The sequence below is a fragment of the Peromyscus leucopus genome, chromosome 22, assembly GCF_004664715.2.
Source record: "Peromyscus leucopus breed LL Stock chromosome 22, UCI_PerLeu_2.1, whole genome shotgun sequence".
In the NCBI taxonomy this organism is placed as follows: domain Eukaryota; kingdom Metazoa; phylum Chordata; class Mammalia; order Rodentia; family Cricetidae; genus Peromyscus; species Peromyscus leucopus.
Genome location: NC_051081.1, coordinates 9,110,619 through 9,182,707, shown reverse-complemented (window position 1 = coordinate 9,182,707; position 72,089 = coordinate 9,110,619). Strand labels below are relative to the sequence as shown.

At 42.9% G+C, this 72,089-nt stretch overlaps 2 protein-coding genes and 1 pseudogene across 2 annotated transcripts; 2 read left to right on the top strand and 1 right to left on the bottom strand.

Annotated features, from left to right (window-relative positions):
- Window positions 1-16,416: 16,416 nt before the first annotated feature.
- Window positions 16,417-21,094, bottom strand: LOC114685133 (ATPase MORC2B-like). Its single transcript, XM_028859750.2, has one exon. It carries the CDS (start codon window positions 19,653-19,655, stop codon window positions 16,587-16,589), a length of 3,069 nt encoding a protein of 1,022 aa, XP_028715583.1. The 5' UTR covers window positions 19,656-21,094; the 3' UTR covers window positions 16,417-16,586.
- Window positions 21,095-32,933: 11,839 nt separating this feature from the next.
- LOC114685138 lies at window positions 32,934-33,052 on the top strand (annotated as a pseudogene).
- An 859-nt stretch (window positions 33,053-33,911) lies between these two features.
- LOC114685129 (zinc finger protein 709-like) lies at window positions 33,912-52,063 on the top strand. Its single transcript, XM_028859747.2, has 4 exons — window positions 33,912-34,620; window positions 47,632-47,758; window positions 47,945-48,005; window positions 48,806-52,063. The coding sequence occupies exons 1-4, from the start codon at window positions 34,618-34,620 to the stop codon at window positions 50,820-50,822; spliced, it is 2,208 nt and encodes a 735-aa protein (XP_028715580.1). The 5' UTR covers window positions 33,912-34,617; the 3' UTR covers window positions 50,823-52,063.
- Window positions 52,064-72,089: the final 20,026 nt, after the last annotated feature.

Genomic DNA, 72,089 nt, shown 5'->3' with positions numbered 1-72,089 from the left:
ACAGAGAGTGTGCAGGCCTGTGGGAGAGACACGTGTGTGGAGAAGAAGGAACCGGGAACATGGAGCTCCACTTTAAAACCAGCTGGGGGCATGACCAGGTCACTTCACTACTCCATGCGTGTGTGTAGATCAAATGGTCACGTTGCGTGCTTATGTGGCCATGAAACATCACGGATCCTGGTTATGCGAGACGCCCTGACCCGGAAATGCCTATCCTGACTTGAAATTGGCTAGGCGGAAGTGTCCGCCTGGTATATGCGACTGTGGGGGCTTGTTGTGAACCCTTCACCCCTCCCATTGGGTTTAATACATTAAGAGGACAGAATTCAAAAATTATGTCCAATTGTCCAATTCATGCATCTTTTTCTTTTCTTTTTTGGTTTTTTGAGACAAGGTTTCTCTGTGTAGCTTTGTGCCTGTCCCGGTTCTTCCTCGAGAGTGCTGGGATTAAAGGTGTGTGCCACCACAGCCCGGCTCATGCATCATTTTCAAAGACCTGGTACAACCAGAAATACCTTGGACAACAAAGACAACTTTACCTTTAAGATTTATTTTGTTTGTGTATGTGTTTATGTGTGCATGTGACATGGGTGTTTGGATGACTTCAGAGATGGGAGGGTCAGATCCCTGTAGCATGAATTCTAATTGGGCTTATAAATAAAATCCACAGTCAGATATCAGGGTGAAAGCTGAAATTGCAGAGTAGAGCAGCCAGCCACTAGAAAGACCTCTTACCTCTAGGAATCCTCAGACTGAAAGGGCTGAGCTGCTGTCTCCGCCCTGTCTTATCACTTCTTCTCTCCACCCAGCCATATCACTTCCTGTTTTCTTCTCCCAAGTGCTAGGATTAAAGGCATGTGCCTCCCAAGTACTGAGATCAAAGGCTAGCTTCGCACTCTGTTCTCCAGGCAAGCTTTATTTGTTAGAGCACAAACAAAATATCAGCACAGATCCCCAAGAGCTAGGGTTACAAGGGAAGGGCTCCCTCACAGGCCTGAGCATGGCAGACACAGCACAGACAGGCTGTGCCCTTTCCTCTCCCTCTCTCTCTTGCTAAACTGTTAGATTATTTTCTTAAAGCTACACCACCACCACCACCACCACCACCACCGCCACCACCACCCCCACCACCCCCACCCCCGCCCCAGGGCCATTCCCTTATTTGGCTACTGACACTGATCACCATTGTCCAAATATCAAAACATCAAGGTCCAGCAATCAAAATTCATTTTTGGGGTACCCTGTCCAATCAGGACTTATCAACTCACCCTAGCACAGACTTCCCTCTTTCCCCCTTAAAACCCACTTCTACAGAGACAGCTGCTGATTGTAGTCTGCCTTTGCCTGATCCAAAGGCAGCACCCCCAACACCCCTGCTTGCTGCTCCAGGGTAAATCTACTTTGCACTGAGAATTCAGTGTTGGGTATGTTCTGAGCTCAGACGAGCACCCTTCTCCCTACAACAGGCAGTTGTGAACTGCTTAACAGTAATGCTGGGATCCATACTCAGTTCCTCTGGAAGAGTAGGAAATGCTCTTAACTGCTAAGCAGTTTCTCCATCCCACACAGTAAACATTTTAAAAGAGTAAATGCTCATAAGTATTCCTGAACCTTATGTGCTGGCTAATTTTCTGTCAACTTGACACAGATGAGGGTTTTTGATGCCTTTTCTTATTTACAAGAGGTTCTTAGCTTGGCTAATTTACAGATAGCCCCAGAAAAGGTACAGGTATCTTTTCCCTATCATTATTTAGGTCATGAATTGTTACGCACGGGCATACGCCCACAAAAGATTACTCTGCGTATGGATCAGCTACGCACACTTAATGATTTCCAAACCTTTCTGGGAGATATTCAATGGCTTCAGCCCACTTTAAAAATTCCAACAGGTCAGCTTCGCCCCTTGTATGATGTCTTAAAGGGCGACCCTGACCCTTCATCTCCCCGTAAACTAACAGCTGAAGGACGTGTAGCCCTACAACGTGTGCAAGAGACCCTGGAACAGGCTCACGTACAGTATATAGATCTTAATTCTCCCTTATTGTATTTGTGTAAAGAATCATTGTCTTCATGCTTTTGCTTACATGGGAATGCCAAAATACATAAAGACTGATAATGGTCCTGCCTACAGTAGTACAGGATTTTCAAAATTCTGCCAAGATTTTTCTATTGTTAATAAGACTGGTATTCCTTATAATCCTCAAGGGCAGGCTATAGTAAAACGCTGCCATCGTACCTTAAAAACTTATATTGCTAAAGTAAAAAAGGGGGAGTTAGGGGCTCATCTTTCCTCTCCACATTCTATTCTTTCCCTTGTTTTATATATTTTAAATTTTTTATCGGTGGATTCTGCTAGAGTATCTGCTGCAGATAAGCACTGGAGGGCTCCTGTTGCAAATCATCCTCTGGTGCGATGGAAAGATCTTTCTACTGGCACTTGGAGGGGACCCAATCCGGTGTTGGTGTGGGCCCGGGGATCTGTTTGTGTCTTTCCACAGGACAATAAAGTTCCTCTCTGGGTTCCTGAACGCTGTGTGCGCCCTGTGGCTGCTGCTGAATCCCAACATGACAGAGACCTATTGGGCCTTCGTAAAACACTCTCCCCTTCTGATGCCAATGGGGATTGAGAGCCCAATACGGCCAGCCTTGGCAAACATTATTTTAAGCCTAGGAACTGTAGCCATGTGGTTGGATTCTTCAAAAGGTAATGTATGGTAACTTTTTTCAAAAAACATTGAGAATGTACCACACCTTGGAGATTAAGGATAACTCTGAAGGTCAATGAACTTCAGTTGTAAACAGTAACATGCCAGCTAAGCCTTTTTCGCATTTTGCAACCCCCCTCAAGCTGGTGTAGTACCTACTTTTCAGGAATGGCTCTGTGCAACATTTATTTGCCTCCTGAAATTCATCTAGCCTTTCTGAAGATACCTCAAAATTTGTGAGCCTGAATGTAACCTTTATTGAGGCCATTAGCTCTGCTCCTTGTTTGCTGTTTTTGTTTTCTGTTTTCTTTATGTTTCTCAGTTGTTCTCCTGCAGACCTGCCAGCCTAAGTAATGCTGGGATCAAGAAAAATAGGCCTTGGTGGTTGGTGTTCCTGGAGCTGTGTCCATGCCAGTGGACCGTGGCAGCTAGACACAGATGATGCTCACACGCTCCAAAAGAGACTCTGACGTCGCTGTTGCCGTTGTTGCTGTTATAGCAGTGGTGGCCACTGCTGCTATTGTTTCTGGGACTGCTATTTCATAATTGGTTACTACAGCTAGCACAATGGAGACCCTGGCAACAAAAGTAGCTACCACAGTTAGTTAATCTTTCTTCTTATTGGGCATGACAAATTTAATTCCACTTTTATACATTATAATTGGCTTTGTAAGTTGTAAAAAATTATTAAAACTCAAGTTCCATTTGCTTATGGGATACCACCTTACAAGGACTCCAATTTGCAGTAAGGCTCGTTTAAGAAGGGAATGGTTCAATTGCCTTTAGCCTCCTGGCTATGGGTGGGTTCGGACTTCTGTTGGTCTTTTCTGTGTCACACAGATTGCAAGCCCAGTGCCACTTTGAGATCTTTGGCAGCAGTCACTCTACAGCTCACATGGTTGAGTCTGTATGATAATGAGTATTCAGAGACGGGTAATGCTTGGGGGGCTGCCACCAACCTAAGACAGAGCACTTGTGTGGCCTGGGCAAGTGTCTCTATGACGGGTAAGGTGGTCTGCTGGTCCCACGCAACCTAAGTCAGAAGCTCATTTAATAAAAAGGGGGGAACTGTGGGCGCCATGGGCCCTGGCCCCTGGCCCCGACTGGGAGTGGCTGCAGCCTTGCTTGCTTGACCTTGATCAGATGTCCTCCCTATTCAGATTCCCTACCGATATCCACCCTTCTGAATGCTTAAGGGAAGTTCCTTGTGTCCTCCCTATTCAGATTCCCTGCCGGTATCCACCCTTCTGAATGCCTAAGGGAAGTTCCTTGTTGTGTATCCTGCATTTTGGGCGTTAACTACTTAGATGCAATAATGTAGAACATTGAGTCTGGAATGTAGACCACTGACAGCGAACTTCTGCCCTCCTGGGGTCCCTCCATTTGTGCTGTAAGCCTGTACGTATTTAAGGTTTCTTCCCTCTTTCAATAAACGGCATTCGACATCCAATCGTACGGATGACCCGCTGTCTCTTGTCTCTATTTTTTAATCCGCAGCCCTTCGCTCGGACATGGTGAACGGTTATCGGTAATGCGGGCGTTACCGCTACAACTGAAGGACCAAAGCACCCCCATTTCAAGCAAGCCTCCCCCCACCCCCGCACACTTGAAACAGGCCTGAGTTTCAAAATTCTCAGAGCTGCTGACATAGGTCCCAAGACAAAGTCAGGATGTTTGAAGAGCCATCTGGTAACAACTGATAAACCACAGAATGCCCCAGTGCCAGAGATGGTCAAAAGTATAAAGTCAGGATGTTTGAGGGACTATCTGGTAGCAATTGATTAACCACAGAATGCCCCAATGCCGGAGGTAGTCTATAAAGTTTGACAAACAACTGGTTAAAACTACAAAGTAAGGTAACACAGAAATTCTGAAAAGCCCCTGAAACTTGAGCCAATCAGAATTGTACCCGTATTAGCCCCCCTAAATGATGTGACCTTTTGGCTTTTGCCTTTAAAAACTGAGCTTGCAGAGGGGCGGGCACCTCCTCCAGCCTCTGCTGTGTTGGATGGCTTGAGGAGGTCCCTGCCTGGTGGCTTGAACTGCTCCAATGAACCTTGCTTTTGCATTTCAGTGAGTTTGGGTCTCTGGTGGTCTCTTGGGGCGGGGGGAGTCTCGTGCTCAGGGTACAACAGTCATCTGGGAAGAGAGAACCTTAACTGAGAAAATGTTTCCATCATAATGGGCTGCAGGGCATCAGTGGGAGCATTTTCTTGCTTAATGACTGCTGTATCTGGCTCAATCCACTGTGGGTAGGTGGTGGGCTTGGGGTTATAAGAAAAGTAGCTGAATCTGAACCTGGAAAGCAAGCCAGTGTTCCTCCATGGTCTCTGCTTTATTTCCTGCCTTGACTTTCCCCCACTGATGAATTGTTACTTGGAATTGTAAGATGAAATAACACCTCCCCCGCCTCCCAGCTCCCAGGTTGTTTTATCACAGCACAGAAAGCAAAACTAAGTAGGACACCATTGTGCTTTAAAGGTAGGTCTTACACAGCTCCCAGCCCAAAGGGGAGGAGAGGTAGCTGATTCCGGGGCCAAATGTGAGTGACCATGGCCCAGGAACATGTGGATTATTGCAAGTCCCATCCTATCAGCCTAGCTACAAGGTTGAGTTGGGAATCTAGTTCATTCAACAGAGGGTTTGTCTAACATGCACATGTTGTCTTACATCCCCAGCACTACAAGAAATCTGGTGGTGGTCCACTGTGAAGGCCTAGACTTAACTTTATAGGCTCAGGAATATGCCATGATAACTTGAACGAATACAGAGCAGTATCCTCCTGCAGACATCCTGTCTGCTGTTTATACAGGAAAGGAAAGCTTAACAGGATCCTGTCTGTGGTTTATGGCCCTTGGAGAAATCTAGATAATCCTGCTGAGCAGTCCAGATAATCCTGTTCAGTGGGTTGTGGTTCCTCACCAAAAGTCTAGATCAATAGTTTCAAAAAAATCACCTTGCCCCTTCTACCCAATCCCAAGTTGCCAATTCCCAGCTTGTGGTTTTTCCCTATAAAAACTCTCTACACCTGGGCTTGTGGCCATTGCCACATTTCCTTCCATCTGCCATGCGGCAGCCCAGGTTACACCTGAATGACCCTGATGTGCTTGCACTGGAAACCAGCTCGTTGGTGCTCTCTGGGGGTTTCGAGAAACAGATACAACAGCACATTTACAATTCTAACACTCTGGATGGAGACAGAAAGATCAGCCCTGGATGAAAATTTTTGTTATGTATGCCTGATGACCTGAGTTCAGTTCCCCAAAACCCATGTAAAAAATGAGAGACATGACCCTATAGAAGTTGTCCCCTGACCTCCATCCACACTGTGGTGCACACACACATACACACCAATAATAAATAAAATTTAAGCCAGGTGATGGTGGCTCATGCCTTTAATCACAGCACTCGGGAGGCAGAGGAAGGTGGATCTACCAGTTTGAGGCCAGCCTGGTCTACATACTGAGTTCCAGGGCTACATAGAGAAACCCTATCTCAGGGGGAAAAAAAGTAAAATCAAATCAATCAATCAAGAAATAAAAATTTAAAATTCCCATGAAACTCAGGCCAGTAGTCCCAGCATCTGGGAGGCAGGAAATGGTGGTCAACTTTGGCTATAGAGTGAGACAGTATCAAAATATAAGCCTGGCTAAAGTAAAATTCTTTTTGTTGGTTTGTTTTGTTTGTTTTGGGGGGTGTGTGTGTGTGTGTGTGTGTGTGTGTGTTATTTTGTTAGACAGGGTCTCACTGTCAGGCCTGGAAATTGTTAATGTAGACTAGACTGGCATCTAACTCACAGAGATCCAAGTGCTTCTGCCTGCCAAGTGCTGGGATCAAAGGTGTGCATCACCATATCCAGTGAGTTTGGCTACTCGCTATGTAGCCATGGATGCCTTTAACTCCTAATCCTTTGGCCAGTGTTAAAATTACAGGGATCAGTGCTGGAAAGATGGCTTGGTGCTTAAGAGCATTTGCTATCCTTAAAGAGGACCTGGGTTCAATTCCCAGCATCCACATTGTTGACCCACAACCATCTGTAAGTCCACTTTTAGGGGATCAAATACCCTCTTCTGGCCTCCGTAACACCAGGCACACACACGGTGCACAGACATACATGCAGGCAACCATCATACACACACAATAAAATTGAAATAACAGTTCCCTCCAGAAATGCATATTCAAACAAGGATGTACCATCATGTCTGGCTTCCACACACTTTTGCTATACACCCTGCTGTTTTGAGAGTGAATCTCCTGTAACCAAAGACAGCCAGGAGGCAAGATGAGGATGACTTTGAACTAAATTTCCTCTTGTTTCCACCACTAGAATCTTAGGCCTGTGCAGCACCATCCCTGTGTAGTGCTAGGAATTGAACCAAGATCCTGTGGCATGCTAAGCCTGCACTCTACCAAGTGAGTTACATTCTCCACACTACCAAAGCTCTGTTCTTATGTTCTGCACCCAGGCTGTCCTGGTATTCACTGTGTAACTCAGACTGACCTCAGACTCTGGCCATCCTCCTGCCTCAGCCAATTCAAAATGTGTTTGCTGTGTATAGCATTCCCCATCTTGAATTTACCCCGAGAAGGCATTATGTCTCACCTCATTTCTGTAAATTCAGATATGGCCTAAAAGGGGTTAGAGCAAACAACCAAAGATGTGCTTTTAGGCTTCCTATTAGGATTTCTCCTATTAGGCCTACTGAGGATGGGATGGGTGTCTAATTTGTCAGGACCGCTAGGGCCCAGGCTCTGAGTACTCCACAGTCCTCGTGTTCTGGAAAGTAGCCTAGTGCACCAAAACATCCTTCCCATACACTGAGATATTTTCCCATTTTTTTTTTTTTTTTTTTTTTTTTTTTTTTTTTTTTTTTTTTTACCTAAAAGGCCAGACATACACTTTCCAAATTCCCACTGTCTGCCTCAAAACAATTAGCTCAACTTGCCAGCAGAAACAGACCTCCTATGAGTTAGGTCTCAAGCCCTGGGGCAAATGGCTGAGGTGCCCATTTAACATGTCAAAGTGGACCTGGCAGCCAGGTTCTGAGGCATCCTCAGCACCTGTTACAGAGTCCTTTTGGCTTACATACTCTGAACTCTCCAGCCCTGGGGGCTGGGGTGCCCTTCCCTATATAATCCAACCCTTTTGGGTGCCCTCCCTTTTGTACCTTTGGGCTCCTGGCTGCTGCACCTGGTTCCTCTTTTTCCCCTCTCCCTTCCACTCACTCCTTTCTTAATGTAGTTCAGGGTCATGACCACTCCGGGCTCTCCCAGATGTCTCTGACTCTGGCTATGCTCTCCCTTTTATCTACAATAATCATTCCCCACCACTGTATCTAGGAGCAGTAATGTCCTTTCCTTTTTCTTTCTTTCTTTTTTTTTTTTTTCATTCACTATGAAGCCAACTTTCCTTAAGTTTCTCTCCTCCCTCTAGGACTGTCATCTCCGACCCACCTGAAACAACACACAGATCTTAAAAAATAAATACATGCATAAAGAGGCTTATTTACTTTTATGTTTAGGAATATTTGCCTGCATGTATGTATCTGTATCACATACATTATTGATACCCAGCCTTAGAGGGTGGAGGAGCTCCTGAAACTGGATGAAATTAAAGATGATTGTGAGTCACCACACGGGTGATGGGAACCTATCGTCCTCTGCCAGAGCGGCAAGTGCTCTTCACCACTCACTTTACCACTGCTTTAGAATAAGATCAAGTCCTCCCTCATCAGCATTTTATTATTTTTTTTTATTTTTATTTTTTATTTTTGGTTTTTTGAGACAGGGTTTCTCTGTGTAGCTTTGCGCCTTTCCTGGGACTCACTTGGTAGCCCAGGCTGGCCTCGAACTCACAGAGATCCACCTGGCTCTGCCTCCCGAGTGCTGGGATTAAAGGTGTGTGCCACCACCGCCCGGCAGCATTTTATTTTTAAAAGCAATGGTGGAAAAAAAAAAAAAAAGGATCAAAATGAAGCAGGAAAATAGAATGAAAAACAAGGTCCGGAAAGACCTTCAAAATTAGCATATCAGAAAAAACAGCAAAGAACAGACACATTTGAAAGTAATCTATGGCTCAGAGTGGTGATATATTGTGTACTCTTATAAAGTTTGCCTGAGGATCCAGAGGACAGAGCCAACTACTAGATTAGACACAGAGGCCAGACAGTGGTGGCACACACCTTTAATCCTATCACTAGGGAGACAGAGGTCAGGATCTCTATGAGTTCAAGGCCACACTGGAAACAGAGGCAGACAGTGGTGGCACACACCTTTAATTCTAGTACTGGGAAGCAGAAGCACATGCCTTTAATCTCAAGAAGTGACGGCAGAGAAAGGTATATAAGGTTGAGGAAACAGGAACTAAGGCAGTTCAGCTGAGACCCATTCCGGTGAGGGCTCAGGATTTCAGTCAGAGGATTCGTGGAGTTGGCTGTGGCTTGCTCTGATTCTCTGATCTTTGAGCTTTCACCACAATATCTAGTACCTTTTTTTTTTTTTTTTTTTATTAAAGACTATCTGAGATTCGAACAACAATAATACTAAAACCCACACCCCTGAGTAGACAGTTAAACTAGCGAGATATGTGACCTTTGAATTAAGTGGGAGTGTGTAACTGGTAGAGTTTGCAAAGAAAAGCACTCTACATTCAAATGAACCTAAACCCCCCTAAACTACAGAACTTTCTTTCTGCTCATTTCAGCTTCCTCCCTTGGAACTCTGCTAATAAACTATACCAGCTTCTCCTGCTAGTGTGTGTCTGCTCAAAGCCTCAGGGACTCAAAAACCCAAACTCAGGGGGAGGCATAAGACACACTGACCCAGATAGCAGCTAAGGTCTAAAGGTCAGAGGCCTCAAGAGAAAGCTGTAGATCCCGCCTTCCCCTGGAAATCCAAATACTTGTTCATCCACGGTTCCAAAAAGTTTAGTTAGGTGGGAAAACACCTCTATATTTAAGCTGCATTGGCCCAAGAGTTCAGGGCATGGTTTTGAGGCATTGATCTCAAATAACTTGAAAATTCAGGGTAATTGACTCGGGCCAGAGGAAATGGAGAAATCTGATACCCCATAGCCCACACCAGCTCTGGAGCACAAAACCAACACACTAGACAGTGAAGTCTTCCCCAAATTTTCCTGTCATCACCAGAGTCAAGAAGATCTCTGGCTGACGCAAAACTACCGAGCAAAGGCGCCAGACCTGGGATTGCATCGCCACGCAGGTACCTTATAGGACACAGGAGCCCCCACGGATTAGCCAAGCTGGCCAGAGAAAGCCACAGACTGCAGAACTGAGATGGGGAACCCCGGGCCTCCACTGCTGGGAGCAGCAGTCCGCCCACTTCATTCCCGGGGGTCTAGGGATCTGGGAATGAAGTGGGTGAGACTGCTCCCCACACTCACCATTTCTGGTGTTCTCGGGGTCCTGTGTCTTTCCCCCTAGCACAATCGGAGCATAAACAAAGTCAGCGACTCAGCCTGCTACACGCCAGAGCTCCCCTGCAAGCGAGCTGCCTAACCGCCTAACCGCCATACCGACTTAAGGCGGGTGCCTTCTCCTCCCACGAACCGGTGATTGTACAGCTAGACCCATCCCTTTGGCAATTCTGTTTGGCTAGTGACCCAACTCCACAAAGTTCTGGGAGATCCGACTGCCGAAAGTTAAATCAACAGGTTTTGACCACACAGCCACTTGTACGGCTTCCTGCTGGGTGCAGATGCTGCCCAGGCAATTGTATTTAAACAAAACTTGATACTGGATTTTCAGAGTGGCCTCTGCTTGTTTTTCTCACTCCACCCAGAGAACTTCACATTTAGTGTCCCAGGGAGACAACTCCTTGATTTCAAAGGAGTGTTAGCAGGTCAAGTGAGGCCTCTGGAATAGGCGTGGGGTCTTGGGGCCGTAATACTCTGAGAACTTTGAACGAGGTACTCCGCTTCGTGGGCAGGGATTTCTCTCTCACACTATGTCTCGCACTATTAGCTCCGTTAATAAAAATATCGTCAGAAGGACGTTAAAATTATTAAATATCCAGAGAAACTGGAGCTTTAGTACTACGGATGATTGAAAAGAAGACAGAGGTGGGGGCGGTGGGTAGTTTTGGATTAGCTTTGGCAAGCAGCCTGTGTATCACACCAAGATCACAGTGAACACCTGAGGCAGGAAATCTGTAGGGGGAGGAAGAGTTCTGGCTGGAGTCACACACTTTTCCTCGCCAAACAAAGTAATGTTTAACCCCATCCTAGTACTCCCTCTTATTAGTAGTTTGAAGTTTAGCTTCTGATCAAAATACATCCTGGAACTAGAGGCAGTATGCTGGTTCAGTTTTGTAACGAGCACATATCCCGGTTACAGGGGAGGAATAATCACTCTTGATTCAGACTTGGTGTAACACTCATTTATTCACACAATAAGTTTACGAGCAATATTCATCCCATCTTCCAAATGGAAGACGGAGTACCTCTCCAGGTGTACACCTCTCCAGGTTTACAGGTCCGGATTCGTCACGTCTGTTCCTCTGGATCTTGGGTCAGCCTTCCTCTGGTCGGCCACGTCAGCACTGGGGACAGGATCTCATGTCTCTGGCAGAGGAGAGTCGTCTTATGCGAGGGCCTGACGAGCTCTGTTGGTCGGGTCTGAGGCTTCATCTTTTATATTTTTTTCTGGCTAAGTTTCTAGTCTTATCCCTACTTCCACACATAACTTATAGCTTATCACTACTCCATTTGTGGTTTACTTACGTCATTCTTTTGCTCATCACTCCTGGCCAGGGTTGTTCACCCTAGGCCTTACATGTTCCTTACAAGTTTAAACTGCTTTTAGGTGCATATGCAGTAAGGTAAACCAGGTCCCCAAAATGAACAATTAAAGGGAGAAAAAAACCTCCTATAATTACCATATTTGCCTATGCATGATTGTGCATGCATATAATGAAAAGTAAATGCTTCATAGGAAAGGACATCCTTACTGAACAGTAACTTACAAACTCAAGCCTGTTAATCAGAACAAAACCCAACACATACAAAAGGCAACACTTACCTGGTTTGGCAGCTTGGGAACATATAAGCAGTGCTCAGGAGGTGAAAGCAGAAGGATCAGAATGGTTCAATGCCAGCCTTAGTGATATAGGGATTTGAAGCCAGTCTAGGTTACCTGAGTGAGAAGTGACTCCCTACACACAAAAAGATAAAACATATTCTCAAACTTCTGAGTCAGACTGACAGCTGAAATGGAGCTTCACACACTGTCAGTCTCTGATGCTGAAGCAGGAAAACCTGAGGAACTAAATGGGGGAGCTCCCTGAGTTACTGATGGTCACTGTTGAAGTGCAAGATGGCTTTCTACTCACTAATTAATTAATTAAAAGGGAGATGATTCAGTCTTTACAGAACTTCCCATGAAACACTGAGTATGGGCTATGGACATGACAGGTAGGATAACCATAAACATGCCAGGTATAATACCAAGATAAATCACATTTCTAAATGTATCACAGGTTCTAACCTGACCCAATGTGTGGGCTTTGGCACTGTTGTTGTTTGGCAATTCTTTTGGCATTGTTGGTACTCAATGATTATAACCTCACATAATTTTCCTTTCAATCTCTTCTATCCCTGGATTCATTTTACAACGTGTTTTGTATTTTTATACATTCTTGATCTTAACCACAATTATGTTTTTATTTATTTTACTGTCAAGGAGATTATGCTCCGGAGAGTAAGCGACACAAGGATGCTCTCCTGGGCTTTCTTGGCTTTCACCATTCTGGGGTCATTGGCTGACATAGTCATGTTACTTTCCTAAGACCATGTGGCACACACACACACACACACACACACACACACACACACACTATACATTTTACTCTTTATTTATTAAATTTTTTGCTAGATTTATTCACTGTATTTTAAGTATTATTGTTTTACCTATATGTATGTATGTGGACCATGTACATGCTTGGTGCCTGAGGAGCTCAGAAGAGAGTACTGGGTGTCCTGGAACTGGAATTACAGATAATTGTGAACCACCATGTAGATGCTGGGAATCAAGGTAATATCCTTCAGAAGAGAAACAAGTCCTCTTAACTGCTCAGCCATCTCTCCAGCTCCTTATCTATATTTTCTACTTTTTAAAGTTATGTATATGGGTGTTTTGCCTCTATGTATGTCTTTGCACCATGTACTAGCCTGGTGCCTGGAGAAACAGGAAAAAGCAATGGATACCCTGGTACTGGAGTTACAGACTCATGTGTGTCACAATGTGGGTACTGGGAATTGAACCCAGGTCCTTTTCAAGAGTAACCTGTGTTTTCACTAAGCCATTTCTCCAGCTCAGGATATTGTATCTTCAGTCTTGTAAAATTTATATTTTCTGGATATATAACAGTTTCAAACTAAACACCTATGACAGGGATTCAAGTCACCTCCTACTACAGGAAAACCAAAGTCTCCTCTCCAGGCTTGGATAAGACAGGACAAGAGAGTGCTGTGGTCCATCCTAGTCAGAGAATAGAGTATGGAAGAGTCATTAATTATCAGCCTTCTGCCCTCCCCCCCACCCCCCGAAAGAGTTCCAAGACCATAACCAGGGGTGCCGAGGGGTGAGTTACACCAGGATGATGGGAATCAAGATGACATATGAAAAGAAGCCAACTGACAGAAAATGACTGAAAGCTGTTTCTCATGTGAGCTACCTACAACCAGCAGAACTTACCCAATAAAAGCTTACAATGTGTGTATGTGGGAGAGGTGAATAAATGAACTGTAAATTGTCATGAGCCTCATGACCCAGTGCTTTTTTGTTTTGTTTTGTTTTTCAAGACAGGGCTTCTCTGTGTAGCTTTGCGCCTTTCCTGGAATTTGCTTTGGAGACCAGGCTGGCCTCGAACTCACAGAGATCTGCCTGCCTCTGCCTCCCGAGTGCTGGGATTAAAGGCGTATGCCGCCGCCGCTACCGCCGCCACCGCCGCCGCCGCCGCCGCCGCCACCACCACCACCACCACCCGGCGACCCAAAGCTTTTAAATGTATGCCTTTTCCCAGTTCTCTAGCCTACCTTTATTCTCCAGACTGCCTTTCTCTTCTTTTTTAGGTTTTATGTTTGTGCGTGCATGATGCGTGTGTTGGGGTGGGGGCATACACCATGATGAAGGAGTGGTAGCTAGAGGACAATTCTGTGAAGTCAGTTCTCTCCATCCACCTTTAGGTGGGTTCTGGGGATCAAACCCAGACCACCAGGCTTGCATGGCCAGTACTGAGCCATCTCACCAGCCCGCTTTGTATTTCTTTAAAAACTGTTTCTTTTACTGTTACTAACCGTAGCACCTCATGCAGTATTGTCCTAGGACACAAGAACCTGGATGTCTTAGTAGATGCTCTCCAGACTCAGGTCTGTACCTACAACACTATTGCTCACATGGTCCAAAGCAATGCCCATTTTGGTCAGGAGTCTCAGTGTTCAACATTTGTGTCAGGGCAGAAAAAAGGTCTGAACACATTTTACTTTCATGCCTGGCCAATTTTTGTCACTCTTCATCAGAGTCTACCCACTTTGCCTATTTTCCCTTTCTTTTCTTTTAATAATAATTAATTTTTATTTTATGTGTATTGGCATTTTACCGGCATGGTGTATCTGTGTGAGGGTGTCAGATCTTGGAGTAACAGACAGCTGTGAGCTTCCATGTGGGTGTTGGGAATTGAACCCAGGCTCTCTGGAAGAGCAGTTAGTGCTCTCAACCTCTGAGCCATCTCTCCATCCCTATTTTCTCTTTCTTTCCCCTCACTTTGAGTTGTAACCTTTATGACTTCATAGAATGATGAAAAGGAAAAGTCAGTCTCCAAGGAGGGGTAGAAGGAATTAACTTGCTTATTCTTGTTGGCACTGGCCACAGGAGTATGTGGAGCAAGAATAATAAAGCACTTATCAGGGGCTAGAAAAATGGGCCAGTGGTTAAAATTATACAGGTCTTCCAGGGGATCCAAATTCAGTTTCCAGCACCTATATCAGGCAAATCACAGCACCCTGTAACTCTAGCCCCTAGGGAATCCAATGCACTCTTTTGGCCTTTACAGGCACACACACACACACACACACACACACACACACACACACACACACACACACACACAGAGAGAGAGAGAGAGAGAGAGAGAGAGAGAGAGAGAGAGAGAGAGAGAGAGATCCACATACAAATTCTTAAAAATATCCTAGGTGTGGGGAACAATGGACCACACCCTGCCTAGGTGGGATAGAAAGAAGGCTAAATTTGGGGAGGGGGTCATGCCCATCAGCTTAGGGAAAAACCTCTTGGAGAATGCTTCAAAAAAGACGACTCCTGAATAATGGTATTCTCAAAAAGCTCCACATGTCTAATCTCCCTCCCTCTCTCTATTACACCCCCCCCCATACACATAGAGCAGAAGCCCAGAACTCAATAAGCACTTTTAAACCACATGTGCACAAGTGGGGAGAGACATAAAGCTTCTGGGATCAGGATCCCATTGAATAGGAGGGAGAATAGTTGAAGGAATTTGGAACTATTAGATAAAACTCAGCAGCTTTTGTCTTTGTTTCTGATCCTGATTAGTTGTCTGAGGTTGTGCCTGGTCTGGGAGTGAAGGCCTGATGCGCTGCCTAGGTCTGGCCTCCTCACTACTCCAGAGCAGCGTTAGAGCCCTGTGGGGCCCAACAGGAAGACATAGGAAAGCAGCAGCAATGGTTTGCAATGGGAAGCAATGTCCCTGAGGCAGCCACAAATGGAGCCTCCTCCTCCACAGGGCTCTGTCACACGTGTACCTTTTCTGAGGAATCCTTTGGAGGTCAGCACTTGTAATGCCACCCAGTCCAGTGATCTGGACAGTCAGAGCTGTCTTCTGAACCTAGACTCTATGGCAGCCTCAGGAAATCACTCCTTCAGCAGGAAATTGGGTTATGCATGGGATGTTAGAACAGCAAGAATCATCCATTTATCAAGCTATCTGGACATCAAAACAAGCTTGCCCCTGGCCTGCAGACCCTCATAGTCCTGATAAAAGACTAGGGCATCAGGAAGAGTCTTTGTGATGTTGAGCCTGTTGACACACCCTTTAGTTCACCCCCATACACACACACACACACACCCTGCCCCCGCCCACCCATACACACACCAGGTCTGAGCCCCTGCAGCCACACAGGTCTAGGAGTTAGGCCCTTTACCACTTCCATCCCTCAAATGCCCCACTGTTGATCCTCTAGGAGAGAAACCACCCCTGTCCTATGGAGTCATTCCAACTTCAGAATGGCTCTTGTTTCCCTTTGTGAGCTGAATGGTTCAGATTCCTCAACTGAAAAAGTGCAAAGGTTTTGACATTTGCTTAAGTCACATAAAAGAAGTATGGTCTCTGTGCTAGAGAGATGGTTAAGAGCAGTGGTTAAGAGCACTGGCAGCTCTTCTAGAGGGCCTGAGTTCAATTCCCGGCAACCACTTGGTGGTTCACAACCATCTATAATGTTAAAAAAAAAAAAAAAAAAAAAAAGGTAAGTATGGTCTCTTAAAGAAAAAAAGAATACCTGGGTCCAGTAGAAATGGCTCAGTAGTTAAAGACTGCTCATTGCTATCACAGAGGACCTGAGCTCAGTTTCCTGTACCTGCATCAGGAGGATTACAAGGCTTATGAGGTTACTGCTTTGAGGACAGGCATGCACACTACACATACAAATGAAACACAAAGTAAATCTTTAAAAAAGAAATATTTATCAATTCTGGGAGGAAGATTCAAAGAATCAGAGTCTCATTCCCTCCCCAAGGTGCTGTCCTTCATGAACCAAACCAACTGGTGAATGAAACCTCCCTCCTCAAAAGCAGCTGTTCCGGGGAAGGGGAGCAAATCTGTTCCCAGAGTCCCTCAGTCTTCACTGGTGATGAGATTCTCAATGTAGGCATTGAGCTCCTCATCCGTGCCGATGTTTATGTCTTCCTGCACCTTTTGCAAGAGTGCTCGGACATTGGTCTGAAGCTTCTGGAGTTTCTCCTCTGTCTCACGGAGTTTTTTCTGGGAGATGAGCAGGCTCTCCTCAGAGGCCTTGGCTCTTGAGTCAGCACAGCTTTGGTAGGAATTACAGAGATTCTGGAGCCCTGCTTCATATTGCTTAAAGCACTCTTTTAGAGGAAGAGACAGTAATTCTTCTGAATTCATAGCACCCAGCTCCTTCTTGGATATCGAAAAACTCAGGGGCATGAAATAACGTAAGCAATTCCAGAGAATCTGGACCAGGAGGTCAGTGGTCTCATGGTTGGTCTTTGGAGCAGTAGTGTCAGGTTCAGTGCGGAAGTAGTCAGAAGTGGAGGACCCTTGTAACGCAATAGCCTGCTGGCCCGTGGTGTCCTCCTCTTCTTTCACACCCTCTTGCTGCCCATCAGTGCTCTGATATACTGGAGATGGCTTCATCAGCCATACATTTTCACTGCCTTTTTCTACCCAGCAGTCTGTTGGGGTAGTATCCTTGGGCACATCCTCAAACTTGACCTTCCACCATACCACATTCTCACCCACCTCCACAGCAGTGACGTGGCCCTTGTAGCACTCTCCTTTCACACGTACCTCCACGTACAGCCCTTTATCTTTCTGAGCTATCTTGAGGTCCCCTGGATTCTCTTCCTCAGCACTGTCTGAGAGCTCATTTACTTGAATCTTTTCCTCCTTCACAGTCAACCTGCCCCGTTTGCACGACTCCTTCCTTCTCTCCTCAGCCTCTTCCTCATCAGAGACCTCAAGACTCCGCTTATGATCACATAGTACTGGTGATGGACTAATGGGTGGATCTGGCTTCTCCATCACTGGAGTTTTCATGGCTTCGGGGGTTTCCTCCTTGCAAAGGTTGTTGGGGTTGGGGACTACAGATGTTGACAGGGATTGGACCAGAGGAGTCTGGGGTACAGTTTTAACCAGGAGGCTTACCAACTTTGGGGGTGTCTCAGGTGGCTGGAGCATAGCCTCTCTTTGAGCTGACAGAGCAGGAGACTTTGGGTTGCTGTAGAAGGCAGAAGCCCTTTGTAACTGTCTGGGTGGTCTAGGAACATGCATGGACTGAGGTCTTCTTCGGGCATTCTTGTTCACACCACACAACGGTAGTTGAAGACAGTGAAGTCTCTGAGCAGAACATTTAGTGAAAGGTCTGGTGGTCACTTCCAAGGGTAATTTTTTCAGGTCTGCTTGGGAACGGATGGACTTGGTTTTCTTAAGGGCCTTCAGCTTCTTCTGCTGTTGGCGAATTTTCTCTGTCAGCTGCTTCCGTTTTTCTTCTTGTGTCTTTGGAGCCTTTTTAAATATTCCCATAGGAATCTTCTGTTGCAGTTCAAAAGCCTCACACTGGTCCTGCTCAGGATCAAGGTTCATTGAGCAAACCCAGTTGTCTGGGTAACCTTCTTCTACAGCACTTAACTGGAAGGGGAGGGTCCTCCACTTCAGACACAAATCACACTGTATGGTGGTCGGGACTTGCATAGCCCTCCTGCGTTTGAAATGTAGCTCCTCAGATGGGGGTCGGTTCCAGTTGGCAGAGAGGTAGCCAAACTCATCCCAGAACTTAATGATTCCATACTGGGCAATGGCTATGTCCTTCCAGTACTGTGCCAGGTGCTCCCCCATTGCCCGCAGCAGGTGGCGGTACTCCTTGGCATCAGCAAAGTCTTGCTTGTTGTGTGTAGGCTCCAGGACCAAGTAGGGCACATCGATGACTCCAACAACCCCACCACATGTCATGCTCTTTTCCAGCTGTGGACCCACTTTCTCATACATCTTGATCAAGCGGCTGCAGTTGTAGATAAACATGCCATCTTGGTCCCGGTGTTCAATGTTGACCCCAAAAACAAAACTCAGTTCCTTAGGTTCTTTGAGTGCTCGCTGCTTGGCATCCTTGATCCTTTTCTTCACATCAGCTTCTCTTCGAAGGATGATGGCTGTATTCTGGACCTGTCGTAACATCACCCTGGAGACCCGTGAGATGTCTCCACCCATATGTATTTCTAATGCACGAGCTTTGCTTTCTGCTTCCCGTGCCTTCTCTTCAGCAAGCCATGCTACCTGGCCTGCCTTCTTCACCTCTTGTTCTGCCCGAGTCTTGAAACGGCTTGATGTGAAGGTGTACTTCCTGGGCTTGTACAGGCAGCATGAGAGTTTTTTGGTCTGTACCTTGTGCCCGTGAATGAAAATCCTCATCCGAGGATCGATGTACAGCACAGCAGCATAGGCACAGAAGGAGTACCGCTCTGGCTTCATACCTTCTTGGGATATCTCTGCCATCCGGATATCTTTTGGATTTGAGGTGATGTCTAGTTCGGGTTCTCCATTGTCCATGAGCTTGAGATTAAAAATGATCACCAGGGTTCCACTATTCCCAGAAATCTTCATGAACTGGGTCATCATTTCTCCCTCAGTGTGGAAGGGAGAGTACTTGTAGATGAGTTCTGTCTCGATGGCAAACTTTTCCACATTGTCTGTGACAGGTTCTCCTGTCTGTGTATTCCAAGAAGGCAATGGGACTATCACTTCATCAATGCCTTCTTCCTCATGAAAGGTTCGAGACAGGAAGAGGCAGCTCATGGTGTCTTCCTTCTTGGTGAAGAGGATAAAATCCTTCCCAATACGCATTGAGCCCGATTTTAGTCCATTCCCATACCGCCCAATCTGTGTGGACTCTGGAGTACGTTTGCCTGATTTCCCAAATTGGATCACACTGATGGCTTCATTTGGATCCATTCCTGCTCCATTATCCAGAAAACAAAGCATGAATCCTCCTCGAAGGTCTTCTCGCTTTTCAGCATAAATATCTATTCGGGTGGCATTGGCATCTCTCGCGTTATCAACCAGTTCAGCAAGGGCACCAAACAAAAATTCATGAGTTGTTGAATTTGTGTGTAGATATTCAAAGGTTAGTTGAGCCCGGTTAAGACTGTTGTAATTGGCAAATGCCATAACTCCAATAAAGTCTCCACTAACCCACTAACCAAGAAATATATGTATTGAAGCAGATTTTCTTGGGTTCTGCTCAATAAAGTGTTGTTTCGTGCTTCTTAATGATAGATGAAGCAAGTTATCTAGTAACTATCCTAAATACAGAGATATTTGAATCTGAGACTGGCTTTCTTTCTTTCTTTTAAACTTTTCAATGAATATGATATAATTTTTTTTTGAGAGGGGGGAGACTAAACTGCATTTCTAAAAAACTTTGAGTGTTGTTTCCATAGTTCATTTCAGACAACCTGGGTCAAAAGTGAATGGTCCTCAACAGCCACAGAATTGACTGTTACTGTTTTACCTTGACATTCTTTGAGCCATTTCCTGTTTTGAATTTTCTGAGGAGAAGACTTACCAATGTGGAAATCTGCTTCTATCAGGAAATTTCTTTCAACTACATCTTCACCACCAGAGACCCAAGTATCTAGATGCTGTACTGGAGGGACCCTTACCAGAGTAGGTAGTTGTACATCCGGTGTCCTCTTTGGCAACTGATAAAGGTCTTTGGGGCTCCTTACCAGTCTTTCATATTCAAACAAAGACTAAACTCAGCTTGATGTTATATATCACAATCACCACAGGGTGATGTGTGAGATGACCTCACACTGGTCAACAGAACCACCCAAATCTCCTGTGATGGATTCTGGCCTTTCGCCACTCCCCTGCCTGCCTGGGTCCTGTGGCCACTTCCTCGTTCCTCCCCGGGAGGAGTGAGTCTCTGCTTTCAAGGCCCAGACCCAGGGTGTAGGACAGTTACCAGAGCACAACTAACCAGTTCGCGCGAGCTTCGCTACCTACCTGAAGCCTCTGTGTCTCCCTTAGAACTGGAATTTAACCGTAGGCAGCTCGCTTGGAACCACCCGCTGCCTCTGCTTTGCCTCCGCGGAGCGCCACCTGTCGGCTGGATTATGTCACTACAGTGCTAAAGTCTGGACCAGGTGGGTGCTACACCAAAAGAGTTTGCTGCTTCTCTGCCATGGCTAACGTACATCAGTTTCTGCTTTGTGTCGTTTAGTACGCAACGCCTTGGGCCTTATTTTATTAAACATTTTCCTTCTTAGGTTATCTGGGTGACTACTATGCCACCTGTGTGTGGATGCTTGCGGAAGATAGCAGGTCCTCTGGAGCTGGAGTTACAGACCTGGATGCTGGAAATCGAAGTCAGTTTTCCAGGAAGAACGGTAAGCTCTCTTCACTGTTGAGTCATCTCTCCAGACCCAAACTCTGGCCCTTCTTTAGTTCTTTGAACAAGATGTCAAGAACCTGGATAGACTAGCACAGGTGCTATTAGTAAGAGCGGACCAAGGAACCTATTTTTGTTGTTGTTTGGTGATGAGAGTAGTGTCTGGCTCCATGTTTTTACAATTAGCTAGGCAATTTTTAATTAATACGGGATCCTTGCTGTGATGTGTGTCCCAGAGATTATTGTTTGCTGGTCTGGTGCCTGTGTGTTTTGGCATTTGTGGGTTTGGCCTCCAGAAATCTAAACTAGAAACGGTGGTATTAAGCCATTCTAAGACCAAGAGTGGTGGTGCACGCCTTTATTCTCAGCATTCAGGAGGCAGAGGAAGGTGATCTCTGTGAGTTAAAGGCCAGCCTGGTTTGCACAGCTGCAGAGTGAGTACCGAACCAGCCAGAGCTACCCACTGAGATCCTGTCTTTAAAAAAGGAAGCCATTGGCCGTTGCAGCCTATGACACATGACACACAGCATGTGGGTTTTCTGTGAGCAAGGATGGGGAGGAATAAAAGGGCACACAGGACATTGAACTTTGGGAACTATAAAGGGAACTAGAGGTGACAGGGGATGGAAGTGACAAGGCAGGAGGATGACTAAAGCACTTTATTTAAAAAAAAAAAAAAAAAGAAGAAGAAGGACTCCAGAGATGGCTCAGTGGTTAAGAGCGCTGGCTACTCTTCAGAGGACCTGGGTTCAATTCCCAGTATCCTACGTGGTAGCTCATAAAAAACATCTGTAATTACAGATCCAGAGGCTCCAACACATTCTTCTAGCCTCTAGGAAAGCATCCACGCGCTACACATATATACATGCGGGCAAATAAACACTATACATATAAAATAAAAAAAATTAATGCCACAATAATATAGAATACCTTGAATACTATTTAATTTTTAGAACGTTTTTGTATATGGGTGTTTTGCATGCATGTGTGTTTGTGTACCATGCCCATGCATGATGCCCCAAGAAGCCAAAAGAAGACCCTGGAAATGGACTTACTGTGACAGCACACACAAAGCCTGCGCAGGTTCAAGCCAGACAAAATCCCAATGCTGAGAAGAGGAAGTAAGAGATGGGGAAAAGATCCGAATTGTAGAATTATGGTCCTGTTTGTGTTTGAAAGCAGTTCTTATCATCTTTCCATGTCTGAGCAAACAAATGCCATGCATGGATAATGCTGAGAGCTTCAGTGATAGGCTGTGAATGAATGTATTATGAGACAGAAAAAGGCAAAATTAGTGTTTATTAAATATGATGTGTAACAGTAGGTTGTACAGACAGAATGGAAGGTGTAGGGTTGGAAGTCTTTTATAACAGTTGAGGAGGATTTATTAATTTTGCCTCATAGGTCATTTGTTTAGGGCCAATATATGAAGGGACAGGCTGATTTTCCTCTACCTTGTCAAGCAGTACATTTTACACTACCAGTTGTCTTTCTTGAAACTGGCCATTTGGGATCCAGTATCATGGATCATTTGGAGTTAGGTGCTAAATGTTTTTATTAAGACATCACAACTCACTGTGTCTGGTTATTAAAGTGTGCGGATTTTTGCTTTTATTTTTGGACTTGTCTCTGGTAATTCTAGTTTCTAAATGGCCATTTCCTGAGCAATCTAGTTCTAGCATGTAGTGTTAATGGAGTTGAAATATAATTTCTTCTGTGATGGGTAGGCTTAGGCAAACTCTTCAGTAAGTAGTCTGAGGATTACAAGGTTTTTTCATGTGAGAACCTTAAGTTTCTGTGTGGGTGAATGTTAAGGTGTTAAAGTAGAGTTTTGCACATGGAGATGAATGAACAGCAAAACAGGGCAAACCCTCAAGTTACACTCTCCAGTGTTGCTGCCTCAGAAGAAGGGGATGATTCGTTCATCTGGGTCAGCCGTTGTGCTGGTTCTCAAGCATGGGAAGATTTTTTTGTTTTTGGTAAGATTTATCTTTATTTTATGTGGCTATGTATTTTGCCTGCATGTATGTCTGTGCACCACATGAATGCAGTGCCTGAAGAGTGAAAAGAGTGTGTCAGATCATCTGGAACTTGTCTGTTGTCAGTCACTATGTAGGTGCGGGGAACTGAATCAGCACTTGCTGGTGCTCTTGCAAAGAGCTGTTAACTGCTGAGCCATTTCACTGGCCCTTGCTTTGTTTTGGGGATAGTTCCATGCATCATATGCTGCCCTTCAGCTTTTGACCTCTCTGCCTCAACTGCCAAGTAATGGGATTACAAACCTGGATCACTGCGCCTGGTTCTTTCCTTATGACTTTGGAATACCCTATGAGCGAGTTCCCATGTTCACTCTTCTTTCATCTTGATTCCCTTGCATAATATGGCTGGCATGTCACTCTGGTTTCTATGCATATTGAGTAATTATATTCTCTTGTTGGGTTTTTACTGTTTTCTAATAGAAAAATATGTAGAGCTAATATTTATATGTTTTTTTTTAAAACTTTGGGTACAAAGCCAACCAACCAGGTCATTCCAAATTCCTGAATTGTGTCCACATCAGATCCTCCCCAGATCCCCAGTCCAGGTGGCCCAATCTGCCTTAGGTTTCCCTTCTTTTGAATTTAGGAGACAACCCATGGAACCCTGTCTAGACTTCTCTAAGCGTTTGTCTGTGACCACATTTCCAGGAAGAAATAAGAAAAGCCCACTAAGTACATGAATAAAAGAATAACAGCTCTTGGAAAGACAAGGAGAAATTCTGTTTAAACAGCATTATCTCCATTGGGCAGTGGTGGTGCATGCCTTTAATCTCAGCACAAAGGAGGCAGAGACATTCAGATCTCTGTGAGTTTGAGGCCAGCCTGGTCTCAAAGCGGGTTTCAGGACACAGAGAAACCCTGTCTCAAACAAACAAACAAACAAAGCCATTAATCTCAAGTTAGGGTTGTAGCTGACTTTGCAGAGTACTCCCTAGCATTCATGAAAGTCTAAATTCTATAACACATAAAACTGGGCATGGTGTTGAGGCAGTTAGTTTTTGTCAACATGATACAAATAGTCTTTTGGGAAGAGGTAACTGAATGAAAAGAGGACATGACTACTCCAAGATGTGGTTGAGGAGCAGATTTTTATTGTAGATATGGGGCAGAGTACAGCCAGAAGCATCTAGAAGAATCCAGACAAGGAGAGAAAATAGTACATTGAACATGGTTAACAGACTGAACCAGGCCATGAAAAGTGTTGGGGGAGGAGTGTTAGACCTGAGAAAAACCAGATCCTTGACTGTTTGATTAAAGCAAGCTTTATTTAGAACTGGCCAGCTGGCTGTCTCTCACATTCCAGAGAGCAGCCTCTCATTAGCCTTTGAGGCCCTTTTATAGAGAAGGGTTAGGGTTGATAGAAAACAGCTATGGGAAAGTTGGCTGTTAGAAAGGAGGCATAAAAATAAGTGCAAGAATACATCACGTGGAAGGGGAGTCATCAAGGTGTCCGGAAAGACACATTTTTGAAAGGCAAAAGGGCAATCACATCACAGATTCTAGAGTTTAGCAAGGCAAAGGGGTGGGCAAACACCATGGGATCCTAAGTACAGCGCAGGCCAAAAATCGTAGTTTGCAGGATGCCTTAGGCTTAGGAAACGGAAACTTATTCTTGCGAGGTATGGAGACTTGATGACAATGTATAACAATGTGGCTCCTTAACAACAAGGTGTCTCCTGTTTTGTTTCACAGCAGGGAGAGCAAGAGAGAAGTGCGAGAGGGGCTAGTGGGCCAAGGAAGGGAGGGGAGAGAGAGGGAGGGAGGGAGGGAAGGGGAGAGAGAGAGAGAGAGAGAGAGAGAGAGAGAGAAACCTGGAAAACCAACACAGCACAGGTCTGGACTGGCAGGATTATATTGGAATGGAAAGCTGAGGGAAGCGAAGCCCCTGGGCTAGAAAGGTTTAGGGCAAGGGGAGGGGGTGAGAAGAGTAGAAAGGAGCCCGGAGAGTGAACCTAGAGGCCAGGGTGTGCTTTGGCATGCTAATATGCGGTGACAGACTTGACTGCATTGTTGGGAGTTAGGGTGGGGTCTGGAAAGGTTTGAGGCTAGAAAAGCTGTTGAGTACTCAAAACTTAATTGGCTGCTCCATGAGAATTTGGAAGGCAAGAGTATTGAGAGAAACGCAGACAGTTGAGGCTTGGCTTGTGAAGTTTGAGAGGGAAGCAGCAACCACCAGGGCAGTCCATGTGATATTTTGAATTGATAGTCTGTGGTTTCTGGTCATCTGGGCTGAAGAATCAGTGACTAACAAGAGACCAGTACCACTAAAATGAAACTTTTGCTTTACTAGACAGATGATGCTGGTTAGCTGACGTTGACAAATCAGCTGCAGTTAATAGAGACCAACATCACTGAAGTGAAATATTCTGGAAAGAGTTTCTTTGGGGTCAGAGAACAGAATCTGTGGTTGTGAGGGGGCTTGTGAAAGATGAAAGGGTAGTAGAGGCCATTGGTGAAGGTAGCCTTGTAGTGGAGACCCTAGGACTGAAGGGGTGACGGAGAGGGTCAGAGGCTTAACACTATGTAGAGTCCCTAAAGAGATGCCAGAAGGCCAATGGTGAAGGTGCAGCCTTGGTTGCAGTGGAAACCCCAGCATATTGGAGGTGCCTGAATTAAGACAGGATCACCAAGGACAGCAGCAGGTATGGAGTGAAGTTGACTTGGGCTAACAAGACAAAATGAGTGTGCTGTGGATGGCAGAGCTGGGCAAGTGGAGCTGCCTAAGCCGTTTGGAACCCAGAAGATCATAAGTGAGTCCAAGATGTCAGACAACAAGTTATTGACATTGGTTCCCATGGTTTTGCTTTGATTTGTTTATAGTTGTGCCTTGGTACTTCACTTTTGAAACAGAAGTATAGAACATATTTTGTATTGATATGAGTTTACAATTAAGAGAGTTGAGATTATTATTTATTTTTAACAGGATTAATTTATTATTTTTATTTTATGTGTATAAGTGTTTGCCTGCATACATCTAGAGCACCATCTATGTGCAGTAGCATGCTGGGAACTGAACCCTGGTCCTCTGCAATATCAGCAAGTGTTCTTAACCACTGAACAATCTCTCTATGCCCAATTTAATTATTTTGAAAAATGTTTCCGTAGCTGGGTTTGGTGACACAGGCCTTTAATCTCAGCAATTGGGAGGCAGAGGCAGGCAGATCTCTGTGAATTTGAAGCCAGCCTGGTCTACATAGCAAGTTCTAGAACAGCCTGGGCTACACAGAGAAACTCTGTCTCCAAAACAAAACAAATACAAATACAAACAAACAAACAACAACAACAAAAAACAAAACCAGACTTCTTGGGGCTGAAAAGCTGGCTCAGTGGTTAAGAGCACTGACTGTTCTTCCAGAGGACCCGGGTTCAATTTCTAGCACTCACATGGCAGCTCACAACTGTCTGTAACTCCAGTTCCACAGGACCTGACACGCATGGCAAAACACCAATCACATAAAATAAAAATAAACAAATTAGAATTCCTTAATTATTTTTCCAGTTTTATTTTATATGTATGAGTGTTTTTCCTATGATTATATTTTCTTATCACTGGCATTCAGTGCCTTTGAGGCCAAAGAGGACCCCAAGTCCCATAGGACAGGAGTTACAGATGATTGTTAATAGTCATCTATGTATTTGGAATCAAACCCAGGTCCTCTGTAAGAGCAACTAGTGTTCTTCAATTTCTATCCCCAAGATTTGAGAAATTTAAAGCAGTAGGATTCTTAAGGATTTGGGGACTTTTAAAAGTAGATTATTTTTTACATTACAAAATAATCATGAGACTTAGGAGACAGGGTTATAGTTTTTAAGATTTATTTTTATTACTTTTAAAACTTATTTATTTACTAATGATTTATTTAATTGTGTTTGGTTGGTTTTTCAAGGCAGTTTTTTTTTTTTTTTTTTCTGTATAACAGCCCTGGCTCACTCTGTAGACCAGGCTTGCCCAGAACTCACAGAGATCCACCTGCCTCTGCTTCCTGAGTGTTGGGACTAAAGGTATACACCACCACTGTCTGGCTAAGGCTATAGTTTTTTAGTGATGAATTTATGTGTCAAGTTGATAAGGGATAGATTATTATAGCTGATTTTAATGTCATTTTAACACAAATTAGAATCACTGAGTTGGGATGCTCAATTGAAGAACTGTCCTGATTGCCTTTACTGATATGGGAAGACCTAATCTGGCTGTGGACCGCATTTTCTGGTAGCAGTCCAGGGGAAAAAAGGTGTCAAAGGAAGATTATTCCCAGCTCACTTGGCCTTTTCTTTTGATGTTGATCAGATTTATACTGTTGCTGCTGATTCTTTCACTGATAGCAGAACCATGGTTTCCATTGGAATTAAGGACCAGCAGCTCACCAGCTATGGAGGCTTGTGGGCTGAGTTGTCAGCCACTAGACTGTCAGCCTTTCCAGGAAGAGACAGCTACTGTGGCACTACTCTGACACACTCAGAGGCACTCAGCCTCAAGGACAGAGGAACTACTGGGTTCCTAGCCTGTCAGGTATGACTCACCTATTGTAGCCATTTCAACCTTAGTTGCTTAATAAATTCTTATAACACACACACACACACACACACACACACACACACACACACAGTCTTCCCAATGGTTCTGTTCTTCTAGAGAACCCTGACTAATACAGTGATGCCTAGCTGTAAATGGGGGGAGGTAGAGGCAGGTGCATCAGAAGTTCAAGGTAACCCTTGACTACAGTTTAAAACCAATCTGAGATTCACAAAATCCTACCAAAAATAAAAAGAAAGAAAGAAAATAGAAGAAAAAGAAAGACACCATTATATCAAGCAGCCTGTAATTCTAACAGTCAGGAGACTTCTACTAGAGAAGTGCCATGAGTTTAAAGACAGAGTGGACTACATAGTGAGTTTTAGGCCAACCTTGGGTACATAACCAGACCTGTTTCAGATGTTCAAAAAAGGGGAACCCAGGAGAGCTTGAGATGTAGCTCAGTTGGTAGAGTGCTTGCCTAGCATTCAAGAACTGAATTTGATCCCTAATATATACTGGGCATTGTGATGCACAACTGTTATTCTAGCACTTGGGAGGTGGATGCAGGAGGATCAGAAGTTGAAGGCTATCCAATAGCATAGAGTCCAGCTTGGGTGAGGTGAGGCAGTATATACCACCCCTCACCCCACACACCATTTAGGGTAAAAGGTTCAGGGAAAGAACACACTGACCCTGACTTGACCCTAAGACCAGGGCCAAGGAAAGAACACCAGAACACTCTGACCCTGACTTGACCCCAGTGCTAGGTCCAGGACCCCAAGCCCAAGATAGAGGTCAAAGGAAAAAGATCCTATCCCTGGTTTGACCCTGGGCCGCCTGCCCCCGCCCAAGATTTATGACCACCATCCACCACTTGACTCAACATTAATAGCCAAACAGTGTTTCCTATCCTTCCATATATTCCCACCAAGCTCATTGCACATGCTCAAAACAAAACACAAAAAACACATAAAAGCCTTCCCTTCCATCGAGCCTTCTGCTGTCTTTCTTCATGGTCAGAGGCAGCTACCATGCCTACCCCCCACCCCCCACCCCCACCCCCACCCCCATAAATCCCTTGTGTGAGGTTTGTTACATGATGTGACTTTGGTATTCATTGGCTCTGGACTGCTACGATACCCTTGCACTGGAAAAACTATCCCCATTTATAACCACCCCCACTTCTGGCCAGGTACAGGACCAAGCAGTGTTGTGAAGGACTGTGTCTGGAATTTCATTTCAGTAGTACTCAGGCAGTTAAGAAACAGCTTTTCTTTTCTTTCTTAAATTATTTATTTATGGGCTGGAGAGATGGCTCAGAGGTTAAGAGCACTGCTTGCTTTTCCAAAGGTCCTGAGTTCAATTCCCAGCAACCACATAGTGGCTCACAACCATCTGTAATGAGATCTGGTGCCCTCTTCTGGCCTGTGGGGATATGTACAGACAGAACAATGTATACATAATAAATAAATAAATCTTTAAAAAAATTATTTATTTATTTTAGGTTTTCTTTTGAGATAGGTTTCTCTGTGTAACTGCCCTGGCTGTGCTGGAACTCTCTTTATAGATCAGGCTGGCCTGGAACTCACAGAGATCTACCTGCCTCTGCCTCCATAGTGCCTGGCTTTCTTTTTGTATAAGAAAAGCTTAGCCAGTGAGCTGCTTTTCTGGTTCCAGGCTACTGAGGCCCTGGTCCCAGAGAACTGGGCTTTCAGGAGGCTCCATAGAAGCCTTCTAAACCAGTCAGAAGGACTCCTTTTTTGGTGCCATCGTACAGAGGTTCTGGACTGCTCAGCAGATCTTTGTGTCCTGTCAGGCTCAAGGAGCTAAGGAACGGGTGCTGGTACTGGTGAGTTTGAGTGTAGGTCGCCCTGACAGTAGGAGCAGCTGCGATGGTTCCCAAAGTTCTCTCATCCTTCCCAGCTTAGGTGTCCTGCCACCTGGAGAGTGTGGACCCAAAGTCTACAGCCAATCAGAGCATAAAGGCTGAACAAGGCATCCAATCAAAGTGAAAGTGAGAAGAAGGAGCATAAGTTTTACAATTTGTGGGTGCTGTTCTAGGGGTCTGGTTCCTTGTCGCCTGTGTGTCAGTTAGTCTGTGTAGGGTAAAAGGTTCGAGCTCACTTCTGGGTTTGAAAGTCCATCAAAACCCACCAATCACTGAGCTCAAAATCCCACCAATCCCTGAACTTGCCCCAAGGCCCTGTTGAAATTGAAATCCCACCAATTCTCACCAAGGAAATCTCCACCCTGGAAATCTCTGCCCCCAAGAAACCTCCTATAAGCCTGTCTCCTGCTCAGTTTCGTTGTATCTTCTTACTCCAGCAGAGGCAGCCGCTCTCTGGTGTTTCTTCCAATAAATCTCACGTGAGGTTTGTTGTGTTACATGACTTTCTGGCATTCCTTGACTCCTGACTGCCAGGATACCTTGTCCCCTCAGACCAGCAATGCTTGGAGGAAGCCTTTCCCCTCAGAGGTGTAACATTTACAGTCTGTGACTTCCACTGATTGTGGGCTGAGTAGGAAGGACACCCAGAGACTCAAAGGCTGGGAAATGATTGTGTGGGATCAGGCTTCCAGAGAAGTAGAATCTGGCTGGAATTGGCTGTGGGCAGTATGCGGACAGCCCTTACTGCCCTGGGGTGTGTAGCTTTATGGTGATATCTGGCCTACAGCTCTTCAAATCTGTCCCACTGCACATCTGTTTTAGACCCAGCCTGCTGGCCTCTTGGCAACCCCACACCTGAAACCTGCATCTCCTAGAGTGTGTAGAGATCACTGGAGCATCTTGGGCCACGTAACTGCAGAGCCATTTAACCAGGCCCTAGAGAGAAATGTTATGATGCTGATGCTGCATGGGAATTCCCTGGTTTTGTTGATCTTCCTGCCTCTGCCTTCTGTGTTACTGGGACTACAAATACCCAACTTCATGCCCAGCTACGGAGTAGCTTTAGGGTAAAACTGTTCTTGTCCTTTTTTATTTTGTTGTGTTTGTTTTGAAGCAGGGTCTTTTACAGCCTGGCCTGGACTCAAACTGTGGAGGAACTTCAAGTCCTGATTCACTGCTTCCCCATCCACGGACTGGAATTACAGGCTTGTGCCAAGACACCTAGCCATTTTGTTTTGTTTTGTTCAAAAGAGTCTTTCTATGAAGCTGAAGCTGGTAACCTGGTGCTTTCTTTGTGGCCGAGGTGGCAACAAACTGACCATTCTCTCATTGTTTCCCAGCAGTTTCCTCCTAGATGGAAACATTCTGTCCTGCAAGGCAGCTCCTTAAACCAGATGATTGAACCTCTCAAATAACTTCAGAGAGTCCATGAAAAAGATCAGATTCACTAGGCCCCAGCTTCCAAGAGTAAACAATAAACTTGCTCAGAATCACTCTCAGACAAGCCAAAATGGAGACTGTGAGACCAGAACAGCCAGCCACCTGGAAGAAGCAGCAACCAATGGAGCTGCCTGGAAGAGGCACTTGGAAAGAATGGATCTTGTCCAACATGTTAAGTTGCCTGCAGGCTGTACAGTGTGCCCCAGGTTTCCAGTTTTTGTGAGCCTCACCCATGCTGGGGTGATCTTTGGTTATGCAGCTGTCTTTGAGTTATTTCTGCTCTGGTTAGTAACCCCACACCTGTACTTCTGTAAGCAATCCCAATTAAACAGTTGGTTCACCAAGTAGGACTTCAGTGGTATCCGTACTTTCTGTGCTCCCTGTCTGGGGCAAGTAGGCATGTGTGTTGCATCTACCGAGGAAATAACACCTCTGTCACATGACACCTCTGTCTCTGTCTCCTGTCATTACCGCAACGAGTTTTCATTTCATTTAAGTGAGTTAGATTCATGAGTTCACAAAATGTGATTCAAATAGGCAGCTAACTTAATGTGTGTTTTCAAAATTGTTCTTTGATTAAAATGAAAACTTTGCTGTTCGTTGAAATTTGGTTTCTGGCCTCAAGGGTAGGTTCTGGGTGTCACATATTTTTCATGGTTCTATCTTTGTTTCTAATGGGAGAAAACTTACTCCTTTTCATTGTGGCATAATGCTTATTGATTTTGCATGCTAAGATAATCACAAGTGGCTTCTATTTGTATGTTACTCATAAGAGTATTTTCTTGTGAACTTTTAGTCTCCTTTTCTGATTTGTGATCTGATGTGTAGTTGTGACTCTTGTTGTTTTTTGTTTGCTTTCAGTAGTGAGATAGTTGTTAGATTTGAAGCACCTGTCCTAGCTACTTTTATTTTTTTCTTTCTCTTCTTTTCTTTCTTTTTTTTTTTTTCCTGTGAAGAGACACCATGACTACAACTCTTATAAAGGAAAACATTTAACTGGGACTGGCTTACAGTTCAGAGGTTTAGTTCATTATCCTCATGGCGGGAAGCATGGTAGCATGCAGGCAGACATGGTGCTGGATGGAGAAAGAGCTGAGAGTTCTACTTGATCCACAGGAACCAGGAAGTGACTATCATACTAGACAGACATGGCTTGAGCATTTAAGACCTCAAAGCCCACACCCCAGTGACTCGCTTCCTCTAACAAAGCCACACTCATTCCAAGGCCACACCTCCTAATAGTGACACCCCCTAATAGCCTATGGCAGCCATTTTCTTTCAAACCACCACAACACCATACCTGGTGATTGCTGTGTACATTCTAGCTATGTCAGTCAGTGTTTTCTAGTTCCTTGGCTTGTCAATCAAAAACAGCCTTCCAAACTTCCAACAACTCCTTGCCCCCATTTACTCAGAATTATCTATCTGCTTTTCTAGGTTCATCGTTGTTGCTATAATGATGGTTGGCTAATTTATAAAGCAGAAAACTTCCTTTTGCTACAGTTCTGAGAACTAGAAACTCCAAGATCAAGGCTATTGGTTCAGGGTTTGGTGGGAAGACCTGTCTCTGACTCCATGATATCACATGTTCTGGAGGAGGCAAATACTGAGCCTCACATGATGCAAGGCTAAAGAGCAAGTGAGCAAAATGAATGTAAGTCTCTTTCCATCCATTTTATGATTCATTTTTAAAATTTATGTGTGTGTGTGTGGGGGGGGGAGTATGCAGTTGTGCAGGTATGCAGGTGCCGTTAGAAGACAAAGGAGTACTCTGGTTTCAGATCCCCTGGAGTTGGAATTACAGGTGGTTGTGAGGTACCTGAAATGTATGCTGGGAACTAAACTCAGGTCCCTTGCAAGAGCAAGTACTTTTAACTGCTGAACCATCTTTCTAGCCCTCAGTACATTTTTTTTTTTCCCGGTTTTTCAAGACAGGTTTTCTCTGTGTAGCATTGGAGTCTATCCTGGAACTCACTCTAGACCAGACTGTAGGCCTCAAACTCATAGAGATCTGCCTGCCTCTGTGTCCAGAGTGCTGGGATCAAAGGCGTGCGCCACCAGCGCCCAGCTGCCCTCAGTACATTTATGAGGTTCCAAATCCTTTCCCTAAGTGTGAAAACTTAATTTTTTACTGTTTTATTTATGTGTTTATTTTGTATATGTAGGAGTAGGGCACGGCCATACCACCCTGAATGTGCCCGATCTCATCTGATCTCAGAAGCTAAGCAGGGTCGAGCCTGGTTAGTACTTGGATGGGAGACCGCCTGGGAATACCAGGTGCTGTAGGCTTAAAAAAAAAAAAAAAGAAAGAAAGAAAAAGAAAAAAAAAGGAAGAAAGAAAAAGAAAAAAAAAGAAAGAAAAGGAAAAGGAATAGGGCATGCAACAGATTCTCAAGAAGCCCAGGTTAGCTTTGAACTTGCTACATATTTGACACTAGCCTCCAGTTCCTGATGCTAGTGTCTCCAACTCCCACCTCCCCAAGTACTGCAATTTTAGATGGGAGCCACCATGCCTGGCTCCAAGGCTTCTTTTGTTTAGAAATTCTAATTGGGTTCTGGAGAAAGGGCTCAGCAGTTAAGAGTACTTAGTGCTTTTGCAGAGGACCGCAGTTCCCTCTCAGGCACCCTTGTTGGACGGCTCACAACTTCTGTCACTCCAGCTCTAGATCTGATGCTTTCTGCTGCCTCTGCAGGTACCTGCCTTTACAAGTACATTTCTACACTCAGATACATGTAATTAAAAATAAAATAAAAGCATCATTGTCAACCTCATCAACATCATGTAGTATGTGGTGGGATGTGTGCCACAGTGTGCACATGGAGATCAGAGGACAACTTTTGTGGAGACAGTTCTCTCTTTCCACTGTTACCTGGATTCTGGGGATCAAACACAGGTCAACTTTCATGGCAAGCACCTTTACCTGCTGAGCCATGTCGCCATCCCTAATAGACGTTTCAAAAACAATAGTATGCCCATGCCTTCGTGTGAAGGCATTGAGAGCCAAGAAGCCTGGGAACCTGAGGTGGGGTCGCTTAAGACCATTGGAAATATCGGATGTTTACATCACAATTCACAACAGTAGCAAAATCACAGTTATGAAGTAGCAATAAAAATAATTTTATGTTTGGGGTCACCACAACATGAGGAACTGTAGTCAAAGGTCGCAGCATTAGGAAGGTTGAGAACCACTGCTCTAGAACTTCTACGATTAATTTCTTTCCTGGACCGTGTATGTTTCCTTTACTTCCTGAGTCTTATGATCCTCCCTCCAGAAGAGAATATTTTAATTCAAATGAAGTTTGAATTAAACTACATAACATCAGGGATTGTCTTAGAGTCATGGAGTAAAGAATTCCCTAAGCAGACTTCTGACCTCATTTCCAGTAGGAAGAAGAGGAAAGGGCCAGTAAAGATAGGAAACTGAGAGACTACTAGTCTACTCTGGAGAGTCAGGGACCAGTTCTGTTTAAATTCTACTAATTCCCAGTCTAAGACACATATGAACCAGGTGAAAAGGCCTGCGGAATAGCTTGCTAAGGTGCTGATGCTCTGATCTGTTTGTGCACAGACTCCAGCTGGTTGAAGGAGCCTTTCGGCAGCCTTTCAGGGTCCAGAGGGCGGGTCCTGAATCATTAGCGAATGAGAGGCGCTAGAGCTGTGCAAATCATCCAATCCTTCGTCTGTAGGAGGAGGAGCCCCGCCTTAAACAGAGGTGCGGGCCTTTTTTACATCGCCATTATCCTTACCCAGTGTATGCAGCTCAAATACTCCAGGGACGAAACCTCTGCCACGCTGTGAACCTGTTTGGGTCCTTGTTACTTTGAGGAGGACCATAGACAATCGGAAGCTGGAAATGGTAGGTGTTGGGTCGAGTGCCGGAGGCTGGAAGGACAGTATAGTCAGGTTACCAGCGTCCTTAGGCTCCTCCTCCCCCGAGGCTACAGAGCCCTTAGTGCTGTCCCTGGGCGGGGCGGGGCTCTACACGGGTCCTTGCCAGGTTCTTCTCTTGTGGCCCAGAGGGTGAAGGGAGACTACTTCTGTGTGGGTTCTGCACCGAAGAAGCCAGGCTCCCGCCCTCTCTGCGTTCTGCCCAGAGCAGATCAGATTGTCTTGAAGTTGTTTAACATGCAAAGCAGGGACTCCTGACCTCAGCCCCGTGTTCTCCGTATGGGTTTTCCTAGCTGATTCAGTCTGTGTCTTTCTGGATTGAATATTGCGGACCAAGATGAGTGCCATCTGCTTATAGCCTTATTGCTGACGTCCTGAGATGGTCTGGACCATAGCACTGCCACAAAAAGGAATAGGGTGCAGGTTGATATGGGGAGGTTGATCAAAAGGATGAAAATACAGCAGTCATCTACCACTCCTAAGCATATATCTGTATTCTATAACAGAATTACTTTCAGATTCTTGTTTATTACTGCTTTATGCACAATAACAAGGAAATAATTCAAATTCAATGGGTTAAAAAGTGAGGTATACATCCCATTATGACATGTAATTTTATTCAGCCATAAAAGAAAATAAAAATTTTTAGGACAAATGGATGATCTGCAAATTATTATTGAGGCATCCCAGACTCCAGCAAATACCACGTTTCTCGCCCATATTTGGACTCAAACTTCAAGTTTTTGTAAATGTGTTTGTATGCTAGAGTGAGCGTGGGTACAGGTTCTAAAATGAGAAAGAAGACCATGTCAGGTCGGGGTAAGGAAGCAGATGAAGTGGTTCACAGAATCCATGAGACATGAAGGTGAAAAAGGGACTGGGCCATTTTACCCATCCATACCTGCTTTTGCCCAGCTTTACCAACTCAATGACACCACAAACTATAAGGGGAACCCTATCTAACTCCAGTAACTACCTCATTTTGATTTTACTGGGGATGATGGTGCAGAAGAGAAAAGTGAGGTAGGAGAATCAAAACAAAATGTGTATGAAAATGTCATACTGTGCACTAATGTCACTCTGTGCACTAATTTTAAAAAATAAAGGAATGCATTGAGTTCAGGAAAGGCTTAGTCACATCAGCTTTTATGTCAGACCCACGAGAGGTAACCCATTAACTCATGCATTGCCGTGGGATATCTTTCTGTATGCTGTGACTATGTGTTGTTCTGATTGGTTGATAAATAAAGCTGTTTGGCCAATGGTGAGGCTGAATAAGGTTAGGCGGTACATTCCAACTGGAGAGACAGGAAGAAGAAAGGCAGAGGGGAGAGAGACGCCAGCATCACCAGTACCGCCAGGAGAAGCAAGATGTGAAAAACTGATAAGCCACGGCTACGTGGCAACTTATAGATTATGAACTATATAGAAATGGGTCAAGTTATAAGAGCTAACTAGCAAGAAGCCTGCCATAGGCCATGCAATTGGTAATTAAGCCTCTGAATGATTATTTTATAAACGGCTGTGGGACCTTGGGGCCAGATGAGACCAGAGAAACTATCGGGCTACAATGCACGAAATGAACCTAGTAGTTCATTAATGGGGACTGAGTTGAAATCCTCTTGAGAAGTTTCACCTTGCTCCTCCTTTTGAATAAAAACTATTCCTATGTTATTAATTACTTTAGTCTTTGTGTTGGCTCATCTTATGTCAGCTGGACAAACAAACTAGACTTCTCTGAAAGGAAGGAACTTGACCGGAGAAAAATGCCTCCTTAGGATCCAACTGTAAGGCATTTCTTAATTAGCGATTAGTTGGGGAGGGCCCAGCCCATTGTGTGAGGTGCCATCTCCGGGATGGTGGTCCAGGGTTCTAGAAGAAAGCAGGCTGAGTAAGCCATGTGAAACAAGCCAGTAAGCAACACCCCTCCATGGCCTTTTCATCCGCTCTTGCCTCCAGGTTCCTGCTCTGTTCGAGTGCCTGCTGTCACTTCCTTCAGTGATGAACAGCAACGTGGAAGTGTAAACCACGCAAACCTGTTCCCCCACAGCTTGCTTTTTGGTCATGGTGTTTTGTCAAAGCAATAGAAACCTTAACTAAGACAGTCTGCATATGCGTGTGTATGTGTGTAGGCACGTGCATGCCATGACATATAGAGGTCAGAGGACAACTTGCCGATGTTGGTTCTTTCCTTCTGTCTTGTGAGTCTGAGGGATTGAACCTATGTCCTCAGGTTTGGTAGTAGGTGCTTTATGTCCAGTGAGTCGTCTCCCCTGCTTAAGTCTCACCTCTTTATGTTTGTTTGGCTTTTTTTTTTTTTTTTTTTTTTTTTTTTTTTTTTTAAGAGACAAGGTTTCTTTCTCTGTGTAATAGCCTTGGTGGTCCTGGAACTCATTCTGTAGACCAGGCTGTCCTGGAACTCACAGAGATCTGCCTGCCTCTGCCTCCTGAGTGCTGGGATTAAAGGCATGCATTACCACCACCAGGTTTAGGTCCCACCTCTTAAAATTTCCTAGTGGGTGTTAAATTCCCAGCTTAGTTTGACAGGGTACAAGATATATTCAAATCACAGCAAAAGACCTGTAAGTTAAATCCCCGAATTTCCATGTATCTTTCCACATGCCCAAACACCACCTTCCTAATTTAAAGCAAAAATATTTGATTCACATTCCTTACTATAGTTGTCATTTTTTCATAAGCCAGGAAATAAGTCCATCTTTTAAATGGGAGGAGAGCAGATGCCTGACACACTCATGGAAACTGTCTTTGTGCCTCTTTTTAGCTCCCATAACTACAGACATATATCTTTATCTTTATGTGTGTAGATGTTTTGACTGCATGCACGTCTCTTGTCCTGTGAATATGGTGCCAGTGGAGGCCAGAGAGGGCATCAAATCCCCTGCAACTGGAGCTACAGATGATTGTCAGCCACCTGGTACATCCTCCAGAAGAACAGCCAGGACTCATACCTGCTGGGCATCTCTCCAGCTCTAACTATAGACATCTTATCAGAATGCCTTTGGGTTGAGGTTCTGTCTTGAAAATTTTATGGGCTGATATATCTTCAATATAACTTCCTGTTCTTTTTCTAGCCCTAGGTTTTAGAATTGTCAAACAGTGGTGACCCAAGATGCCAATAGTGTTCAAGTTTTTTGGAGTGAATATCTGTGAATATTAGCATAGAGCTACTGGACCTTTCAGGTGTTCATTGGGATGCACTGGGATGCACTGGGACTAGGAGAAACCTTGTACATCCTTGTGACCTTACAGCTTCCTTTTCCTAACAGAAATTTGATTTTTTTTTTTTTTTTTTTTTTGGGATACTTGTAGGTGGTCTACTAGTTAGATACTAGTATTGAGAAGACAGGTAGGAATGATTCTACCTTCTAAATTCTCTTCTGAAGGGAGAAAAACAATCTCAGAGGACAAGAAAATTGACCACATTAAAGGCAATGCCAGGCCCTGGCCAGCCCAGTTTATATTGGGCACACAGCACTCAAACAGGAGTGTACAACCTTTAAACATTGCAACATGATGTCGTCATCTCTGCAGTTCACGTTTTAGAACTGTGCAAGCATAGCAGCAACAGAAATCTCCATGTTTTGGGAAGTTTCGATTCCGTGTTACATCCAGAGCCCTCCTCGGTTGCATATGGCCGTATGTGGCCTGCGAGACACACGTTGGATGCCTGGTCGTGATGGGCATTGAATACTGCAGTGAACAGGATGGATGGGGTCAGGAGCATCCTAGGTAATATTGTGACTTCTCTTAGAACCCTAGTCAGACTGGGCTGGATGACGAACGCCTGTGATCTCCGTGTGAGGGAGGTGGAGGTGGGGCACTCAGAAGGTCAACACTAGTCTGAGATGCATGACATTCTGTTGTTAGCAAATAAACCAAAACAAAACGCCAAAACTTGAGTCAGACATGCCTGACTTCTAATCCAAAATTGACCTGGCCTTAATTTGTTTCATCATAACAGTCCATTAAGCCCTTTTCTTTTTTCCCACCCACCTTCCTTTCTTTCTTGGATTGATTTTTTTTTCTTTTTTCTTTTTTCAAGACAGGGTTTTTCTGTGTAGTTTTGGAGCCTGTCCTGGAACTTGCTCTGTAGACCAGGCTGGCCTCGAACTCACAGAGATCTGCCTGCCTCTGCCTACCAAGTGCTGGGATTAAAGTTGTGTGCCACCACCGCCCGGCATTTGGATTGTTTTTTTTTTTTTTTCCTTGTTTATCTATTTGAGACAAAAAATCTTGCTCTCTAGCCTAGGCTGGCATAGAATTCACTCTGGAGCTCAGGCTGGCCTTGAACTTATAACATCTTCCGCTTCCACCACTAGAGTGCTGAAATTACAGGTGTGCCCCACCACACCTGCCTTCTTCAGTTTTCTTTCTTTTTTTGTTTTTTCAAGACCGGGCTTCTCTGTGTAGCTCTGGCTGTCCTAGAATTCTCTCTGTAGACCAGGCTGGTCTGGAACTCATGGAGATCCACCTGCCTCTGCCTCAAGTGCTGGGAATACAGGTGTGCGCCACCACTGCCTGGTCAGCTTCTTCAGTTTTCATAACAACTTCAAACATAAGTTCCAAAGAGACACTCGGATTTTAGGGGAACATTTAAATAGCTAAGTTTATGTTACATTTGTTAATTTATTATTATTGTTGTTGTTGTTATGCACCTCATTCTTTCTTGTGTTTTAAATATGTTATTGATTTTTTGAGAAATTCTTACATGCATATAGTACATGTAGATCATCACTCTCTACTCTTCCCCATAACTCCTCTCAGATCTGCTCCAACCCTACCAACTTCCACCTTTGTATTTGTCCTCTTTTTTTTGATAACCTGTTTGATTCCAATTTAGTGGCCTTTTAACTAATAGATATGGGACAACCCACTGGAGAGTAGTTAACTTACTAGGAGCTATATTCTTTTTTTGTTTTTTTACATTTTATTTTATTTTTTATTTTTTCACTTTACATATCAACCACAGTTCTCCCTCTCTCCCCTTTTCCCAACACCCCCCCCCACCTCTCCCTGACCCCATCCTCCATCCACTCCTCATAGCGGTTAAGGCCTCCCTTGGGTAGTTAACACAGGTAGCATACCAAGCTGGGGGAGGTTAAAGCCCCTCCTCACTGGATCAATGCTGAGCAAAGAATCCTACCATAGGGAATGGACTCTAAAAAACCAGTTCATATACCCGGGATAAGTCCTGGTCTCCCTGCCAGGGGCCCCACGAACAGATCAAGCCGCACAACTGCTACCCACATTCAGAAGGCCTAGTTCAGTCCCATGCAGGCTTCCCAGCTCAATCCTGAGTCCGTGAGCTCCCACTAGCTTGGGTCAGCTGGTTTTGTTGTTTTTTCCATCATGATCTTGACCCCTCCTTTCTCCTATAATCCATCCTTCCTCTCTTCAACTGATCTCCAGGAGCTCGGCCAAGTGCTTGGCTGGGTCTCTGCATCTGCTTCCATGAGTCTCTGGATGTAGGTTCTATGATGAAAATTAGGGTAGTCACCAATCTGACAACAAGGGAAGGCTAGTTCAGGCACCCTCTCCATTATTGCTAGGAGTCTTAGTTGGGGTCATCATTGTGGGTTCCTGGGGATTTCCCTAGCACCAGCTTCCTCCCTAACCCAGTAATGGCTTCCTCTGTCAAGATAGCTCTTTCATTTAGGAGCTATGTTCTTAAAAAATTTTTTTTCCTTCTTCAGAAGCCATCAACTATCAATAACTCCTCATCTAGGGGTAACAGCCAATGAACACTTCCTGTCTCCATGTCAGAGTGTTGATTGCTTGATCCTGGACAGATCTTGTGCAGGCAACCACAGCTGCTGTGAGTCCATGAGTGCAGTGGTCTGTTGTGTCCAGGGGACACTGTTTTACTCTGGTCTTCTCCTACTTCTGACTCTTAGGACTTTCAGCTCTTCTTCATGGTAGTCCTTAAGCCATACTGGGGAGAGGGGTTGTAGTGATATGCTGTAGGCACCCCGTTGGTGGCTGAGTGCTCTGCAGACACTTATTCTTGGTATCTTCACCAGTTGTGAGTTTCTGCACTCAACTGATAGTCACTGAACAGAGAGACTTCTCTAATGAGGTCTGAGAGATTCACTAATGTATAGGAATAGAGGTATAAATTTAGAGGGAGTTTTGTATGGTCATATCATCCTTTTTATATATTTAAATGTATGTGTGTATGTCTGTACGTGCGTGTGTGTACGTGCACACACTCATACCACAGTGTGCATGTGGAAGTCAGAGGAGCTAGCAGGAGTTGGCTTTGCCATTGTATGATGTGGGCTTCAGGGCACCAAGGATTGATCGTAGGTTATCAGGTTTAGTAGTGGCAAGCACCCAGACCTACTGAACTGCTTCACCAGCTCGCATTTGTTTTTCAGTTTACCTGTTTGTTTTGTTTTTTCTTGTCATAGTATGTTACATTTCTTGGTCTTTTTTTTTTTTAGGGTGACTTCAAATGGAGTTTTAGGACTCAGCCTTCAGAATGCTACTGAAAATAAAAATCTTAGAAACAAGTAAAATTAGGGCCTGGAGAGATGGCTCAGCAGTTAAGAGCACTGACTGCTCTTCCAAAGGACCGGGTTCAATTTCTAGTGCCAATATGGTAGCTCACAATTGTCTGTAACTCCAGTTCCAGGGGCCCTGACATATTTATACAGACATACATGCAGGCAAAACATCAATGCACAGAAATAAAAAGAAACTATACACCCACACACACCCATACACACAAAATCAAAATGTTAAAAAAACAAAAACAAAAACAAATAAGTCGGGCAGTGGTAGTGTAAGCCTTTAATCCCAGCACTCATGAGGCAGAGCCAGGCAGATCTCCGTGAGTTCGAGGCCAGCCTGGTCTACAGAGCAAGATCCAGGACAGGCACCAAAACTACACAGAGAAACCTTATCTCAAAAAAAAAAAATAGGGAAAATTATTTTTCGATGATGGTCAAGCGGATAAATATATTTTTGGATGACAGTGAGGTAGATGTAATGGTGAATTATAAAATTTTCTAAAACATTCTAGGGTAAGACACTTGGCTGCTAACTAATTTTCTCCCTTTTGATGCTTGGTTTTGCAGGTAGTATAGACAAATCTTTATCATTAATACATTTAAAAATTAATCATTAATACATAAAAATACATAAAAAATAAATTATTAAATTTATCATTGTCCTTTTAACGTGTTTGAATGTTTTGGCTATGTATATGTCTGTGCACCTGATGACCTTGGAGGCTAGAACATGGCACTGCAGTTCCTACAACTGGAGTTACAAATTTTTGTGAGCTGCTATATAGATGATGGAAATTGAACCTGAGTTCTCCAGAACAGCAGTCGGTGTCCTTAACCACTGAGCTATCACTCCAGCCCCTATTGTTAATAATTTGTAATAAATTAATTAATTGAGACAGGGTTTCTCTATGTTAGTAGTTCTCAACCTGTGAGTTACAACCTCTTTTGGGGGTTGAATGACCCTTTCACAGGAGTTCATTAAGACCCTCAGAAAACACAGATATTGATATTATGATTCATAACACTAGCAAAATTACAGTTATGAAGTGGCAATGAAAATTTTATGGTTGGGGGTCACCACAACATGAGGAACTGTATTAAAGGGTCACAGCATTACAAAGGTGTAGCCTTGGTTGAATTCACTATGTGAATTCCAATTATTACCAATTATTAACATCTAGATCAGGTGTTTCTAAGTTGTAGGCCTCTTACTCAAAGATTTGAAATAAAGTCTCACACAGAGATCAAAAGTAGTAAGGTGACTTTATTCTAAGCAACACCATAGTACCATTTTGTTACATTGTCTAGAGGGACAGACAGCAGGCCGCCTGAATGAAAACGTAATTAGAAGTTTGGGGCTTCCTATATACGGTTTAAGAGAAGGAGGAGTTTGGTTGTGAATGGGTGGAGTGAGGATAGATCCCTGCTTTGGTTGACAGGCCTAGATGAGGTGGATCTTTGCCCACTGTGCATGTCTCTTTTCACCGTGCGTCTCACTTTAATAATGTGCATACCCAATTATGCATAGGTGGAAGATGGGAAGTAGAAGATTCTCCCTAAAAGTTCACTCAGAAGACACAGTTTGTCTTACTGCACATGTACCGAAAATCAGTTTAGGCCAGACTGGACCCATGGTTCTTGGATGTGTTCGAGAGTGTTTGAATAGAAATGGCTCTTGAGGATTGCTGACGGTAACTTGTTTCCATCATTTAAAGCAGATATAACTATGTATCTCAATGTAGATAGAGGCCTCAGGCTAACAGGCTGTTCCGTACATTGTTTGATGAGCTGTTAGAGTATGTACAGGTAATGAGTTCAGCTTGTCATGTTCATCATTAGAGGAAGTGTATGTACATGGCCCCAACGAAATAGAGTCCCGGGTTGCTAAACTACCCTATGCTTGCCTGCCTCAGGATGACCTCAAACTTGTGATCTTTCTGTCTTTGCCTCCAGAATATTAGTAGAACAAGTACACACAACCATGAGAAGTTTTTAAAAGGACTGACATCTTTATTGTCTAGAAGAAATAGGTATTTGTGCTTTACTTTTATATTTTTGAGAGGGTATTTTCTGTGTAGCCAAGGCTCATCTGGAATTTGATTTGTGGACCAACTTGCCCTCAGTCTTGTGGCAGTCTTCCCGTTTCTGCATCCTGAGTGCTAGTGTTAGAGGAGTTTGCTACCATGGCTGGTGTACTTGTTAAGCAACAATTTCTGTTTGTCTTACAATTTCCCCTACATACATACATACATATATATATATACATATATGTATATATCTACACATATATATGTGTATGTATATGTATATAAACACTGAATCTGAGATTCAATTTTACTGAAATCTTCAAATCCTAGCTATTTTCTCTTTTACGTAATTGCCTAGGGCCAAGGAGATGGCTCCGTGAGTAAACCACTTGCCATGCAAGTGTTAGGACCTAAGTTTGACTCCTCAGAACTTATTTAAATTCCAGATGTGGTAGTACACACCTGTACTCCCAGTGTTCCTGTGATGAGATGAGAGGTGGAGACAGGAAAATCCTCTGAAGCTGTTGGGCCAGCTGACCTGGGCAGGCACAACAGTGACCAATAGAGATCTGACCTCAAACAAAGTGGGAGGTGAACATCTGAGGTCCTTCTCTGACACACACAGAAAACATGGGCCAGTGATATGGCTAAGTGGGTAAAGGTGCTTGTAGACAAGCTTGATGACTCAATGCTTTCATCCCTGGAATCCACATGATGGAGAGAATTGACTTCTCACAGGAAGAGGATCCCTTGGTAATGAGACACTGGAGAACTAGGATTCATATACATGTGCCCGTAGGTTGGAATTCAAGGGAGAAGTATCTATTTTTCTGAGGTTGTACTGGTTATTCCAAGAGCTGTATCTACACATTGTCTTCCCCTCTCTCCTCTTTTTCCTCCTCTTCATTTTCTGTAAAAGATTTGCTTTTATTCATGTGTGCATATGTGTGGGTATGTGCTCAAGAATGCAGGTGCTGAAAACTGAACTTTGGTCCTCTAGAAGAGGAGAAAGTTCTTAATCAATGGAGTTATCTCTCCAGCCCATACACATTGGTTTTGTTTTGTTTTTAAATGTTGACCAGGGTAGGGCCTAACTTTACCTGAATGTATGGAAATAGCAGTCTGCAGGGTCTTTAGGTTTGGTATATCATGGGTTAGGCAGTTAAAGCCTTTACTGTCTAGGAAAAACAAGAAAAGGAGGCAAAACCAGACCTTAGACTAGAGAGTATTATCCCTTGAGATCAGCCCATTCTCAGGCTGTCAATAAAGAAGGGCTGTGTGCTGGCTCAGGCAGAGGGTGGATCAAAAACCCAGCTTCTGAAAGAGAGCTTTAAGGAAAGTCTCCTTAATGAGTTTCCCAAGCCCGGTGTATTGGAACCTGCTTGTAATCTGAGGCAGGAGCATTGTCATGGGGTCATCCTAGATTAGACAGTTCTCTAGGCTAGTCTTTACCTGATTCATGCCCTGACTCCCTCCAAAAAAGTGTGATCTGCTACTAATCAGCTAAACTTTTCATATTTTTTTAGGCAAAAATTGGTATTCTGGAAAGTGTGTGTCTGGCCCTGGCCCAGTCTTAGGTTTGAAAAAGAGACATCATCTAAAAAGACATGGTATTTGGTTGTACTAGGTTCTTTCTTATGAATAGAAATAGATTGGCTGGCTAAGAGTTTATAAGAATTGTAAGACTTAAGTAATATTTAGCATCTCCAACTGTTTATTTTCAAATATAGTGAGGTGCCAGTTAGAATATAATTTGTGGGAATTGGAAGTCGTTAAGGTAGACTGTGAGGATATAACTCAGTTGGCAGAATACTTGTCTAGTATGCATGAAGCCCTGGATTGAATGAAGCGCTGAGTGTGGTGCTGCAGGCCTGTCATCCCAGTACTCTGGGGGTGGAGTGCAGGAGGATCAGAAGTTCAAGAACTACCTAGCAAGTTTGAGGCTGTGGTGGTGAACACCATGCTGCCAAGCCTGATGACCTGAGTTCAATCCCACATACCCAAATGGTGGAAGGCAAGAACCAACTCCTAGTTGTACTTTGACCTCCACACATGCTTGTGCCACATGCTCCCCCTCTGTGCAAATAAACAAATAAATAAATGTTCCTCCCTCCACTACAATTAGAAAGTCTATGGAAGATAGTCTGGGAGACACTTTGAGAACCTATTGCAGGTAAGAATTTTAGAGTTTGATGTTTTTTGAAGTATATAATAAAATTTAAAAATTAGTTGCCTTTGTCCTTGATTCAACTACAGAGAACTCAAAACCCTTAGAATTTCTGGAACAGTAGGAGTATCTGAATGTTTACCATAAGCTCCTTTCATATACTATCTGAATTCATGCTAATGAGGTTATTCACTGCCATCTGTCTATAATGTCTGGAAAAATAGATGGGGCATAGACGAACAAATGGATGCTTTGGCTTGGCATCTGTGGTAGAGATGTGTGTTGGTACTGAGCCCTCAGTCCTTCAGGACTTGGCTAACACTGGGTCTAGTCAGAATTGAGTTGTAGTACACCGATTATTTGAATGTTGATTGGTGTTCAGCAGAAACCAGACATTTTGTTCACAAGTGATGCTAGCAAAAGACCCAGTAAGTTAGGACTTTCAACTGACTCTGAGACTACCCAATTTCCTTTCTGGTTGCTGTGATAAAAAGACCCTGAAAAATTCAACTTAAAAGGGAAAGGTTTTTTGTTTGTTTTTAAGGACATCATCATAAAAGTAGAGCAGAAGTCTAACACATGCATATGGAAAGACATGTAATAGAGTTCATATACTGCACTTACCTTATTGTGTTATTTTCTTTGTTTTGAGGTTTGAACCCATAGCCCCACACATAATGTCAGTGCTTCACTGAGATGCATCCCCAGTCTCAAAGGGTTTCTTTTGTTTGACTAGATAAAGGTTTTGTTTTGATGTACTAAAGGTCTGCTTTGGGAAACAACTTTATAAATATATGTAAGAGATGATTTTTGGGGGGAGAACAGTGAGCTCTTGCTAACAATATTCTGATTATTTCTTGAGTCCTTTGACATTTTCCAGGAAGAGCTGGTATGTTTTCCTATTTGCATAGAGAATTCCTAAGTTTTTTTTTTGTTGTTTTGTTTTTAGCATTTAATACAGGGTTGACAGTTGAGATATTCGATACAGACTTACTAAAGTTGTTAACCTGTGCATTCACAGAACATGCCCTTGTTTTCCTTCATACAAAGTTGCCTCAAGAAGGGTTAAGCATTCTCTTTCTGAGGAGACCTTTAGGGATTCATAATCTGGAGATTATTTTGTCATCAAGATAGGCTCCTTCTGATAGGTATGTCAAAAACTTGCAAATATCTAGAGAAAACATCAATTAAAATATATTTTTATGCTTTGGCTTGGCATCTGTGGTAGAGATGTGTGTTGGAATAGCAGGCTGATTTTCCCGGGCTCATTCAGTCCATTCCAGTATCAGGTACCAGGTCCTGCAAAAGGTTTTAATTGGTGCTCAAGAATTTCTAAGAAGGCTGGTAAGATGGCTCTGTGGGTGAAGACACCAGCCTCCAAGTAGGCTGACTCACATTGTGGAAAGATAACCAGCTCCTAGACCTTTATATAAACACCTTAGCATATAAGCCAGAATAAACCAATAGATAATAGGTTTTTTTTGTTTTTGTTTTTTTGGTCATTGTTTGTTTTTGTTTTTGAGACAAGGTTCCTCTATATAGCCTTAGCTGTCCTGGAACTCACTCTGTAGACCAGGCTGGCCCAGAATTTCGAGATCCATCTGCCTCTGCCTTATGAGTGCTGGATTAAAGGCATACATCACTACCACCCAGCTCAAATAAATATTGAAAAAAAAAGAACAATGCAGCAGGGCTGGAGAGATGGCTCAGAGGTTAAGAGTACCAACTGCTCTTCCAGAGGTCCTGAGTTCAATTCCCAGCACCCACATGGTGGCTCACAACCATCTGTAATGAGATCTGGTGCCCTCTTCTGTATACATAATAAATAAATAAATCTTTAAAAAAAAAAAAAAAAGAACAATGCAGCAGGCTCAGTTTATAGTTACTAGGGTTCTCTAGCAATACAGTGGGTGCACACCCATATGTTATAGAATATACAAAGAGAAATTTTGGCCAATATACCATATTCTCTGTTATATCATGAAATGATCTAGAGTTTCATATTTTAGTATAATGCTGTAGTAAGTCAGTTATTTTTCTGGGCCTGCATTCAGAAATGGAACAGGACGACCAGAGCGTTGAAATTGACTACAGAAGTTTCTAGTGTTTGGCTGCTGCTGTCACTTTATGGTTCCAATCTAATGCGAGAATTTCTGTGTGGAGGTTGCCAGCATCATGTGACTTATGATCTGATTTAAATCACCAATGTTGTTACTTATACCCTTCTCTTGGAAATATGTGGCATATTTTAGGAGTCTGTGACCTTTGAGGATGTGGCGGTAAAGTTCAGTATGGAAGAGTGGACACTGCTGAGTCCTTCTCAAAAGAAGCTCTACAGAGATGTAATGCAGGAAACATTCAGGAACTTGGCTGCCGTAGGTAAGAATGAGGTCGCCTTATTATGTAATCAAGTACATCCTGTTCATCAGTGCACATTCATACGTTGTGGAATATACAAAGGGAAATTTTGGCCAATATACCAGATTATATCATGAAATTATCTAGAGTTTCATATTTTTGTATAATGCTATAGTAAGTCAGGTATTTTTCTGGGTCTGCATTTAGGAATGGAACAGGAAGACCAGAACTTTGAAAAAGACTACAGATGTTCCCAGAGAAATCCCAAGTAAGTTGCCCTCAAAAAATGAAGCAATATTCATCTTTGAATGAGAAGGAATTTTAAAGACAAACCAAATTATATAGAAGGTCCAAACCCTAATTAATGGACCTTCAGAAAATGATCTCTATAAATGCACATAGGTTGACTACTTATATTTAGAAAATCCCTGAACTCAACATATTTTTATATTTTAGATGTTCATAGCATGAAAATGTTGCTTTAAGGGATACTTATTTGTTACTATTATCTTTTTAAAGGCTTATTTTAAGTTACACATATACGCATAGGTGTGTGCATGTGACTGTAGGTGTCCACAGAAACCTGAATTGTCAGTTCACCCTGGATCTGGAGTTACAGGTGGTTGTGAGCAGTCTGATATGGGTGCTAAGAGCTGAACTCAGGTCCTATGGAGGAGCAGTATATGTTCTCAACTCCTGAGCTCTCCCTCTAGCCTCTTAATTATTGTTTTGGAGATAGGGTCTTGTATTGCCTAAGCTATCCTCAAACTGGTTATGACCCTGAACTTGGCCTTAGCCTCCCAGCCTTCACCTCCCAAGTGTTGGCATCATAGACTTGCCTTACCACTGGGGCACAGTTTGATAATCTGTCTCAAAAGACCTATGCACCTTAAAAAAAAAAAAAGACAAAAATCAAAACAATAGGAAAAAGTAGTTTTCTAGGAATACCACTATGATAATAATGACCTCAAGCCAACTGTACAATGTTCATCTGGGTGTGTTTAAAACTTCTTAGTGTATAAAATTTTTATTTTATTGGAAAATAATAATAAAACCTTGTTTTTTCAGAAGTCAAATGGGAAAAAATCTTTGTGAACATAATGAAGATAATCAACGTGTAGAAAATTTCAGCTGGATTCTAGATACTACTCTATATAAAGATAATCCTCTTAGATTCAAGCCATGTGAAAGGCATATGTGTAGAAATGTTCTCAATGGTCATTCATCCTTAAATGTGCCTATCCTAGTTCAATTTGGACACAAACCATATGAGTATCAGAAATATGCAAAGCAGCTGTATGAATGCAAGGAATGTACAAACAACTCCAGCTTCCCCCAGTGCCTTCCAATGCATAGGAGAACTGAAACTGAAGAGAAACTTTATGAAAGTAAACAATGTGGAAAAACTTTTAGTGATAATCCCTCCCAGATACTTGAAAGAATCCATGCTTCAAAGAAACCAGGTGAATGCAAACAGTATAGGAAAGAATTCAGGAACAATGTTACCGAAAGACAAATGGTAACACACAAGGGTGATAGTCCATGTAAGTGTAAGAAATGTACTAAAGATTTTGCCTATTCCACTTCACTTTTTATGCATTCAAGTTCTCATATTGGAGAGAAGGTATATGTGCGTAAACAATGTAATAAAGACTTCCCTAATCCTGATTACCTTGAATGCCATGAAAAGGTGCATCGTGAAGAAAGACCCTATGTTTGTAAGTACTGTGAGAAAACATTTACTCGTTCTGGTTCCTTGAGATGTCATGAAAGGATTCATACTGGAGAGAAACCATATTCATGTAAGCAATGTGGGAAAGCCTTTACTACACACACTTCTCTCCAGTGCCATGAGAAGATTCACACCGGAGAAAAACCTTATGAATGTAAACAATGTGGAAAATCTTTCATGCTCTACAGATATTTGCAAAGACATGAACGAATTCACAGTGGACAGAAACCCTATGAATGTAAGCAATGTGGTAAAGCTTTTTATGTTCACAGTGTTCTTCGATATCATCAAAGGATCCACAGTGGAGAGAAACCTTATGATTGTAAGCATTGTGGGAAAGCATTCACTCATTCCAATTATTTGAGATGCCATGAAAGGATTCACAGTGAAGAAAAGCCCTATGTATGTAAACAATGTGGTAAAGCCTTCACTACACACAATTCCCTTCATCACCATGAAAGGACTCACATTGGAGAGAAACCCTATGTATGTAAGCAATGTGGTAAAGCTTTCAGAACACAGAATTCCCTTTATCATCATGAAAGGACCCATACTGGAGAGAAACCCTATGGATGTAAACAATGTGGTAAAGCTTTCACATTGTGCAGGTCCTTACAAAGACATGAACGAATTCATAGTGGGGAGAAATCCTGTGGATGTAAGCACTGTGGGAAACTCTTTTCATGTTTGAGTGAGGTTCAAAGGCATGAACAGACTCACACTGGAATAAAGTCTTATATATGTAAACAATGTGGGAAAGCCTTCTCTAAAAATAGTTACCTTCAGTATCATGAAAAGATTCATAGTGGAGAGAAACCTTGTGTATGTAAGCAGTGTGGAAAAGTGTTCACTTTTTACAGTTCTCTTCAACGCCATGAAAGAACTCACAATGGAGAGAAACCTTATGTATGTAAGCCATGTGGGAAAGCATTTACTTTTTCCAGTTCCCTTCAGCGTCATGAAAGGATTCACAGTGGAGAGAAACCCTATATATGTAGGCACTGTGGGAAAGCCTTTCCTTCTTTGAATCAGGTTCAGAGACATGAGCAAACACACAGTACAGTTAAACCCTTTGTATGTAATCAGTGTGGTAAAGCCTTTACTCTACATAGTTCCCTTCGGGACCACGAGAGGGTCCATAGTGGAGAGAAACCATATATATGCAAGCAATGTGGTAAAGCCTTCACTTATCACAGTTCCCTTTGGTACCATGAAAAGATTCATAGTGGAGAGAAACCTTATACATGTAAGCAATGTGGAAAAGCATTCTTGCAGTGCAGTTCCTTGCAAAGACATGAACGAATTCACTCTGAAGTGAAACCCTGTGCAGAAGAGTGTGAACCTGTTAATTAGAGAAGCCCTATAAAGAGTTTAGATGGCCATTTTGGTTGGAGTGTGGAAGGTCAAAATGCCAATAGAAATGCAGAAAATAAAGAATGCTCATTAGGTTTCAGAAAAGAATGAGTGCTCTATTGAGAAATGGACTATGCATATTTCATTTTGACAAATAATCTGGTTTCATTCTGCCCATGTCTAAAGAATTTGAGTGAGGTTTAATTAAAGGACATTTTACTAGATCAAGGCAATTTGAAGACAGTGTAGTATTCAGTGTGTCATGGTTATTGCTCACCACTCTTTCCTGGGTTTGCAGAGAGATGGAGAGGAAGGGATAGAGATGTAAAAATTGTCTAGTTTGTTGAGAAAATCATAAGTGAATTTAATGCTGCACAAAAGGAATGCATGGTGGGGGCTGTGATTGTTAAAAAGATTAGCACAGCTAAGAATAAAGCATGCATTTTGCACTGGGACAATAGGAAGGATACATTGAGGGCATAGTCCTCCCATTGAAGACTCTAGCTTGTAAGTGTATAAAATTGTTTGAAAGGAGAGACTGAAGTGATCTCTTGTTCAAAATTGCCTAGGGAAGTATTTTTTTTCCCCTGGATCAACCACTAAGACACATGGGCTATTTCAGGTCCACTCAAAAGGGGCCAGTCTACATCTCCAGCCAGCATTAGAACTTGACAGCATCCTTCATGCAAAATGCAAGACCAGACCTGAGTTATGGAAGCTTGCTCCAAGCCCACTAAGGCCAGATGATATGTATCACATTTAGATTGCCTGCAAGGAAAGCAATGTGTAGCACATTCAAATTTTATGAAAGGATGTCCCGAGAGGGCTCCTTTCATTGTTGTGAAGCTGTGAAGGTGAGCCTTGTGTTACAGCAGAGATTCTAGGAAATGCCAGGACCATGCTTAGTCTGTTAAGGAGGTAGGGAGTAGAACCAGTCTAGTGCAATGGGTGCTGCAGGGTACAGAAATGGAGGAGTGGGTTTACAGAAGGCTAATGGAGCTCAGATGATATCAACAATAGCTCTACATGCTGACAAAGATCTTCAGGATTTGGTGATTGTGTTTCTGGGTTTTGGCCTTGCTTTTGGCACAGTCTTTTCTCTGATATATTCTCAGTTCTCCCTTTTGGAGTGGAAATGTTTATTACATAGCATTGTATATTCAGCTTTGTAACCTCTCTTGATTTTCTAAGGGCTCACAGTTCCAAGATTGCCCTGAGTCTCAAAAAAAAAAAAAAAAAAATTGGACTTTGGACCATACAGTGTTTAAAGTATTAAGACTGTGGGGACTTTTGAAGTTGGAATGGATTATTTTTGCTTTATGAGATGGCCACAAACCTTTGAGGGCCAGGGATAGAACAGTATGGTGAAAAAGGATGGTTCTGGGCATCAGTTTTAGAGGTAAACTTGCTGATGGCTAATTTTTTTTTGTCAACCTGGCTGGATTTATAATCACCTAAGAAACAAACAAAAACACTTGTGGCCCATCCAGAGATATGTAACTGATAAGGGAAGACCCACTTTGGGTCTCATCTCATGGCTTGGGGCCCAGACTGAATAAATACTGAGAAAGGAGTAAACTAACAGAGCACCAGGATTTGTCTTCCAGCTCACCACCATGCCTTCCCTGCTAAAATGAACCATTTTTTAAAGATAAGATAAGCATTTATGTAAGTTGTTTTTGTATGGTATTTTGTCATGGCATCAAGAAGAATAACTTCTACACCCTGTGAATACTATCAATATGGGCATCCTTTATCATGAAACAAATTGTTCATGGTCTAAAGAAACCTCCTTCTATCCTGCAAACTATGCAAGAAAGCCTTCTAGCTTTTGAATTTCTTTGATTAAATTCACACTGGAGAAAACCATATGGGCACAAGCAATGTGGCATATCTACCTTGCTGTGATTTTTTTCAAAGATGTATAAGCAGCCACACTTGAAGGTATCCTTCAGTGTAGAGTGTGGAAAGTTCCCGTTATCACAAGTCCATTCTAACAAACTTGACAGTGGTTAATAAAGAAAATGTGTATTAGTGTAACATGTGGAAGGACGTCTCAATTCAGAAATTTCAAAAAATGGGTTTGGTGGAATGGGTCAGTAAATAAAGGTCTTTGCTGCCAAGCCCGATGACATGAGTTGATTCCCAGGGCCCATATTCTAGAAGGAGAGAACCAACTCTTCCAAGTTGTCCTCTGACCTCCATACACACAGTGTTGTATGGGCATCCCATCCCCTTTCCACATAAAAAATATATTAATAATTAAAGAAAAACCTTAAAAATAACACACTCTGATTGGGAAATGTGCTTTAGAATAATGTACAGAAGTCTTCAGCTGGTCTACATGTTTGAATACATGCTGGATCAAACTCTTTTGGGAATAGGAAAAAGAAAACTTGGTTATAATAAAGAGCTTCAAAATCCTGTGAAGTTTCTTCATGCAGTCCACTTCTAGAAACAAGCAAGCAGCATAAAATGTGATGCAAAATAATTTGTGTAGAATTCTCCAGAAATTAGAAAACCTGATGGAAATGTTCTGAGAGTTATAAATATGTTTATCAGTTGCTGGTTGTTGACTCCCATTTATTATTTATTTTTAAAACAATTTAAAAATTTGATATCTATGGGTGTTTTGCCTGCATGTGTGTCTGTCTGTGCACCACATGCATACAGTGCCTGTGGAGGCCAAAAGAAGTCATCGTGTCTCCTGTAACTGGAGTTACAGATGGTTCTCGGGCACCATGTGGGTTATAGAAACTGAGCCCTGGTCCTCTGGAAAAGCAGCAAATACTCATAACCATTGAGTCATCTCTCCAGCCCCTAAAAATAAAATAATTTTATGTTTGGTGAGGTGGCTAGCTTCCTGGTGACCTGAATGGGACCCCCATGACTCATGTGGCAAAAGGAGAGAACCAACTCATGAAAGTTGTCCTCTGACCTCCACTCTAATGCAACGGCACCAGAATGCATACACACACACACACACACACACACACACACACACACACACATGAAATAAAGAAATGTAACTTTTTTTAAATTTAAGGACTCATTCTTTTGTTGTCATTTTGTTTTTTTGAGACAGGGTTTCTCTCCATAACCCTGGCTGGCCTGGAACTTGCTCTGTAAACTAGACAGGCCTTGAACTCAGAGATCTTCCTGCTTCTGCTTCTGCCGCCTAAATGTGGGATTCAAGGTGTGTATCAAGGTGTGTACTATCACAACCCTTCTTATGACTCAGAAGTAGATCTTTGGACAATGTATTTTTAAATACACCCCTGAAAGTACATATTGGAGTGAAATAATTATCTAAGGTTAATTATGAACTTAGTTGGTAGTATGTTCTGTTATTTCTATATTTATTGATTTATTTATTAAAATGTTTTTATTTGTATGTGTATGTGCACATGTGTAGGTGGGTGCCAGTGGAGGCAATAAGAGGGCACTGGAACCTTTAGACCTGGACTCACAGGTGTGTTTGAGCCACCATTTTTGTGTGCTGTAATCTAAACTCTGGTTCTCATGATTGAGCAGCAAGCGTTGTTAACCAATAATCAGTCTCTCCATCCCCTATTTATTTTTGGAACAGCATCTTGCTAAATAACCTAGGCTGCTCTTTAGCTCATGATGATCCTCCTCCTTCAATGTCCTGGGGGTAGTATAGTGTGTGTGTGTGTGTGTGTGTGTGTGTGTGTGTGTGTGTGTGTGTGTGTGTGTGATGAACTTTCTTGATGATATTTTAAGAGAGTAGGGATGTGATTGATATATTGTGCACCCCAATAAACTTACCTGGGGGTCAGAGAACAGACCAGCCATAATATTAAGCGTAGAGGTTAGGCAGTGGTAGCACATGCCTTTAATCCTAGTATTCCAGAAGCAGAGATCCATCTGCATCTCTGAGTTCAAAGCCACACTGGAAACAGCCAGGCACGGTGACTCACACCTTTAATCTCAGGAAGTGATGGCAGAAAGCAGAAAAATATAAGGTATGAGGACCAGGAACTAGCCTGGTTAAACTTTTAGGCTTTTGAGCAGTAGTTCAGCTGAGATTTATTTTGGATGAAGACTCAGAGGCTTCCGGTCTGAGGAAACAGGATCAGCTGAGGAACTGGAAAGGTGAGGTGGCTGTGGCTTGTTCTGTTTCTCTGATCATTCAGTGTTCACCCCAATACCTGGCTCTGGGTTTGTTTTTATTAATAAGAACATTTAAGATTCGTGCTACATAGGGCTGCTTAAGCCCTCCTATTATTATGGGGGTCTGGGACGGAACCTGTGAGGGAGATGCTCAGTATCAGGGACTGTGTTGGGGAAGGGACTGCTCAGCAGCCAAGAGGCCATCAAATGTAGTAATATTAATTTTCTAATTTTGTTCTGTTACTTATTTTGATTTCTTTTGAAACAGGGTTTCATTTGACTAGCACATTACATACATGCACTCCTGTACCTATGGCTACTTTTAAATTATGTTGGATTCATGTCTTCTCAATATTCCACTAGGCTTAATGTAGTTTTCAAATAATTGGGTCATTTAACAATGGGTGTTTTATGGGGTTGGTGAGATGGGTCAGTGGTTAAGAGCACTAGTTGCTCTTCCAGAAGACCCGGTTTTTAGCACTTATTTTGGTTGGCTCACAATTGCCAGATCCAGGGCATGAGACACCTTCTAGGGGTTTCTGTGGGCACCCACAAAATACATATGTATAAATAATAAATTAAAAAAATTTGCTTGTTATTTTTATGTGTATGGGTTTTTTGGCTGCATGTGCCTGGTGCCCACAGAGGCCAAAGATGCCTTAGGTGCAGGGGTGTTTTGTAGATGTATCCATTGGGACTAACTTCTGTAACTCTGCATTTTGATTGGTTGTGATTTTCTGTAATGGTCTCTATCTGTTACAAAGAGACATTTCCTTCCTTGATGAGGGGTGAAATAAGAGTATATTTAAAATCTAACTATCGACTGTACTGGCTTTGTTAAAGAAACTCTTGTTTCTGCTACTGTACTCCAGCATAGATAACCTACAAACTTCTGGGATTTCTCCTATCCCACTTCCCATCTCATTGTAAAAGCACTGGGAATACAGATGAACAGATTCAACCTACCCCATCAAACATTTTGAGTAGGTTCCAGGGATCTGAACTCAGGCTATCGGGCTTGCATTGCTGTTTTGTGTTGATCAAGTAGTCCTGAGCACGGTTGAAATACTCACTGTGACTCCACTGGAGAAAACCAATTTTCCCTCACCCAGGAGTAACAAAGGCAAATAGCTTCTTGGTTAGGAGTGAGACTTTGTGCCCATTTTTCCTTTTTCATGCTGGGGTTTTGTCTGGCTTGGATCTGCACAGGTCTTTTGCATTCTGTCAAGATACTTTGTGAGTTCATATGTACATCAGCCCTGCACTGTTTGGAAGATGCTGTGTTCTTGGAGTCATCCACCACCTCTGGCTCTTAAAAATCTTTTTGCCTCCTCTTCCAAATAGATCCCTGAGCCTTGAGCGGGGAGGGCTTAATAATGACATCCCATTTAGGGGTGAGATCTCCAAAGTCTCTAACTCTCTACACATTGTCCAGTTGTGGGCTTCTGGGAAAAAAAAATAAAAGGTACAAAATCTTGCTTTTATACTTGCTGAGACCAAGAGCATTTGCTGCCTCATGGCACAAATGCAACTCTATCTTACAATGAGATCTTGTTTCCTAATTTAGAAAAGTATTTTAAACAAGCCTCCATATTCTTATTTCTGGACCTTCAGCCGTGAGAAAGATGAATGTGCCTTTCAGGATCCTCTTTCACTAGCCCATCTACTCTAAACTCATCCCCAGAGGACAACCAATCCCTGTTCAACTTCCAGCTTCTCCAGCAGCAGCCATCCCTTTGTTTAACAGCTCCATCCTGGCCTCCTCTCTGCAATCTCTCATCTTCCTCTTTTTCACCTTCCTCTTCTGGAGCATTCTCCAGTGCTCCCCCTCCCTATGCACAAGCATGTACACACATTCACTCAGGAATTTCATGAACTTTACATGGAACCTGGGGAATAATGAGAAAGTATCTTCTCTCTCAGAAAACACCCTTCCTTTTTGCAGGGTGCCTAATGGGGATCTTATCACCCAAGGGATATACTTCTTTCTCATATCGGACCTATATGAAACACAATCCAAAATAGGGTTGTTCAGCTAGAATCTTTCCATCTTTATTGAGGAATTTCAAAGGCCTCTGACCTCTGACTCTGTAAACAAGACTGTGTTGCCCAGAGCTTCCTGATCAGAGATTCTTAGTAATTTACATGAGCCTATACAATTGGGGCTCAGGGAAGAGCCCTACAAATTCTAACTGAGTCTCTTTTTAAAGGTACAGATACTCTTCAGACCTCCATTTCCATTTGCTAATCTTGTCCCACCTGTTGTTGGGCCAAGACTTCTCCAAGAAGTCTTCAGAACCCTATGGGGGACCATACCCCACCCCCACATTTCCCCAGAGTACTCGAGTAGGAGCAGCAGGAAATATTAGTTAGAAGATAGAGGGGAGATAAACAGCTAGAATATACAGGATAGACTCAGGAGGGCCTGGATCCTAATACATCGGCCCCAACTGTTTCTGCCCTGGGGTATTTAAAGAAATGCTAAGGGGTGGAGCAAAAAACACCCCCAGCACAGCCAAGTGCAGACCATCTCTGACACCTGCACTCAGGCCCATGGTCCAATCATCCTCTTTATGCAGACTTCCTGGGTAAAGCCACTAAGAAATGTAGATGTAACCAACCGTCTTATTAAATAAGAAACACAGAACCAATGTAAAAGAGAAAGCCAAGAGGTCAGAGCTCAGAGCTAAGATCTCACTCTTCCTCCTGCGTTGGTCCTAGCTTCCCAAAAAAGAGCTATTTCCCTGTGTGTAAGTCGTTTCATAGTCATTCTGCCTTCTCATTGGTTGTAAACCCAAACACGTTGACTGCCTCATCACTGTCTGTATGTACAGCCCCCCAGGTCTTAAAGGCATATGTCTCCAATGCTGGCTGTATCCCTGAACACACAGAGATTTATGGGGTTAAAGGCATGTGCCACCACCGCCACACTCTGTCTATGGCTCTAATAGCTCTGACCCCCGGGCGACGTTATTTATTAACATACAATCAAAATCACATTTCAGTACAATTAGAATACCACCACAAGGAAACCTAGAAATGGGCTTTAACAGAACCCACTCTTTTATTGCCTGTATGACATTGGGGGACTATGCCATAGGAAGACTGGCAAACAAATTTCATCTGCATACTCATAGAGCTTCAAGAAAGGGACTCAAACATGTATTAGTTCTAGTAGATGTTTCACTAGATAAACAAAGCCATTTGCTACTAAAACAGAAAAGGTCTCAGATGTAACCACTGTCATCATAGAATATATTGTTTCTTGTATTGGGCTCCCTGTCTTTACAGTCTGATAAAGACATGACTTTCATTTATATACCACTCATGGAGGAGGTAAAACTCTTAAAATTAAATATCTCCACATAGCCTGGCATCCTAATCTTCCAGGCAGGTTGAAAGGACTAATAAAACATTTTAGTGCAAATCCATAAGAGGACCCAGATTCCCTGGAACTGGAGTTATAGGCAATTATGAGTGACTTGAAATGAGCAACAGGAACTGAACCTAGATTCTCCATAAGAGCAGCAAATGCTCTAAAATGCTGAGCCATCTCTCTATAGCTCTCTAATTTAACTCCTAAGAGATCTCTCAATAAGCTCACACTGGAGACTTGACAGTCTTGACCCACTCTTCTCTCAACAGCTGTTTTAAAATCCCACATTATTCCCAAGTCTACAGTCTACCCCAGACACTTTGAAGTCTTTTACAGTGTGTCCTTTCTCCAGAAAAACCTCTTTCTAGATCCAGAGACTCATTATTTGTCTTAGTTTGTCATTGCAATACATGACCAAGGCTATCATTGAGTACCAAGAAAAATACAGCTCCAAGCCTATGGCCACCTTTTGGGGACAACTTTCTCACATAAACAAAAGAAATTAAGTTAAAAGGCCATGTCTTAGTTACTTTTCACTTGCTGTGACAAAATGCCATGGCCAAGATAATTTATAAAACAAAGCATTTAATTTGGAGCTCATGGTTCTAACAGGTTAGAGTCCATGACTCTCTAGTCAGGGAGTATGGCAGCAGGCAGGCAGGCAGGCATTGCACTGAGGCAATAGCTGAGAACTTACATCCTAATTCACAAGCAAAAGACAGAGAGAGCTAATGAGGATGGCACCAGCTTTTGAAACTTCAAAGCCCACCCCCAGGAGCACATTTTCTCCATCAGGGCCACACCTTCTAATCCTTCCCAAACAGTTCTACCAACTCAGGGCCAAGTATTTAAATATATAAGCCTATGGTGCCATTCTCATTCAAACCACTACAGACCATTTGAAGCTCTCTGCACTTGAACTTACAGGTTTCCAATTGCTGTCAAATTGCAAGGCCAATCTCTATGGATTCATCTCTTTATAGTTAAGGCTGTTCTAGTTCCAGAAACATGAATGACCTATTCTTATGAGTCTTCTGGAGACATCCATCATCTCTTTCAGTGAAACAAAGACTGCAAGCTATTCAGCTCCAGATGATATGGTCTAAGGAATATCAATCATTACCATCAACACCAACACCTTTGTTCTACTACTAAGGACCTCTTGACCTACAAGCAAATCATAGCCTTCAACATCTTAAGATAACCCTTCCTCCAAAATATGGGTCAAGATTCTTATGTCCTATGGTCCTAAAACCTCATGACAAATCCACAATGTCAACCAAGACCCCCTTCTCAGCTATGAGGCAATTCTAAAATAAAATGATCCTTATTCCTTATCAAAAAGTTGACTTTGGTCATCTATTGGGTAAGGGGGAATATAGAGATAAAAAGGCAATAAATCAAAGCAAAAATTATCTACTTTAACAATCAGACCCTGACTGTTTGGCACTCAAATTAATGACATGTGATGTCTTATATAATTAGAATCCATGGTTTGCTTCAAATGGCTAGTCACAGGAAAAACAAAGTGTTGAAAATTTTATTACTTAAAAGATAATGAGTTGCTTGTTTCTCATCTGTTCAAATATATCCTACAGAAATGTCAAGTGGACCAGTCTCTTGTTCTCTCTTAGAATTTCCATTGGGTTTCTGTTTCCTCCACAACGTATGTTCTTTAAAATTTTTATTATTTTTAATTATGTGTGTCACAATACAGGAGTGATCATATGAATATGAATACCCATAGAAACCAGAGGTGTCAGATATCTTGAGGATGGAGTTAGCAGGAAGTTATGAGTCATCTGATATGAATACTAGGAACTAAACTTGGGTCCTCTGCAAGACAGTATATGCTCTTAACCCTAAGTCATCTCTCCAGCTTTCACAGTATACATTCTTTATTAAAACTTTTATATCAGTTATGGTCTGATAAATACTTTTACCTTGTGACTTGGGCTCAACATTCCCAGCACGACAAGTATTAATGCTTCTTTGTAATTTTGATGATTCTAAGTTAAAATTTGTATATAGATTCTCAACTATAGGGCTCAGGTCCTAGACTTGATGTGAAACTGATATGTAGTTCTGTCCTATAGTCTCCATGTTTCCCCAAAAATCCTTTGTGGAAAGTATAATCCCTAGAGCAACAGACTAGTGATGTGGATCTTTTACAGGAAAGAGTGGTCTAGATCACAAGAGCTGTCACCTTATCTGCTAAATCTAGTAATAAAATGTCTTGTAGGGATGAGTTTACTCTCTCTTGCTCATCAACTTTCCAAATATGAAGATGTGGCAAGAACATCTTCACTAAGTATAGTTGTCCTGATCTTGGACATCCCTGCATTCAGAACTGTGAAGAGATCAATTTTTTTTAAATAAAGTACCCAGCTTTGGGTTTTCTTCCTTCCTTCCTTCCTCCCTCCCTTCCTCTCTTCCTTCCTTCCTTCCTTCCTTCTTTCCTCTCTTTCTTTCTTTCTTTCTTTCTTTCTTTCTTTCTTTCTTTCTTTCTTTCTTTCTTTCTTTCTTCCTTTCTCTCTCTCTCCTTCTTAACAAATGTTTATTTTTAAATATATATATATATATATATATATATATATATATATTGTGTGGGGGCGGGGAGGTATCTTTGCTTGTGGGGTTTCCAGTGCTGAGGGAGTCCAGAAGGAGGCATTGGGTCTGCTGGAGCTGGAGATACCAGTGATTATGAACTGCCTGACATAGGTGCTTGGGACTAAACTTGGGCCTTCTACAAGAGCAGTAAGTAATCTTAACCACTGTCTCTCCAGCCCTGCTCTCTGATTCTTGATTGTTGATGCAGTATGAACAGTTGTAGAAAGGTCTTGTTGCCATGACTTTTCTACCATGATGGATTGACACAAACTACACACACATAACTGGGGAGATGAGGAAGGAAGAAACAACAGATTCACATACAGAAAAACTGGAATAGGGTGGACCATGCACTCCAATGAAGATACACCAGCGGCAGCTCAGAAACTTGGACCAGTTTATTTTATATAGCAGAATCAAGAATGGATTAACAATATACAGCTAAGTGAGGAAGTGGGGTTATAATTTATAGCGGGGCATGGTTAACTGATCTCAGTAGAGGGCTCAGCTGTGGGAACAATCTCAGGCTGTAAACATTTAGGAAGAAGCTGAGGTTGGCAATTGCCCTGTACACTGTCAACACTCACACAGGGGCCAGGAGTAGGTTTTATTATTTCTCTGAGCCTGACTTGTGGAGGGATTTGCCATTCTCATGGGTCTGAGGCACTGGAATCCTTGACAAGGCTGTGCTCATGTCAACAACATATATTCACTCAGGACTTCTTCCACTCCCTATGGGATTGTATCTAAAAGCTAAGAAAACCATCAGATAGTATCTGAGGCTTATACCAGAAATGTCCCCACTTTGCTATACCTGCCTACTTGACATTTCTACCAACACATTTTAAAAGTGTCTTGTTCTATAACTTTATTCTTTTCTAAGAAAAATATATATATAAAGAGAAAAAATTTTCCATACCAGAACGTGGTATTTGCGCTAACCTGAGTCATGCTCCCAGGTTACTCATCTTTAGCACTAGAATAAACTATCTCTTTATTCCCTTTGAGTTGTTGCTAAAATTCCTTTCTGGATAAGACATAAATAGTATCTTACCTCCACTACCCTGTCTTTCCAAGGTCCCAACAACAAACCGCAGTACAATGCCACAAAGGCTCACCCAGGGAAAACAATGGGTTTACTGGACTTGCAGGTCATAGGCAAGGAGTTACTTACAGGAATGTAGGTGCACCTTCCTCCAGCATAGCACTGGAAGTCTTTACTCAATAGTGCTAATGTCCTTCCCACGGCTGCACAGATAGACCCCCTTATTCCCTAGTCTTTTTCTACTTATATACTCTAGCCTCCTGTTGCTCACAGACCCCTTTTGGGGCCACATGCAATTAGGGCAAAATTGCATACAACTGGTTGGGAAGAATGACTGGACACTTGGGTGAGGGTCCCATGACCCTATGTGCTCTCTCTTTCTATGAGGGAAGGTCAACAGTGAACAAGCCCAAGTAGCATGATCCTTTGATGGAATGCTCAGGTGAATTCCTGAAGATGATGGCCTTTTGGCTGGAAGATAGTTCTGTACAAGATGAAAGAGACGTTTTGTGTTGGCACTATAGAGAGATAAAAGGAGCTATTCTACCTCTTGACAGCAATGATAAAAATAGCCTGACAACAAGCAAGTTAGGGAAGAAAGGATTTATTTCAGCTTACTGTTCCAGGAGGGATACAGTTCATCATGATGGAGAAGGCATGGCATCAAGAATGTCAGGATGTCCTGGTAATGAGGAAATATAATGATCACATTCCATCAAAATAAGAAGGCTAAGTGTGAGCACAGAAATTGGAGTGTTGTGGGTCTGGGGTTGTTCAGAAATTCACCAGACTGACTCAAATATTGGTGTTAGTAAATCAGAGGCTTTTTATTAAAAAGACTGGCCAGGACCAAACCAGAAAGTGTCCTCTAGGTAATGCCCCAGCTATTGTTAGCCAAAGGATTATGAAGGCAAAACAACAAAGTTATAATTTGGGGGAGCCTATTTAACTTATATCCTGTCTGGATACAGGTAAGGCTTGATTTTGTAACAGATGTCCAGCAGGTGCCTCAGCCATCCATGCAAGCATGTGTTTCATACAAAAGCAGAATTTATTAATTAGCATGTTTAATCTTGTGACCTGTTACCTTGTAAGAATAGCTGAGGCTGTGAACTATTTTGTAACAATCAGCATTTTTTTTTTTTTTTTTAAAAAAAGAATAGCCTAACTAGCCAGGCTTGGTGGCCCACATGAAGTACTTGGGCAGCAGAGGTAGGTGGATTTCTGTGAGTTTGAGGCCAGACAGATCTAAAAAGTGAGTTTCTTGGAAAGCCAAGACTGTTACACAGAGAAACAAACAAACAAAAAACAAACAAACAAACAAAAACAACAAAACAAAACAAAAAAAGACTAGCCCAACTACACCAAGAAGTGGTCCATCATTCAGGGTAGGAACAAATTCCTTATGGCTTATACAAGTTAGAAATAATTTTGTTTTTACAAGCCTAGCTGAGTAAATTTATCCTCTAAACATAATGTTCACCATCACAAGGGCTAGGCTATATTACCTCAGATCCTTTCCCCAGTGACATATTTCCTCCTGCAAGGCTCCACTTGTCAAAGATTCCATAGCCTTCCTAAACAGTGCCACCCACTACAACTTGAATGTTCAAATACATGAGCCGATGCAGCTACCTTTTTCATTCAAACCACAATAGGAACCATACAACCAACTTAGCCCTGCAACGTAGATATTTTTATCCAAGCAACTTTGTTTGCACTTTGAACTTCTTCAGTTATGTAAGACATGAGCAAACTAAAGCCAAGCTATTCCTATTTTATCATGAGAATGACTACTTTCTAGTTTCCGATAAATCTCCTCTTTTCAAACACCTTATCAGAGTGGCCTTTGTCACCTGTCCTCCTATCAAAATTCAATTCAAGGGCACTGGAATAATGTCTGACGGGATTCAGGACAGGGGTTCTCAACCCATGGGTCATGTGGGTTTTGGGGTTGTCAAATGACAATTTTACAAGGGTTGCCTAAGACCATTGGAAAACACAGATATTTACATTACAATTCACAACAGTAGCAGAATTACAGTTATGAAGCAGCAACAAGGAAAACAGTTTTTAATACATCCCTATGTAAACAGAAAAGTCATTCATAATAGAGGAGACATTGTATGACAGTGGTAGGAATCACAGTCTGTCTTAACACATGGCTCATAGACAAACTGCTATTTACTTAGAAACATGCACATGCCACCCTTTTCCATGAACAATAATCAGGTTATATTGCGAAAGAGGAAACACAAATATTAGTGCTTTGAGAAGTCACAGCCAAACATATTTGAAGATGTCAGAATAGAGATTTCCCATGAGAAAAAGAAAATGGGGACTGGAAAGGCGGCCTTTAAAAAAATGTGTATGAGCATTTGCCTGCATGTATGTCTGTGTATCCCATGCATGTCTGATGCCCACTGAGGTTAGAAGTGGATTCCCTGGGACTGGAGTCATAGACCACTATGAAATACCATGTAGACACTGAAAATTGAACCCAGTCTTCTGCAAGAGTAACAAATACTCTTAACCTCTGAGCCAACTCTGTATCCCAAGATGGCTCAGCTTTGAAAAGTGCTTGCTGCTCTGCAGACGAGCAGTTTGATTCCCAGCACCCATGCCCCACAACCACCTGTAACTCCAGCACCAGAGGAGGTCTTCTGCCCTCCAAAGGCATCTGTACCCACATGCACTACACACATACATGGATACACATGAATAAATAGTAAATTTTCTAAAGAAAAAAAAAGCATCTGAAATGGACAGAGAAATGTAAGTCTATAAATACAAGAACGATACTTCAGGGTAGCAGAAAAGACATCCAGCCCCAGTTTACTCCTCCATGGGATACATATAAACCAACTTCTGTGTAATGTGCTCATGGAAGAGTCATGAGTGAACTCTGGGAACTGACTTCACAGAAAACAAAGCGTAGCTAGGCAGTGCTGTTGCATGTCTTTAGTCCCAGCACTTGGGAGGCAGAGGCAGCTAGCTAGCAGAGTGAAGGTTTCTTCTTTATATATTTTAGAGGAAAATGGAAGTTACGCTCTCTCTGATTCCTGTCTGGCAAGGTGTAGGACCCTGACCCACCGTTTTGGGTAGCTGTTGCCTTGCTTGCTGACCTTGACCTTGATGTCCTCCCTATGCTAATCCCCTGTAGGTTTCACCCTCCTGAATGATTACGGAAAGTTCGTTAACAGCTTAGATGCAAGAATGTAGAACATCAGTAGCAAACTTCTGCCCTCCGGGGTTCTCTCACTGTGCTGTAAGCCTGTATTTAAGGCCTCCTCCCTCCTTCAATAAACAGCATTCGGCATTCTGCTGAGGTGAATGACCCTCTGTCTCTTGTCTCTGTTTCAATCCACAGCCCCTGGCTTGGACATGGTGAATGGGTGGTGGTAGCGCAGGCGTCACCGCCACAGCAAGGGAGTGGAGGAAGTCTGTTAGCGTGCACGTAGATTCATGAAGCCTGCATGTAGAATCAGCTATGAGAGTGGGCAAAGCAAGAATCTCTAAAAATAAATGACCCGGAGAGCTTTACAAATGACCAGGTCCTTACTAACAGCAAGCTACTGTGGGGATCTGAATCATAACTCAGCAGCCCAATGGACACCTGTTCCATTGACTGAGCTGGTGGTTAAACCAGACAGCTGTGGATTGGGGTAGCGATTCTGGCACAAACTTGCCGAGAGTTTTTACTGTGAGTATATGGGCTGGAATAGAATGGGTGGAGGGGAAAGTGGATTAGCGATCCTGTCCTCTTGTAGTTTGAATGAAAATGGCTTCTATAGGCTCATAGGGAGTGGCACTATTGGGAGGTATGGCCTTGTTGGAGTAAGTGAGGCCTTGCTGGAGGAAGTGTGTAACTGGGGAAGGGCTTTAGGGTTTCAGAAGCCCAAGCCAGGCCCATTCTCTCTTCCTGCTGTCCGCTGATCCAGAGCTGAATTTTCAGCTCTTCTCCAGCACCACGTCTGCCTGCATGCCACCATGCTTCCTGCCATGATTATAAATGGACAGAAACCTCTGAACTTGTAAGCCAGCCCCAATTAAATAGTTTCCTTTATAAGAGTTGCCGTAGTAGCTGAGTGCACCCCTTTAATCCCAGCACTCGGGAGGTAGAGCCAGGCAGAGCTCTGTGAGTTCAAGGCCAGCTTGGTCTGCAGAGCAAGAACCTGGTCCTGCAGGACAGGAACCAAAAACTACTTGGAGAAACTGTCTCGAAAAACCAACCAACCAAACAAACAAACAAAAAAAGGTTGCCGTGGTCATAGTGTTTCTTCACAGCAATAAAACCCTAAGTAAGGAACCCAGGGCTCTGCAGCCGGTCGCCAAGCAAGCTTAAGATGATACTTTTCCGTACTCCCGTCTCTGACACCCAACACAAACACCTACCATTTCCGGCTTCTGGTTTGTCCCTTGGTTCTCCTCAGTTGGCGACCTGTGCAAGGTCATATATAGAAGGTTAGTCACCCTGAGTTACTCAGCAGCATTCATGGGATCCCAAGGTTGGAGACATCTAAGGCGGGGCTCCTGTAGATGTCCAGTTGGAAAATTTGCCGGTCCCTGCGCTTCTAATTGGCTAGTGACCCAGGATCCATCATCTGAAACCAGAGTGGAATGGGTCCTGGCTAGGCTGGGGTGGGATTGCAAATACCTTATTGCAGTCTGAATGGCTTTTCCTACATGTCAGGCATACCTGGCCCAGACTGCGGATTAGTAGAATTTAGGCAGACTTGCTTCTGACTCTCCAAAGTGGACACCAACCTTCCCATTCCTAACTGATTGATGCTTCTTTTTACCGGAAATAGGGTGAGAAGCGCACCACAGAATTCCAGACCTGATGACCCATGGAGACTGACTTCGGAGAAGACGGGGAGTCCCAGCCATCTTGAAAAGAGAGAAAGATCCTGTTGTTACACTTCATAAATTTAGATGATTCAGTAGCTGTGTGATTCACTGGAGAAAGGGGTGGGGTGGATGGAGGCTAAAACAGGAGGTCTGCTACCCAGTTGCAGTAAAACTGAGGGATCGGTTTTGGAGGAGGTGAAGAAGAGATAAAAATGATCTGCAGTTAGCCTACCAGCTTCCCTGGCTTGAGAGGTATGTGGGTTCCCAGGGAATGCCTGCTATGGCTGGGGGCTAGGAAAAGCAATGAGTCATGGGGGGTGGAGGGGAGTGTGGGAAGATCTGAATGATCTACTGCATGGGGGGGGGGGCAGGGAAGGGATGACAGGCCTCAGTAGGTGTTCTGCTGCAGAGCTAGGAATGAGTTGAGGGATTAGATTTGGAGGAGACTCATGGTTTGTTTGTTTTGTTTGTTTGTTTTGTTTTTTTAAGGTGAAAATCTTCGGTTCCTAACCTCTCCATTTTTTGCACTAGCCATTAAATGAGTTGTTCACAATGAAGGAAAAATGGCATTGGATTATATGTTCACCCCACTCCTATCCCAATAGGCCTGCATATGTTACATGGAAAGAAGGGAATTTAATCTTACTTATTTGGGCTGTAAAAAAATTTGATCATTCTATGGACATGTTAAAGGTTTACTGATATTCTAGCACAGAATGGTTGAACTTAATGCTTTTTCTAGTTCATGTTGAAACCAACATGATAAGCATATATTAAAAACTTTACTGTGGGCCTAGTGTAGTGGTGCAGGCTTAGTCCCAGCCCTTGGAAGCTAGAGGCAGCAAAGTTGTTAGTTTAAGGTCAGCCTGGGCTGCATAGCATTCTAGTTTCTAGCCTTGGGCCTAGATCTAAACACTGCCTCCCAAAATAAAAATGATGTGTATTTCATTTTGCATTTTACTTTCTTATCAGTCAATACAGCATTCATTTGTTTCTGAAATTACATTATAAAAATTATAATTGAGCAGGGCAGTGGTGGCAACGCCTTTAATTCTGGGCAATCTGGAGGTAGAGCCAGGCAGATCTCTGTGAGTTTGAGGTCAGTCTGGACTACAGAATGAGTTCCAGGACAGGCACCAAAACTACACAGAGAAACCTTGTCTTGAAATTCCCTGCCCCCCCCCCCAAAAAAAAATAATTGTAATTTTGCTGGTTAATGTGTTTATGACCTGGGACTTACCAGTTTTTCTATAATGTAAGCTGTCTGGTGCCTGCAATCCTGTGTAATGTTCTTGGTTTCATGCCAAGGTCTTTGTATGTACTTCCTCAGTGATTAACTAAAGAATTTTAGGATTAACCTTGACCCAGACTTTTGTTCTGTATGTTAAATGTGTTGTTCTGATTGGTTAATAAATAAAATACTGATTGGCCAGTAGCCAGGCAGGAAGTATAGGAGGGACAAGGAGAGAGGAGAATTCTGGGAACAGGAAGGCTGAGTCAGAGATGCTGCCCGTCGCCGCCATGAAAAGCGAGATGTAAGGTACCAGTAAGCCACAAACCACATGGCAACTTATAGACTAATAGAAATGGGTTAATTTAAGATGTAAGAACAGTTAGCAAGAAGCCTGCCACGGCCATACAGTTTATAAGTAATATAAGTGTCTGTGTGTTTACTTGGTTGGGTCTGAGCAGCTGTGGGACTGGCAGGTGAGAGAAATTTGTCCTGACCATGGGCTAGGCAGGACCAGGAAAACTCTAGCTACAGATAAGTCTCACTATGTAGCTCTGGCTGCCCTGAAAGTCAATGTGTAAATCATGCTGGCTTAGAAATCATAGCTTTCCTCCTGCCTCCACCTCCTAAGTTGATTCAGACTTCTTGAGACAAGGCCTCTAAGATTCTCCAGTCCCCAAGATGAACTCAGGGCCAATATTCTTCCAGTCACCAGAGATGGTCACTCTCTGCAAAGCATAACAAGGTCCAGAATGTTATGCTTAGGCTTATATCTGAGTTAGCCATATATAATAAGATGCACTTACAGGACTGAAAAGATGGCTCAGTGGTTAAGAGTGCTTGCTGCTCTCGTTACCCAAATCAGCTGTCTACAACAGCCTGTAACTTCAGGGGATATGATGCTCTTCCTTTCTGAAAGCACCTGCATTCATGTGCACATATACACAGATACACAGATACAGCAATATGCACACAGTACCTTGTAGAAAGGTACATTTCCCAGTGAGCCTTGTGATAGAGAACCCTTAAGAACAGTTGCTTTGCTCTGTAGTGTACTGTATTTGACAAACTTCATGAGATATTCAATGTTTAGTATTATGCTGACTTTGCTGTACTTGATTCTGTTAAACCTAGACTAGTAGAATTATTCTAATGACACATTTGTTAAGCCAGATGGATGATGTTCAGAAGATTTTATATATATATTAAATTTTCAAATAATTGTTATTTATAATTGATGGAAAGTTCACAAATAGGCAGTCTCATAACTGGAGAAAGATTTGTCAACTTACCATTTCAATTCTTAGTGAAATAACAATCAATAAAATGTGAAGGCCATGGGAGTTCTCTACTTGTAGATTCCAATAGTAATTACCATTAAATAGTTAAGTTCTGAATCTTTATCATTATCATATTTGCTTTCCTGTGTGTCAATGAAATTGTTTTGAATTTGGATTTGTGGAAATAGATTCCAGAACTTATATTCCAGCCTGGAGCATTTATGTGATCTTGTGTTAGTCTGAATGTTTTATCCTATCATATAATATGAGGAACTTCACCTTCAATGAGACAGAAAGGGGGATAGATCCTTTAAGAATATGAGCACAGCTCTTATGTGCTAATGAATGCTGTGGGATGTCTTTCTGTATGTTGTGAATGTGTGTTACTCCCATTGGCTAATAAATAAAGCTGCATTGGCCTATGGCAGGGCAGGATGCAGCCAGGTGGGAACATCCAAGAGAGACAATGAAAGGAGAAAGGAGAATAAGGGGAGACGCTAATCTGCTCTCCAAGGAGCAACATGTAATGGGATGCAGGCAAAGCCATAGAACATGTGACAATACATAGATTAATAGTTATGGGTTGATGTAGCTGGAGTTTTCTCCAGTCCAGTCTGGGCTCACAGCCACTCAGACCCAAATAAACACACAGATGCTTACATTAATTAAAAATTGTATGGCATAATGGCTCAGACTTCTTGCTAGCTAGATCTTACAGCTTAAATTAACCCATTTCTATAAATGTATACCTTGCCTCATGGCTTGTGGCTTACTGGTATCTTTACATCTTGCTTCCTCTCTGTCTGGCTGGCAACTCCTGACTTAGCCTTCTTGTTCCCAAAATTCTCCTCTCTCTTTGTCCTGCCCATACTTCCTGTCTGGCTACTGGCCAATCAGCACTTTATTTATTAACCAATCAGAGCAACACATTCACAGCATACAGAGCAATGTCCACAGCTGGTTGAGTTAAGTTATAAGAACTAGCTAGCAAGAAGCCTGAACCATAGGTCATATAATTTGCAATTAATATCAAGCCTCAGAGTTATTATTTTATAAGCAGCTGCAGAACCAAAGAAACATGGGACCACGGGGCCAGGTGGGACCAGAGAAACTTATGGCTATAGATAAATGCCTCCAAGTTTGGCTTACCTAAAAGTTTGGCTTACCCTCCCCTAAACCAAAGGCTCAGGGGACATTACAGAAGAGGGAACAAGAAGAATGTAAGACCTCAAGGAGGAGTGTTGTGAAATGCCCTCTTCTGCAATATTGTGGTTGTTATGCACATCAACTCACAGCAGCTGTGGTGCTGGAATGCAATCAAGCCAGTTAGGAATTCCTACATGGACAATAAATGGGCTACTGAGACCCATACCTAGCTGAGGAGCCATTGGCAGTTAATACTTCTAGGGAGAAATAATCACTTTTCTTCATGGGTATGGTCATTTATAGGTTGCCCATGCCCCAGAAGATAACCCCACACCCGTTTTGCATATGAGAAGCACTAATTGGACTTGGTATGTTAAAAACAAAAATACATGAAGTTGAGAGATATGATATGGGGGTTTTGTGGAGAGTTGAAGAGAGGTAGGAATGGACATTATGCATTTGTGTATGTACAATTTTCAAATAATAAAAATATCATTAAAAATCTGTGTAAAACTGTCAATCTTGCTGTGTTTGTGTCCAAGTGGTGGTACTTAGATTACTATGAATAAGAAGAAATAATTCAATGAAGAAATGACTTTGAAGGCACTGATTTTTAAATCTCTCCACCCCATCACTGTCATAAAATTTAGATGTAGCATTGTGAATAGCATGGTGAAATCTCGAAAATTCCTCCATTATTCACTTCATATATCCACCATGTGCTTTAACATCAGAAGGGAAGTGGTTATTTTATTAGTTACTTATAGTTATGACAAAATATCTGATAGAAGCAACTTATGATAGGAAATGTTTATTTTGGTTCACCGTTTGGAAAGATACAAAGCATAATGGTGACAGGCACATGCCAAAGTCCATGTTGATGTGGCTGAACTCACTACATCCTGACAGACTAGGAAGTACACAGAGATGAGGCCAGCAGTGGGCTTATGGCCCTAACCTGACAACTGTCCCCATAGACTCCTTCCTCAAGCTAAGACCACATTTTTACTTCAATACAATCTCCAAAAACAGCACTACCACCTGGGAGCCAAGTTTTCAAACACACACACCTGTGGGGAACATTATGTAACCTTCCATAAAACTGTGTGATGTGACACATTTGGAGGGGGCATCTGTCTTTTACTTGTGAAGGCATTAAGAACTGTCTCTCACTCTAAATAGGGCAGAAGAAAATGAGAGAAAGTATTCCAACCTTGTCTATCTGTGTGAACCCATGAATTTTGGAGCGTATGTAAAAAGTATGAATAAGGGGGTACTTACAGTAGCCTGGATGACGCAAAAATAGCCACATCACCAAAAGACATCCCATGCCCAGCATGAGTAATGACCTCACAAAAGCTGCATCACTGTTATTCCACTCTCAGCCAGCCTTTCACTGATATGCTAGATAGCAGAAGATAGTAGATGGGCTAGAATCTCAGAGGGAAGTTCTAGTCACCTCTGACTGCTATAGTGGAATAGTAAAGCCCTCTCACCACCTGCGTGTTACTTTGTGTACTATGTTTCTGTGGCTGTGAACACCAAAGCAATATCTAGTACATGATGGCCAATGCTGTGACTCTATGGGGCCCAT

What these genes read in the sequence shown, in the direction of transcription:
- LOC114685133 (XM_028859750.2), bottom strand. Translation starts at nt 19,655, where the DNA reads ATGGCATTTGCCAATTACAACAGTCTTAACCGGGCTCAACTAACCTTT.
- LOC114685129 (XM_028859747.2), top strand. An exon ending in CAGGAACTTGGCTGCCGTAG is followed by an intron (nt 47,759 to 47,944) that starts GTAAGAATGAGG and finishes GTCTGCATTTAG; the next exon opens with GAATGGAACAGGAAGACCAG. An exon ending in TGTTCCCAGAGAAATCCCAA is followed by an intron (nt 48,006 to 48,805) that starts GTAAGTTGCCCT and finishes TTGTTTTTTCAG; the next exon opens with AAGTCAAATGGGAAAAAATC.